Here is a 72089-nt window from a genome sequence, read left to right as displayed (position 1 = left end):
GATCGTTTGGACGCCCATGTGCGAAATAGGATAATCATTAGATAATATTTACTGGACAGGATGCTCGTTACAATATCAGACTCTTAAATCCTCACGAATGTGGTTACCGATTTTGCAAATGTCTCAAGCAACTTATTTATTCAGCATCGGCCTCATTAATTAATGCCAAACGTAATAATTCTGAGGCTGAATAAAAAAATTAAAAGCCAAATCACGCTTCAAATTATAAAAGATGTGATAAAAAGACTCTCAAAAGGTGGCATAACAAGGCCAGGGCGATGAAACTATAAAGCGTAGAACTGAAGCATTGATAGCTTAAAGTGATAAGGATTAGAATTATTCTTTGCTCTGGAAGACCACCTAGACAAATCTTCATACCTAAGATTGGACCATATCGTCCCTGAATATAAGAAGAAATTTCATGTACAGAATTGTCATATTTCCATCTCTCTTAAAAGTAAAACATTTGAATTTCTAATCGATTTGTTATTAGTTGATTTTTTGAGGTTGTAAGGTTGAGTTTGTTGAGTATGGGTTCATTTTGGCGCCTAATCCTATTTCTCTTAGCGGTGGGGTTATTAAGTCGTGCAGAAGGCTTGAGTAGCTCAGAGACGATAAAGCAATTCCTTGAGCCTCAGAACAAGGCGAGAGAAGCAGTTGGAGTTTCATTGCTTACATGGAACCGCACAGTTGCAACCTATGCTCGTAATTATGCGAGAAAGAGGAGAAATGACTGCCTACTTGAGCATTCAGAAGACTCGTCCTGTTAATGTTTTGGTAGCTTCTGTCTCTATGGTTATTCATATAATTATATATGAGATATATTATTATGTGAGATATAAGCTTATTATTATATATATATATATATATATATATATATATATATATATAACATAATTAAGTTTGTATTATTAATTATCTGTTTATTGAATAGACATGTTTATTCATTCACTCATGCTCAATATAAATGAGAGGATGTTGCATATGGAAAATATATACCTGATTACAAGGCAATGTCATTACATTTGCAACAGATCCCAGAAACTTAACATGATATCAGAGCAGGTTAAAGAAGAGATATGTTACAATTACTGTAGCAGATGAATATGGATGCATATACGATACAGAGGGAATGAATAAATATCTAGAGAGAGCGATAAGAAGATATTGGGATAAGAAAATTGTGTACTGCGAAAGATCTCTTGAAGCGGAGTAGTCTATATAATGGTAGATTCATCTAAATGTCATTGCATCCAATGTCGATTGAAAACTGGAAAGATTAAATGATAAAATGATAGAAGAGGAGACTATCATTTGCAGTATATTACTAATAAATTCAATTTCTATAATCTTCAGAAAGTAAACGATTTGAATATATCTGTGATATAATGTCATTGGTTATAGAGATTGTTGTACATTATTCGATGTTTGTGAATATACAATCTGCAATACCATTATACGTGGTTGGCCAAGTTTGTATCTCCTCTATCAACTCTTATTTCAGTTTAGCAGATCAGAGGTGGGTCTGCAAATTCGACTAAGAGTTTTAGGTGCAAGTAAAGTGTCAAAAGTCCATGACTTCCAGCAATATATGAAGCGATTCCTACTTAGATATTGATAAAAAATAAGAGATCTAAGATTTACTAAGATCTAAAATAAGCACAAATACTTGGCAATGAAAGAATAGAAATAAACACTTAAGAGAGAAGCAAATTTTATTCAAAACTAATTGCCACAAGGCTATGCAATGGCCTCTATATATAGAGAGCCCATGAGATGAGAAGATGATTCTAGAGGATAAGGTGATAAGGTTGTATGACCTAGTATCAAGGAGGACATTCATATCTTCTTAGGATAATGTTGTATGACCTAGTTTCATGGACGACATTCCTATCTTGTTACCAATTTAATAGGAAATGTGTGGCATACTTGCTGTTTGGTTATAACAGCATGACTATTGACTATTTCTAACATCCTCCCTTAATTTCTACCACTAATGATAATGTATGGGAGAAATTACAATAAAAAATATAGATAGGATAGGTCCCGGCATTCAGCCTTGTTAGGTACCTATTTACAACAAAAGAAAGAGAGGGGAACATGACATGACTATCCCCCCTTAATGTTCACCTCAATCATGTCGAGCATGCCTCGTATTTTCAAAAATTTGGCCTCAAGCATACTCTTAGTAAATATATCTGCTGCTTGATCTTCACTTGGACAAAAGAGAAGATTAACAAAATTTGCTTGAACAAGATCCTGAATATAGTGAACATCAATCTCAATGTGTTTTGTTTTAGCATGAAAAACAAGATTATTTGCAACTTGAATAGCACTTTGATTATCACAATACAAAGGAGTAGCTGAACTTTGTGCAAAACCAAGCTCAAATAAAAGGTTGCGAATCCAAACTACTTCCTTTCCAGCTTCTTTTGTTGCTCTATATTCTGCTTCACATGAGGACAATGATGTAGTAGTTTTTTTTTTGCTACTCCATGTAATTGGACCTAACCTGAGCTGAAAAATATAACCACCTGTAGATTTTCTATCATCTATGTCACCTCCCCAGTCTAAATCTGTGAAGCCAGTCAAAAAAATTGAAGACTTGTAACTATAATGAATGCCATAGTAAATGGTGCTACGAATGTATCGTAAAATTCGTTTGGCAGCCAACCAATGAGTTTCTTTTGGTTCCTGCATAAATCTAGATGCCAAATTGACTGCAAAACAAATGTCTGGTCTAGACTGTGTTAGATAAACCAAGCTACCAACAAGCTGTCTATATAAAGTAGCATCCACCTTCTTGGAAATACATTCTTTAGTAAGCTTAATTCCAGATTGAAAAGGAGTAGGGGCTGGCTTACATTCAAGCATGTTAAATTTATCTAAAAGATCCAAAGCATATTTTGCTTGAGAGATAAATAACCCATCATGAAGTCTACTAATTTGCAAGCCAAGAAAATAATTCAGTTCACCCAAATCACTCATATGAAATGCCCCTTTAAGATCTGATTTGAAATCACTAATTAACCCAATATTTGGTCCAGCTATGAGTAAATCATCCACATAAACTGCAACAATAATAATTTCATTTTGCACTCTCTTCACATAAAGATTTGGATCTGATTTGCATTTTTGAAACCCATGAAGCTGAAAATACCTATCAATCTTCTCATTCCATACTCTTGGTGCTTGTTTAAGCCCATAAAGTGACTTCTTTAATCTACAAACAAGATTAGGATGTTGTTGATCTACAAAACCTAGTGGCTGATCCATATATATTTCTTCATATAAATCTCCATTTAAGAAGGCATTTTTTATATCCATTTGATGAATATGCCACCCAAGACTTGTAGCCAAAGAAAGAATAATTCTAATTGTATTCATTTTAATGACAGGAGCAAAAGTTTCTTCATAATCAACACCCTCTTTTTGATTAAATCCCTTAGCAACCAATCTAGCTTTAAATTTTTCTATAGCACCATCTGATTTAAATTTTTTTTTATAAATCCATTTGCAACCAATGACATTCTTACCTTTGGGAAGTTGCACAAGGTGCCAAGTTTTATTATTCACCAAAGCATCATATTCTTCTTCCATAGCTTGCTCCCATTCTTTCTTCCCTCTAGCTTCCTCATATGATCTTGGGTCATTTACTTGTAATACTTTGGCCATGAGAGCACTACCATTCCTCCCTTGGATCTTTTAGCCTTTCCTATATATTTCTTCAACACTCCTTGTCTTTTGGCTAGCTGAAAAGTTATCTTCTTCATCATTACTACCTGCAGAAAATGTCTGATTACAAGCATTAGTTGTGTTGTTTTCACAAGTATTTTCATCATTTGTAGAAGTGCACAACTCATCCTCATCAATGTAGTCTCCATTTCCTCCTAAAATATCTGAAAAATGAGAAGCATTTGGTGTTGTAGAGTGAGAAGGAGTGGCTATAAGTTGTGAATGCTCATCAAACTTCACATCTCTACTAATAAATACTTTGTTTGTTGTCAAATCATATAACCTATAAGCCTTTGATTCTTCACTATAACCCATAAACAAACACTTATGACTCTTTGGTTCTAACTTTTCCCTTTATGCATCAGGAATGTGTGCCCAAGCAATACACCCAAATACTTTAAAATATCCAATGTGAGGTTTCTTACCACTCCATGCTTCTTCAGGGGTGATATTTGTGAGAGCTTTGGTGGGGATTCTATTTATAATATGTGCAGCACAAGAAATAGCTAAACCCCAAAATTTATTATGCAAACTTTTAAAATGCAACATACAACGAGCCATTTCTAAAAGAGTTCTATTCATTCATTCAGCCACCCCATTTTGTTGAGGAGTATAAGGAACTGTTCTTTGCACCTTAATACCATAGTTTTCACAAAATGACTCAAAAGCATAATTGCAATATTCACCCCCATTATCTATCCTTAAACATTTAATTGTTTTGCCACTTTGATTTTCAACTAATGCCTTAAACTTTTGAAATACTTCAAACACTTCTTTTTTCCTTTCAAGAAAATAAACCCATACTCTCCTGCTATAATCATCAATAAAAGTGAGAAGGTACCTAGCACCTGAAAGTGAAGGATATCCTGGATCACATAAATCACTATGAATAAGTTGCAATGGATGATTAGCTCTCCATGCTTTACCTGAATCAAAAGGATCTCGATGATGTTTCCCTAATACACAACCTTCACACACACCTTCACAAGCTAAAATTTTTGTTAATCCTCTAACCATATCCATTCTAACCATATCTTGTAATTTTCTATAATTTAAATGTCCAAGTCTAGCATGCCAAAGTTGTGACATATAATCAGTCTGAGCAATAAAAGCATGAGAGAGTGTCTTTTTATCATCAAGAAACTGCACAAATTTAAATAGATTCTCTTCATGATCAACTCTACCAATAGCAATTATATTGCTTGGGTCTTTTCTATCTCTAACAATAACTTGATCAGCATTGACAAAAAACTCATATCCAGCTTGAACTATTTTGTATATAGAAATAAGATTCACCCCCAATCCTTTAACCAATAAAACATTTTTCAAAGACCCATGTGTTACATTAACAGTTCCTGTTCCTAAAACTGGAAGTTTCATTTTATTGCCAATAGAAATTTCTTGATCTAAATTCTTCCCTTCATAAAAATCAATAAACAAAGATCTATCCCCAGTCATGTGAGATGATGCCCCTGAATCTAAAATCCATTCTTTATTAGAATCTGAAGCAAAGTATCCCCCTTTAACACTAGATTTACTTTTAGGTGTAGCAATTACCTCCTCATTTGATTTCTCTTGCCTTTTTAAAGAGATAGCTACGAAACTATGATTATCCTTCTTTCCATCCTTAAACCTTTCTTGCTTGGGCTTATATTGCTGCCTTTCACTGTCCCTCTTCTTCAAACAAAACTTCTCCATGTGATTCTCACTTCCACAATACCTACAAATAAAAGGCTTTCTTCCAGCTTGCTTTTCTGCACCATCATTTCTAGAAAAATGATTAGAACCTTCATAATTTCAAAATTTTATATTTCCTCTCCAATTCTTTTTTCCATCATTTCTAAAAAATTTACTTTTGGCTGTGTATGCATGATTCTTCTTAATATGCCCTTCTTTAATAAGTTGAACTTCTTCATCTAAAACAGATTTGCAAAATTGATCAAAAGTTTGCTAGGGGGTATTGGGATTTAGTTGAAGAACCCTTTTCCTTGATTCCTTAAAAACATTATATGGATGGGGAAGTTTACTTTCAACCATTGCAATCAACTGAAAATCCTTTTTTGCATATTCAGCACCTAATTTTTTAAGCTGAGTATTTAAAAAAGTAGCTTCATTGAAGTAATCAGACATTTTTTCAAAATAAGATGGATCTAAATTCATCAATTTTTCTTCTATACTAAATGTGCTAGCCATGTCTGCATCTTTATAATCTTTTTCTAAGTTCTCCCATAGCTCTATTGAGTTATCAATATCAACAAATCTTCTATTTAGATTGGGGCTCAAAGCTTTACCAATAATACCTCTAGCTTGCTCCAACTTACATTTCCACAACTCCTTTTCTTTATCAGTTTGTTGAGGTTCCCCAATTTCTTTATTTACTATCCTCCATAAAGCCTTCTCTCTTAGAACATTCTTGACTGCAATCTTCCAATCTGCAAAACCACTTCCATCAAAGATAGGCAAAACTTCATTTGAAGAACCCATGTTAGCAAAAAAATCAGCCTTCAAATAAATCTAACAATATTCCAGCAGCATAACAGCCCTGCAACCAAATATCACTCTAAAAAAAACAGCCCTGCAAACAAACCATTTCCATCAATATATTCCTTTAACAAAACCCTCTAGCAATATTTCTAGCTGAACTTCTAAATAAATCTCCAGCTGAACTTGGCTAAACCAAGCTCTGATACCATGATAAAAAATAAGAGATCTAAGATTTACTAAGATCTGAAATAAGTACAAATACTTGGCAATGAAAGAATAGAAATAAACACTTAAGAGAGAAGCAAATTTTATTCAAAACTAATTGCCACAAGGCTATGCAATGGCCTCTATATATAGAGAGCCCATGAGATGAGAAGACGATTCTAGAGGATAAGGTGATAAGGTTGTATGACCTAGTATCAAGGAGGACATTCATATCTTCTTAGGATAATGTTGTATGACCTAGTTTCATGGAGGACATTCCTATCTTGTTACCAATTTAATAGGAAATGTGTGGCATACTTGCTGTTTGGTTATAACAGCATGACTATTGACTATTTCTAACAGATATGATCTGGCACCCTATGGTAACGAGTGGAGGTGTGCTACAAATGAGCGGAACCCCTCTATGCCACATGCAATATGAAGAATATTGTTGAATTAATATTGGGTCCTGACTAAGGATAAGGGAGTACTTGATGTGTTGACAAATTGAGATAACATGTGTGATGCTAAAGCCACCAAATGATGTCTCGCCTACAAATTTGTTCACGTGGCATCGCATATATTATTTTATTTAGATTGTGTTTTGATATCTGACTTGAAATACCAATCAAGTCTATGTGTTTACTTTTCTTTGAGCAGGAAACACGTGGATGACATCAAACAGATAGAGGACTAGTCATCGAATTTGCATGAGAACCAAGGCATCGAGGCTATAACCAAACAGTTTAGTAAGTATGAAACCAAAGAGGGAATAATATATTTTTTAAATCAACTCCCTATGTAATACATTGAGTGGAAAGAGGATAGGTACCAAAATGAATTCTTGGTGAAGGTATGACATATTTGATGTTTTATTCCAATTTTATAATTCAATTAATTCATTATATATATATATATGTATGTGTGTGTGTGTGTGTGTGTGGTTGATATGTGATATGAAATGAATTGATTATTATTAAGTATTATATTATGAATAAAATTAAGTATTATGTTATCTTAATTTTATTATTGAAAATATAAAATAAAGAGTTATGTTTAATCATTTATGTTAAACATCAAACTAATGTTATCATTCTTATTTTATATCTCTATATGAGCTATTTGCCTTTATCTTTTCCTTTGAGAATGTTATTATAGGAAAAGGGAGTTTGAGGAAATCTTGAAAGAGAGGGAGAAGACTGAGGATGCTATTTGATTCACTTTCAGTGAACCCGATCTTATTGATTGAGAGGGAGTAAACCATGTTGAGCTGGTTTCTCTAATATTAAAATAAGTTGTCACAGTTATGAGGATTGTGACTATGTATGGGCCTATCCCCTGTGTGCATCATGCGAAAGTGACGACTTCCAAAATGATCATCACTTGTATTTGGGAGAAGTTGTTGTAAGGTGACGATCTTATAATCAACTTGTATTATGAGATTAAATAAATTGAGTAAATGGTGAATGTCTTGTATCTCAACATTTTGGGAGGCCATTACTCTTAGAGTACTTGGTGAATATCATTGATATTCTAGTAGGCCAATACTCCTAATATCAAATGTGGTATCTAAAAACATTTTGAGTAAGTGGTGAATATCATTGATATTTTGGGAGGCCAATACTCTTGATATCAAATGTGATATCTAAATAATTTGGAGTACTTGGTGAATACTAGATGTCGATATTCTGGGAGACCAATACTCTTGATATCAAGCCTTGTTTTTTTTTGAGTACTTGATAAATATCAGATGTCGATATTTTGGGAGATCAAGACCCTTGATATCAAATGTGATATCTTACCGTAAGTTTGAGTAATTGATGAATATCATATGTTGATATTCTAGAGATCAATACTCTTGATATCGTATGCGATATTAAAGGTGGAAAACTTTTGAGATATTACCAATGGTGTAATATTTCTTTTGTGTTTATCCTCCCTTGCTAAAAGGGAGTGTTAATGTTTTGGTATCTTCTGTCGGATAACTCTATGGTTATTCATATAATTATATATGAGATATATTATTATGTGAGATATAAGCTTATTTTTTGAGAGATATATATATAACATAATTAAGTTTGTATTATTAATTATCTATTTATTGAATAGACATGTCTATTCATTCACCCATGCTCAATATAAATGAGAGGATGTTGCATATGGAAAATATATACTTGATTACAAGGCAATGCCATTACATTTGTAACAAATCCTGGAAACTTAACACGCCCTACGGTGAAAATATTTTCTGGGAAGTGGCCCTAATTGGACACCTCTACAGGCAGTGAATGCTTGGATTGATGAAGAAAAGTGGTATGTTCATGCCAATAACACTTGCACAGGCTCAGATTGTATACACTATTCTCAAATTGTGTGGGCGACAATAAAAACTGTTGGGTGTGCAATTATCAAATGTAAGAACAATGACACATGGATCATATGCAGCTATGACCCCCCAGGCAACTATATTGTGTAGAATATGAACACCTGCACAATCCAATCTATAACAACAAAGATGATAAACAAGCAAAATAAACAACCCTCCAACAATGAAGAAACAGAGTACACTCTATTTTTTTTAGAGTAGAATCAAACAACCTTTTTATTGCAAATTATACTATTCCAAAAAACCATTACATTTAATACCACTGCTGGTATACTTATTTAGAAAATAACTAATTAAAACTACTACCTAATATCAAGTTCTATATGGCATCTTCAACATGATTGCATGCATTATTAACCATCAAATTTAGAAATTACTAAAAAATTGCCGACAACCATGCAATCTAACAACTATGCATGAAAGTTCTAATTTTAATTGTTGTGAACAGTGGTGGAACTGGAATTTTCTATTTCCGAGCAATAGCAATCTTGGCGTTAATCTTCATACTCCCCCTTGATGCTGAGAGGACTAACAATTCTATCTTTGAGTACCAAAAATTGACCTTTCGCAATTGCCTTTGTAAAGATGTCTGCAATTTGCTCCTTTGTGCTGATGTACTTCAACTCAACCACTTTATTTTGTACCAAATCTCTGATGAAATGTTGTTTCAAATCAAAGTGTTTGGTCCTGCAGTGATGAACTGGATTCTTGGCCAATTTAATGGCACTTATGTTGTTACAAAAAATCGTAGTAGGCTGAACCTATATCTCTCCAATTTCTTCAAGAAGCTTTCTAAGCCATAAAGCTTGTGTGCCAGTTGAAGTGACTCCAACATATTCTGCTTTTGTAGAAGAGAGAGCAACCATACTTTGCTTCTTTGAACTCCATGTAATTAAACTAGAACCCAAAGAAAAAAAATTACCAGATGTAGATTTTCAGTCATCCAAACAACCTCCCCAATCTGAATCACTAAAGCCAACAAGCTCAAACTTATTAGAAGAATAGTGAATGCCAAAATCTACCGTACTTTTCACATACCTCAAAATTCTCTTGGCTGCCTTCATATGTTCCTCTGATGGATTTGTCATATACCTTGAAACCAATGAAACTAAACAAGCAATATCAGGCCTTGTGTGACTTAAAAACATCAAACTCCCCACAATGCTCCTATATAATGTCTCATCAACAATTTTAGCACCATCATCAATACATAATGTAACTCCATGAGCAATTGGAGTGGAAAGAGGTTTACAATCTACCATATCAAATTTCTTCAACATATCTTTTGCATATTTTTCTTGACAAATAAAAATTTCATCTTTACCTTGATAAACCTCCATGCCAAGAAAGTACTTCATGAGGCCTAAATCTTTCATCTCAAACTCATTCATCATAGCAACTTTAAATTCATCTTTCATCTTTGAACTAATACCCATATATAACAAATCATCAACATACAAACTCACAATGAGAATATCATTACCTTCTTGTTTGTAGTAAAGGGTAGGTTCACTCTTACTTCTTTGAAAGCCATTCTGTTGAAAATATCCATCAATTCTTGCATACCATGCACGTGGTGCTTGCTTGAGGCCATACAAAGCCTTCTTCAACTTGTAGACATAATCTTCTTTGTCTTGAATCTCAAAACCTTGTGGTTGTCCCACATATACTTCTTCTTCTAAGTACCCATTCAAGAAGGCACTTTTCACATCCATGTGATGAATACTCCATTTATTTTGAGCTGCAAGAGAGATTAGCATCCTAATAGTTTCTTATCTTGCTACTGGTGCAAAAGTTTTTTCATAATCAATGCCATACCTTTGAGTGAAAGCTTTAGCAACTAATCTTGCCTTGTGTCTTTCAACACTCCCATCACTATTATACTTGGTCTTATAGACCCATTTTGTGCCAATCTTCTTCTTCTTATGTGGATGATCTACAAGCTCCCATGTTTCATTCCTATCAATGTAATCCATCTCTTCATTCATTGCTTGCATCCAAACCTCATTAGTGCATGCATCTTCAAAACATGATGGCTCAAAATCAGTTTTAGCAAGTAATGCAAAATTTACTGTCTCACCTATTGGATCTTCCTCATGTGCTTGATTTTGACACCTCTCATAGATATCACTCAATCTTCTTACCTTCCTTGGAGGACTTGAGGATGGACTTGCTCTTGAGATTGGTGAGGGGTTTCTTGGTGGGCTTGGTGATCTTGAAATAGAACCCTTAGCTGGCTGCTCATTATCATTATCAACAATATCATCATCACCCAAAACTGATTTTGGCTTTCCAACATGTTGTTTTTGATGACCATAAACTCCCCCTTCATCAAAAATCACATCTCTTGAAACAACAATCTTATTAGTAATAGGATTGAATAATCTATAAGCTTTGCTTTCCTCACTATAGCCCACAAAAATACATGATTCACTTTTAGCATCTAGCTTTTGCCTATTCTAATCAGGGATGTGAACATAAGCCAAACAACCAAAAACTTTAAAATGAATTACGTTAGGCTTTTTCTCATACCATGCTTCATATGGAGTCATCTTGTGTAGGGCACTTGTAGGACTCCTGTTGAGAATATATATGGTTGTAGCAACTGAATCAGCTCAATAAGAATTGTTCAAACCCTTGGTTTGTAACATGCTCCTTGCCATTTCTACCACAGTAGGATTCTTCCTTTCAGCCACTCCATTCTATTGGGGTATGTATACAGTTGTGAGTTGTCTTTTGATGCCATTCCTCTCACAAAAATTCTAAAAATCATTTGAGCAAAATTCTCCTCCTCGATCTATTCTCAAACATCTGATTGTGTTCCCTTTATCATTCTCTACACGAGCTTTAAACCTCTTGAATGTATCAAAGGCTTCATCCTTAGTCTTCAAAAAATATACCCAACACATTCGTGAGTAATCATCTATAAAAGTAATGAAATATGATGACTTACCCAAGCTTTGTGTTTGCATTGGACCACAAATATCTGAATGAATAAGCTGAAGTGGGTATTGGGCCCTCCATGCATTGCCTTTTGGAAATGATTCCCTTGAATGTTTCCCTTTTTCACACCCTTCACAAATCTGTTTATGCTCTTCAACCTTAGGCAATCCAAGAACTAATGCATTTGATGTTAGATTCTTCAAACTATTGAAATTCAAATGGCCATACTTGAGATGCCACAACCAACTTTTATCCTCATAAGCCATATTGACAATCTGATTGTCATTTTTACCAAACTTCAAAGGAAACATTCTATTCTTTGTCATAGGAACAACTGTAATCACTTTATTTTTCTGATTCTTATCATAGATAGTACATTGCATGTTCTCAAATACCACTCTATAATTCTTCTCACATAACTGCCCAACACTCAATAAATTATGCTTCAACTTGGGAGTATAATAAATATCTTGAACACTTTTCATACCTTCCTTTGTTTGAACATCCATGGCTCCTTTGGCCGCAACATCTACAGTATTGTTATTACCAAGGGTAATATTGGATCTGTAACTATCATCAAGCTTTGAAAATATTTCTCTGTTACCAGACATATGGTTAGAGGATCCAGAATCTAAATACCAAACATCATTCACATTACTTTCACCTTTCCCATTACACAAAAATAAATTACCCGAGGAAGGATCCTCATCTTGTTGGGCATAATTTGCATTATTGTTACCTGATTTCAATCTACACTCTCTCTCAAAATGTCCATACTTATTGCAATGATAGCATTGGATGTTCCTTTTATTAAATATTCCTCTACCTCTTCCTCCTTGAGCACCTCCTCTTCCTCTAGATCCTCTTGAGAAATTCTGATTTTGGCCCCTTCCCGAGCCTTTGTTGTTGTTACTATTTCTGCTAGGACCATCGTTCTTTGAAATTTGCATTTGGGAAGGAAAAGCCTTCTCATTAACACTGGTAGATGTGTCCCTTATTCTATCCTCATGTGATATAAGAGATCCAACCAATTCATCATACTCCATGGTAGCTAAATTTTTGCTTTCTTCTATGGCAACTACTACAATATTCCATCTTGGGGTTAGAGATCTCAATACCTTTTGTATTATTTTCTCTTGAGCAATAGATTCACCCAAAGTGGCCATTTTATTAGTCACATCTTTCACTCTCACACAAAAATCTCCCACACTCTCTGTCTCCTTCATCTTCAAGTTCTCATATTCTCTTTTCAAGGATTGTAGCTTCACAACCTTGATCTGTTCATTGCCATGGTAAGCATCTTTTAGAGTCTTCTAGGCCTCTTTTGCTATCTGTGCATCAGCAATTCGGGGAAACAAGATCTTATCAAGAGCCATCTGAATGTGAAACAATGCCATTGCATTCTTCTTCTCAGCTTCTTTCTTCAATCTCCTGTCATTAGGTTGGAGAGTATTCCAATCTGCAGGGTCTTCATATCCAGATTCAACGATCTCCCAAAAATCTTTCCCAATCAAAAAAGTCTTCATCTTGATTGACCAATATTGGTAATCAACTCCATCAAACTCTGGGATTTGCAAATTGTTTGCCATGCTGTTGTCTTCCAAAAACCTTCAGCTCTGATATCAAATGTAGAATATGAACACCTGCACAATCCAATCTATAACAGCAAAGATGATAAACAAGCAAAATAAACAACCCTCCAACAATGAAGAAACAGAGTACGCTCTATTTTTTTTAGAGTAGAATCAAACAACTTTTTTTATTGCAGATTATACTATTCCAAAAAACCATTACATTTAATACCACTGCTGGTATACTTATTTAGAAAATAACTAATTAAAACTACTACCTAATCTCAAGTTCTATATGGCATCTTCAGCATGATTGCATGTATTATTAACCATCAAATTTAGAAATTACTAAAAAACTGCCGACAACCATGCAATCTAAAAACTATGCATGAAAGTTCTAATTTTAATTGTTGTGAACAGTGGTGGAACTGGAATTTTCTATTTTCGAGCAGCAGTAATCTTGGCATTAATCTTCATATTGGCGATAGGCCTTATTGAAGGCTTCAGTATAGGCAGCACATGATTTTGTATTGGGGAAATGAAAAAAAATACTGTTTCTGCTATCATATTGATTCAAGGGCAAAACAGAAAAAGAATATTTTGTATTTGGGAATGAAAAAATATATTGTTTCTGATATCATATTGATTGGAGGACAAAACAGAATAATAATATTTTGTATTTGGGAATGAAAAAAAGTATTTTTTCTAATATCATATTGATTGGAGGGCAAAACAGAATAATAATACTGCTGTGAGTATGGGAACTTTTCGAAAGTTCCACGAGTAGTTTATTCATTTAATTGACAATGATATACATATGTAGACACACACGTACACATCTTTATATCCACTCTTCATTGTATGATATACATATGTAAACACATACGTACACATCAGAATTTTACATCAATTCTGACATATAGGATTTTTATCGTGAGGTTTATTAATGGAAAATCTTGAGAGGATCATTTACATACAATTTATCTATATTTTCAAAGATCCACATGGTACAAAAGGCGTAGAGTCCCTCATGTCTTGAAGTGAGACATTAATTTCAATCATTATGATAAACTAGATGAAGCCGTACAAATTTAGTTTGAAGAGAAATGCGGCTTCATTACATAAAATTATAATTATAAATATTGAGGAAAAATTATTTGAATTAAAAAATAATTTTCAATCTTAATTTTCTAATAACATTTAAAAATATTTTTTGAAATAATATTAAATCATTATAAATATGAGAGGAAAAGTATATTCGAATATAAAAGTCATTCATTAAATATCACTAGACTTACCATTGGCCACAAAAATCTACACTTAAAGAGTCCATTTCACAATGTAATTTTTTTTTCATTCTAACATAGCATTTACTACGTGAACAAGAATATCACTAGCATTCATCTATAAGGGAAAGAGTTAAAAAATGTCTGAAGACAGGAGCTCAATTATCAATTATAATAACCTTCTCAAATCAATTACGAATTTTGTAACAATCGAAGTGAAAAAATATAAAGAAAACAATTAAAAGGATTCAACGCAACACAACAAATTCAATGACAAACATAGGGATAATATCTCTCTTGACTAAGCTTCTTACTCTACACCAAATTCTAAAAGTGCCACATAGTACTAGGAAGTATTATCACGTTATCTTGTTATATTAATTATAAACTAGTTATGAGTAAGGGATAAATAAAAATTAATATTAATTTGAAAATAACTATATAAATTTGGTGTGCACTTAAAATTTAATATTATCTATGAATTTATTTTATATAATGTATAATTTTTGTGGTGACTTGTACTTGCCCTATAGTTATAGTTAGTAGAAATTGTTACTAGGATATCTTAATATAGTAATTATAAGATATTTGTAACTAAGGGATAAATAGAAATTAACATTAGTTTGAAAATAAATAATTAAGTGTCCATTTAAAATTTAATACTATCTATGAATTTATTTTGTATAGTATATAATTTTTCATACTTATTTTGAAAATGGTATAGAATATCTATTGGATAGTTTATGCATTTAGAAAAAATAAATAGTGTAATAATATAATTGAGCTTTACATAATGTCTGAAAAGCTTGTCGTTAGAAATGTAATATGGAGGAGCTCCCTAAAAAGGAGGTTTATAACATCAAATAAATTGAACCAATTATAATTGAGATGAATCATTTCAAATAATATATTTAATTGAGCACCTATCAAAAAAATGTTTTATTGACCAAACATATGTAAACTTTAGAAATACTAAAATAAGGTAAAAAGGTTTCAGTATAATTGATTTATTTAATCAAAATAAATTCACTAATTGTGCAAAGTGAATACAATAGTACAACTACACTCTAGCCATAAGAATGACTTATACTTGCTTAAAATATAGATGGGGAAGCTTTTTATTTATAATTGATCAATTTCATAGTATCCACCATTTCTTATAAACTATTATAGAAGAAGTTCATTAAAAATAGGCATATATTTATTTATTGACTAACACCATACCAACAAATTTTGGTTTGAAAAAAGTAGTGCTATTCATATTTCGATGGTGAGAATTTTTTTTAAATTAATAACTCTATTACAGATTAAAGTTGGATAAATTATTATTTTTATAACTTTTTACTACCAAGGATTTATCTATTTAACTTTTTTTATATTGAAGATATTGAAATGGAATGCTAGTATCTATGGTTGCTACTATATAACTACTACTATATAACCACTAGTGTTTTAGCTTAACCAAATTTTTCTTGATGGACACGAAGCTCAAAAAATAATATTTTATTTGTCATGCTATGATATTTAATTAACTCTTTGCCTTGCGAGGCAAATTTGGTTAAGCTAAAACCCTGATGGTTATTTAGCAACACCTTAAGATTATGTTGCTACTATATTTTTTGGTTTAGATTCTACTAATGTATGTTTGTTTCTGATAATAATGTTACTAAGAAAGATAAGATGTTTTTGATGTCTAGAAATAGAATAGGTTGAATTATTGTTGTTTGATTCCCAACTTCTATCTAACTTTTTGTACTTCGGGGTCAACCCACCTTTTGAATACTATTTAATACATCAAAAACAAGTGTCACATAGTGACATATATATCATAAGTTATAACAGTTCAATCAAATAAAGTAACAAAGATTAAAAATTAATAGTTATGAGAGAACAAATTTAATTAACATTTCAATATCCCATTAATATTTTAACATCTAATTATTAGATTAATATTTTTAGATGGAACTTTTGAATGTAAAAATTCTAATTTTGAATTTAGAAAGATTAAACATTAGCTTCTTATTTTTTAAAGTACATACATGATTAAATATCAAAAATAATATTTTTAAATGTCAAAAATATTTATAATTAAAAATAATTTCTAATTTAGCATATAAATATAATATTATATTTATTATATTCTATTTATTTTGCATTTTAAAATTTCTTCTATAAGATCTTAAAATATTTATTATAAAATAATTAAAATTTAATTTACTACACCAAAATAAAATATGTACTCAAGTTTTTTTTCCACAAAAAATATTGTTTATATCTATTAAACTTATAATTTTAGAAAATATTTTATGTGGTGTTTATTAAACTATTTTAAAAGTATATTCGATTTATAGTAAATATTAAAATTTTGATGTATAAATGGTTGTCTAATTTAACTTGAAAAGATAAATGTCAACATTAACACACTCACACCATCCAACTCCATGATTTCTATAATTATAGAATCCCTCTCAACATTAATAAAAAAATATCACATATAAATAGTACAAATTAAAAACTTAAACTTAAAAGTAAAAATACTTACAATTAAAATATAAAATATTAATCACTAACTTAACACATGTAATAACAAAATTATAGCATGTGACAAATGTAATAAGATACAATAAAACTAAGATTCCATAAAATTAAATTCTCTTTGAGTACAACTATTCAATCAAAAGAGTTACAAGTTTTATAATATATAGTTTAAAAATAAAAGATTGATCACCAAAAGACTTTCCTCAATAAAAATAATTGAAATCCTTCTTTTTAAATTTTCTCAAAATTTCCTAGGTTATAGAATGCTTAAAATTTAAAAATATAGATCATCTCATAGCTTAACACTTTTTTCCTAAATTTATCAAAGATGTAGAAAAGATAAAATATTAAAGATTTGAGATTCAAATATTATTCAAAGAAAAAGATCTATCATCTTTATTATGTGTCTACAACAAAACTTTTCTTAACTGTATAATATGACTTTTTCTAATTATTCTACACTACATAACCATAATCTTATTTTAACAGTATTTTTGGAAAAATAGGAAGAAATAATTAAATAAAAGAGAAAAGAGATAATTTACTAAGAGTCAAAGTGATCCTTTCCACTCCTTAAACCATAAAAATGAATCAAATTAAAATTTTAAAAAAATCATTTCATTGATAAAACTACTCTTAGTACTTGAATTTATATTAAGTATTAACAAAATTGTTGTGTAAAGATATTAGGGAAAAACATAAAAGGAATAACAGTTTTAAAGAAATCATATTAGAAATTAATAATGATAAATATATTTTTAAACATTTGATATAATGGCTTAATTAAACTACAATACATAGAAGAGGAAGTGAACTTTATTGAATTTAATGGTTCAAAACTAATTTATAGTTATAAGAAATGTCAAATGATAATTTTACACTTTCTAAATTATTAAAGGAACCAACAACTATAAATAAGAAAATGAGAAAATGAAAAATAAAGTGGGAAGTAAATCTTGTGAAAAAATCTCAATCCTTGGTTACGAAAAATATTTTAATAGTTGTTTGGATTTATGATTTAAGGAGGGAAGTGCGGGGCTATTTACTTATGAACTCCCTAAATCATCTCATCTTTTGATTTTTAATCATCAAAGCTCATCATATGTGTTTTCTATCACTAGATGAACTCCCTAAATCATCTCCTCTTTTGATTTTTAATCATGAAAGCTCTCCATATGTGTTGGTTATCACTAGAAATACTACAATACACTCCATTAGAATGAAAAAATGGATTTTTTTACTAGTTTTATTAGATCGACATAAAGATTAGACCCATTCATTATCAGCTAGAAAAGAAATAGAAAATGTAGGTACCATGGGATGAGAATGTGGAAATAATCTTATCAACTCTTTCTAGAAAGGTGGTAAAAGTATGGAACATAATGTAGATAGATTATTCTCATAGATTAATTTCCATTGTTCAACAAAATTTTAAATCCATCAATGATAATCTTTCCTCTCTAGTTTCTTACATCGAGACAACAATTAAAGGTACTATAGATAATGTTATGATGATGGTTTGTATGTAAGATAAAATACATCCACGATGAGTACAAGTTGTCAGTATTGAAGTGGGGAATTTGAATATGTAGTGGACATCAGATGACAAGAAGGGATTGTGCACTAGAATGTGAGGACTTAGAATCAATGATTCAATGCTTAAAATAGAGTTGTACCACTGCAACTTATTATTACACACATTAGTTCTATAGTTTCAAAGTTAATCTAGAAGAAAAAATTCTTATGGTTTTGAATTTTATCTAGGAGAAGTTGGTTGATAGATCCAATGTGAAATTTTCTAGTTGGAAAGGGGCTCTCCTTAGCTAGGAATGGAAAATCCAAGTTCTTAAATATCTATTGAAAACTCTAATGGTGTATCCTCTCAACCTTTTCAAATACTAGACAAGTTTTTTAAATCTATTCAAAAAATACCAAGGATTTTTCTTTGGTTTAGAGTTGAGGATTAAATAAGGTTGGCTCTAGTAGCTTGGGGCAAAGTGTGTAATACTAAAGTGAATGAAGACCTAGGGATTTGATAAAAAAAAATGCTAAACTTAGTAGTGATGGCCAAGACAATTTGCTGCATTTTTAAAGAAAAAAATATTGGAATAAAGTATTAACGAGAATGTATATTATTAATAATATTACTGTAATAGATTTACTAGAATCTCACAATCTAGTGTAGGGTCCTGCTTCAAAAATGCAATTTAGTTGGCGAAAGAGTTAATTAAGTCTAGGATGAGATGGGAAGTGGGGAACGGTGTTAATGTTGACTTTTGGGAAGACAAATGTGTTTCTTGGGACCCAATCACTTCTTTGTTGATGTTGGAAAGGCTTAAGGATAGATGTCTCCTTTGATTTGATTTACAAGTCTCAGATTGTTGGTAGAATAGGATGTGGGGGGACTTGACTATTTTTTTATCCTATCCTCTCTTGTGTTATGATAGAGATCAAATAAGTTGTGTTTGTTATGTTGAATCCAATCAGATCATTTAGATAGGAAATGCTAGTTGTTGTTATTTTGTGGCCTCATGAATAAGTTCATTGCAAACTCCAATCATTCCTCGTAAGTGTAGGCCAAGGTGTGGAACCATAATCTTATTCTAAAAATCAACAATTTCCAATGGCTTGTTCTTCACAACAAAATCCTAACAATCGATAATTTGTTGAAAAGAGGTATGCTTTTATTAATATGGTTTTTCTCTTTGAAGGCGAGCTTGACTCATGTGATCACATTTTTTTGTAGTACCCTTATTCTTGGGATACCTAGATGTATCTTTTCCAATGCTATAAGTTATAGTAGATCATACCTGTTACAATGGAAAAGCTTCAAACATATTAGAGAAGTTGCATACAACCTAAAGAAAAATGAATCTTATTTCCTCTTAATCCCAATATTTTGTGGGACCTTTAGAAAGAATGCAATCATAGGGTGTTTAGGGAAGTCTTTCAAACTCTAGTAGTGTTGTTTGAAAGGATCAAACTTCGTGTGGTTGAAAATTACCTTAACAACCTTAAAGGTAAGGTGGATTTTGAGAAGGCAATTATTGTTGATAGCTCTAACATCCCCAAAGATAATAGTAAAGAGAAAAGAAAGAATGTGAGATGAGACTGTCTGCCATAAGGATGAAGAAAATTAAACTTTGCTGGGGTAGAAAAGGGGAATCTTTGTACTATTGGTTGTGGGAAAATTATTTAAAATGAGAATGGCATATGGCTAAGGCCCTTACAGTTCCCATGTAGTGTGAAACTAATCATTTAGTAGAAACAATGGGTCTCATTAATGAGTTAAGGTTAGCCATGAATTGTAACTGCACAAGGTTTTGGATTGAGGAGGATTCCTTGAATATTCTTAATTTTTTGTAGTAAAAGGTTAAGGCTTCATTGATTGTGGCTAACATCGTGATAGAGTGTAAATCTATTATAAATAATGGAGATGACGGTTATTAGCCATATGTATAGGGAAACCTAATAATCTAGAAGATGCTCTTGCCAATGTGGCACTTGCCAGCTTGAAGCCCATTCTTTTGAATGATAATTTGATAGGATAAAAAAATTTATAAGTTGAGATAGATCATGACAAAATGTTGCGTAAAGTGGGAGATTTTAAAATTCTTGTTATTAATGAAGGACATGCCTATGAAAATGAAGAGTAATGATGGTGGTGCTTACCACAAGGTTTTTATATCATTTTCAGAGAACTTCTCATGTTTTGTGGATGGTTTTACTTTTATTCATCTATCTTTTCCTTGTTTTGGGTAAAGGTGATTGCTTTGGGAAATCTATTGGAATTGAAGAAAGATGTAGAAGCATTACTATGGGTGTATCTCTGAAAAGGAAGGAGACTAAGAACTTTGATTTCTTGATAGAAGAACCAAAATTTTGGGAAATGATGGATAAGGGTGGTTTGGTACCTTATATGGTTAGGGTGAAGGATGCCCAACTAGAAATCATTGAGGCATTCACTAATGGATGGGAAGCGGGTATGATGACCTTGGTAGGAAGATGTCTCAAGATGGATATTGACATTAAAATGTTGATTATAAGTCTCAAAGTAAAAGCTATGCATTTTTATCATAATAAAGAAATTGGGGAGGACGTAGTTAAAAAATTTCCTAAGATAAAGGATGGGGCTCTCGTCAAAGAAAAGGGAGGGGTCTTTGTTGCTTCTTCTATAAAAGAAATTGTCCAAATTGGTCCTTGAAGTGATTATCTAGTATATCAATTGTGATGGGAGGTCTGATAGGGCTTAGAAAATCATTTTGTTCTATTAAATCATTTTAGGGGAAAATTAGCATTTCCTTTCCATTTTACATTTTTTTTTCTCTTGCTCATAGTGTAAAGGAATTCAAGGAGAAATAGAATAAATTCATTCTCCATAAAGGGTTGATGAGGCTAATTTTTGAAATCATAATGGATCATGTGAAGAAAATTCTCCCTCAGCTTATTCCTATTAAAAGTGAAAAAAAATGTAATACTCCTAGTAATAGAAAAGGCAAAGGAAAATGATGGATAGAAGAATTTGGAGAAGTGAAAAGGCAGTCAGTGAAAACAATCAAAAAGAGTGTAAATTATAAAGAAATGATGCTGCATTGTAAAGGAACAAGTGAGGAGAATGCTAATAGTCTGGAAATTGAAAGAGGATGTTGAGAGTGAATTTTTTGGAGAGTGTGTTGAGAAATTATTTAGACCGCCTAGTTATTTCCCCTCCCTTATTTTGGTTCATTCAGAGGAAGTTAATGATAGCTCGCCGATGGAGGATGGAGGAGGACATGGGTGGCAATAATGTCGTAGTTAGAAAAGATGAGGTGGATTTGATAGAGAAGCCATGTGCATCAAATCCTTTAAGGAAAATGTTGTCCATGATGTGTTCATTAAACCAGAAAAATCGCCTCTCAATGTTATCTTTAAAGATTCCGAGGAAAAGAATGAGGAACACAAAGATAGGACTTTCCCAGTTGCCATTATGGTCTATGCGGACGAGGTTAATGTGAAACTGTTAGAGGAGGATCTCAAAGACATTGATATCCAGCAACCTCTCGGTGTGCTCCGAATTACAAAGACTATCTTTATGTATACTTTCAGAATCAAACAATAGACTTTTAACTCCATTAAAAAACTCCACATCAATTACAGAACACTAAATATTTGAAAACATTTCTAATTTTTGCAATTTATATATACATTTCTTAATAAGAATTGGAAAATATATATACAGTTGCTCAGTTGCCTGACAAATATTAGCCGCCATCACTCAATTTCCTCTCCTTGTACAATCATTCAGCGGTGGAGGAAATCTACTTTTCGAACCGAAATTTCACATGAAATATAAAAAATAATTTAACAAAACGTCTAACTTAAACTGTTATGAATAGTCTGGCTTTGTCTCCAGCAAAAAAGAAACGTATTGTTAGAAGTAGTCAAACCCATGTGGCTGGTTAGTTACAACTAAACTGCCAGTCTGTCATACTTCCAGCCATTGACTGTTAGTGCGGTCAAAATAATACCAGATCCTCTGCAATGTATGAGGAAGTTAGTTTATTTTCAACATGAATTCAGGGAAGCTCTACAAACTTATAGGTGTTGGAAGTCTCTATAAATAGAGAGAAATTGTAACACATTGTGTGCAGTCAGATTAATGAAATAATTTTGTTATCTGCTGTCACCATGTTTCTTTATAGTTTTAATTTTCAATATGGTATCAGAGCCTAATTTAGCCAGGTTCAACTGGAGATTCATTTAAAAGTTCAGCTAAAAATATTACTAGAGGGTTTTGTTGAAGGAAAATATATTGCTGGAAATGGTTTGTTTGCAAAGCTGATTTTTTTTGAAGTGATATTTGGTTGCAGGGCTATTATGATGCTGGAATATTGCTAGATTTGTTTGAAGGCTGATTTTTTTGCTAACATGGGTTCTTCAAATGAAGTTTTGCCTATCTTTGATGGAAGTGGTTTTGTAGATTGAAAAATTGCAGTCAAAAATGCTCTAAGAGAGAAGGCTTTATGGAGGTTAGTAAATAAAGAAATTGGGGAACCTCAACAAACTAATAGAGAAAAGGAGTTGTGGAAATGCAAGTTGGAGCAAGCTAGAGAAGATATGTTGTTGTCAAATGAAAAGAAAGGCTAATCATTGAAGTCAATGTTTGCAATATGAAGATCACAATAGTGATGGTTGTAGCAAGAGGTGTACTATCGGTTGTACCCGACACTTCAAAAGTTTTTACTATATTGATGAACCATGTATCTGAAAAATATTCCTAGAGAACTAGCGAGCACAGCGGCTGGGTACCCATGTGACTCGGTAGATGGATTATTTTTCATATGGACTCAATATTAGTATGCTAGAGAAAAGTTTAGAGTTGGTTTATCTATCATTGGATCAATGGTTTTGTGAAGTTTGAAGGGTCTGTGGTAATCCAAAACCACTTGTTTAAGTAAATCTATTGAACGGTTTGTGGTAAGCCAAAACCACTTATTTAAGTGAAAAACTTAAAAGTCTTGAAGGGTTTGTGGTAAACAAAAACCACTTGTTTGGGTGAAAGATCCTAAAGCATTTTTTTTCGAAGAGTTTGTGGTAAACTAAAACCACTTAACAAGAGAAATGAATTTTCTATGTTGTAAATGGGTACCTCAAAAGGTTTAATGCCAGGACCTATCATGTTTAAATTTCTTATTGTGATTTCTCCCACTGAACGAGTCTTTAGTGGTAGAAATTAAGGGAGGATGTTAGAAGTAGTCAAACCCATGTGGCTGGTTAGTTACAACAAAACTGCCAGTCTGTCATACTTCCAGCCATTGAGTGTTAGTGCTGTCAAAATAATACAAGATCCTCTGCAATGTATGAGGAAGTTAGTTTATTTTCAACATGAATTCAGGGAAGGTAGTTTATTTTCAACATGAATTCAAGGAAGCTCTACAAACCTATAGGTGTTGGAAGTCTCTATAAATAGAGAGAAATTGTAACACATTGTGTGCAGTCAGATTAATGAAATAATTTTGTTATCTGTTGTCACCATGTTTTTCTTAGTTCTAATTTTCAATACGTATAATAGTACACAATTGCTGTTTTGTTTGTAAAATTAAAGGTTTGAATAAGCCTTTAAGCTCTCGACTCAGAAACAACTCATGCGAAGTTTCAATCGTTACCCTTAGTAACACCAGAATTATTATTATTATTATTATTATTATTTTTCCATGCAATCAACATGATCTCTTAAAAAGAAATACTCTGCAACTGCCAAATATATGCTGTTTATACCTAACCAACCAATAAGGCCTATCTCCAATATAATTGCCCGGGGGATCGTAGGTGCATATGACCCATGTGTCCTTGCTCTTACATTTGATAATTGAACACCCAACTCTTTCAGTTGTTGCCCATACTATCTGAGTATACTGTGTGCAATCAGGGCCCGTGCAAGTGTTAGTGGCATGAACATACCACTTCCTTTCATCAATCCAAGCATTCACTACCTGCAGAGGTGTCCACTTTGGGCCACTGCCCCAAAAGATATTTTCACCGTAGGGTGATCCTACAGAATGCTCGAGAAGGCAGTCATTTCTTCTCTGTCTCGCATAATCACGAGCAAAAGCGGCAACTGTGCTGTTCCATTTCAGAGGCGGAGCTCCAACGGCTTTCCTAGCCACATTCTGCGTATCAACGAATTGCTTTCTGGCATCAGAGCTCGTTAATTAATAAGCCTTCCACACTGCATAATAAGACGACCACCAAAAACATAATGACCAGCTGGCAAAGTTGACCCATCTTAATCAGAATATATCTTTGGATCTCTCAATAGCAACTAATAAGAAAAATAGAGATCAGCTAATAGTTGACTTCTGAGAGAGATTGAAATGTGAAAATGTTCTACATAAAATTTCTACTTATATACAGCGAGAACCTTATACAATTTTAGGTTTGGAGTAAACAATAGATTTGTCCAGGTGTTCTCCTAGAGTATCGTTATCGATGTAAGCGTTTATTCCTTAACCTCGACGCTTAATACTTTTATCCCGTTGGTGTTGCTCTGAACCTCTGTCAATAGTGTCGCTTCGGTCACAAGTTTTATAATTTTAAAGGTGACGCGGTTGTAAATGTGGCCGACGCTAAACATTTAAACCTCAGAAAACATCTTTCGCACTGTTAAATGTGGCGGACGCTGAAAATACGAGTTGCTTGAGTCATTTCTAAAACCGATGACGGCTTTTGTCAGGATTTTGAGTGTGATCAGGAATTTCTGTCCAATACATATCATGTGCTGACTATTCATTTTACGCATGCGCCTCGAACGAACATTGCTTTTTATTTTCGTTAATATTTTTAATTTATTAGTTGAGCAAAAGCACACATTGTTTTTTTCCATAGGTAAGAGGCCATCAGGCCAAAATTTAAACGTTAATTAGACTTCCACCTTCATTATGTACCAATGATTAGAAATAATTTCATCATTTGTCACTTGTGTTTTATTTCTAAATTTATAGCTCTGCTCTTTACATATCCTTGAAAAGTTCAAAACTTCTAAAATAGTCTAAAATCAAGTTGTTAACATATTGAAGTGAGAATTGAAATGTTGAAAAATTGATTTACTGACTAATATTTAAAGTCAAATTTGAACATAGAAAAATATACAATTATTTTTTTAACATTAAACTTTCTAAAATTCAAATGAAAACTAATAAATACTTAAGCCTTCCATTTTGATCAAAGATATAATAGATTTTAATCATTCTTCTTTTGTTACAAATAGCCAAAAAGGCAATAAGCAGATAACTGAAAAAAGGTACTAGAACAAAAAATTTCATCATAAGGACTATTTGGCTTGATGAATTCAAGATTGATGTTTTCAATGTCCTTTACCTAGGAGGGTATTTGACATGAAGAATATTCATCAAGAAGTCCACATTTCTTCTAACAACATGTTTCTATTTGTTAAATCTCCTATGATCATCAATGTAAACAATGAGAAAAAGTGGGACATTATTCTTTCTCATCATATTAATATTGTAGTTGCATAGCCTAGGGATCATGCAGTTTTTATTTATGTTGATCAATACCTTTTCAAGATCACCTAAATAAATATTCTTAAATAGTATCCCATAGAGAAGATCTCATATGAACCATTGCTACAAACATTGAGGTGATGTCAAAGGGAACTTCATATCTATCTAAACTGAAGATGTTTAAACTTTACCCAATATTCCATAGATTGCCCTTATAACTAGAAAGTGAGATGATGATAACATATATTTGATAATGATTCCTAAAATAGGTCCATTGAAGGTAGTTTGAATTGTAGGTCTACAAAGCTTGATGGTAGTTTCCATAGTTAATTATTAAAAACAATGAGCCTGAAATCAACTAGTTTCTAGAGTTTGCTTTATGTCAATACTTATTGTGAACTGGTTAGAATGTAAAAAGACAAATAATAGAGAGAGAGAGAGAGAGAGAGCAAGAGCGAGAGAGAGAGAGAGAGAGAGAGAGAGAGAGAGAGAGAGAGAGAGAGAGAGAGAGAGATTGGAAAGGATTATGATGAAAATATTAATCTATTAATCAAAAGGTCAAGAGTTACAAGAAATTAATAATATTAAAACCAAATGAAACATTAACAAATAGAAGATAGAATCAATTCCTATTTATAAATGATTAAGCAATGGTATCGAAACACTCCAATACGTTCAAACTAGAAATGGTCTAAAAAGACTCTAACCAAGGTTAAAAATGAAGAAAAAGAAGCATTCCTATTCTTGCAAATATTATTGGTTTCCATTCTTATGACAGACTAACATAAAGGGAAAGATTCAAAATTGGGAATCTTTTATCCCAACATTATTCCTATTTGTCTACTATCTTCCCCCATCCTAAATCATCATAATGATATACTCTAATGTAGAGCAAGGATCAAACCTTTAGCATGATGATCAACATCAATATACCTAAGAGTATTGAATAAAACAAGCACAAGTTCTATTAATTAACCCCATCTTTTGAATTAGATATATAGAATAGGAAAAATGATATCAAAGGAGTAAAACAATTCAAGGAATATTGTTATGTTCAGGAAGAAAGTTCTCAAACATAAAATGTCACTTGAGTTGTGTTGGAATGTGTAATTTCCCCCTCAAACGAAATGTAAAATCACAATAGAGGATTCTAGAAACTCCAACTGGATTAGCGAATAGAGTTAGGTAAAATTAATATTTAGGTTTGTAAATTTCTAGAAGTCATTTATGTTTGTAAGTTTCTAGAAGTCATTTATGTTTACATAGTTCTAGAAAAGTCTATTTGGTCTTATGTCAGTTAATTTAGATGTTTCCAGAAACAATCAAAGACCTCTATAAAAGAGAGGTGCAGTGTAATATTTCTGATGATTAGGCAATGAGATGATTCTATAATTTCTATAAGTGCCTGTATTGTGTATTCTGTGTTTAAGTATCATTATGGATCCAATCCATCCACTCCTATTAGATTGGAATCTCAACTAGTTGAACGGAATTGTTAATTGTGATATAAGAGCAAGCTATATTTTGGTGTAGTCAACATGTGAAGGTCATATATTGAAGATCATATCTACTGAAATAGACAAGTATGTGATTGTTGATGTCTAGCCAATGAACCAGATCATGTTAAAGTTCTAAAGAATTTTTGGTGTAAAGAAATTTGTTTGGAGAAGTAGAAAATCATTACTTCGACCATCCAAAGAAAGAGTGAGCATTTTATTGGAGGCACCCATTTGTGGAGCATTTCTATTGTTTCCATGAAAGAGACTATTGTTGTGAAGAAGGAATTCAGGTTTTTGCAAAGTCCATTAAGTCTATGAAAAGAGATCACAGTCACTATCATTAAGGAGTGTCAGTATGAATCATGGCAAGTATGAAATTTGATGTTAATAGTTTATCAAAGAAGGGGCTATGATTTTCATTTGATAGATTTGAGTTTATTAAAATGGGAAATCAAGGTAAAATAGTGTTAAAGGAAAACATAAATTTGACTCTTGAGATAGATTTTTTAAAAGAAAAATGATTGAAACTAGAGAAAGAAAATTTTGCAATGATTGGAGACAAGTCAAAAGAAAAATGTAGACTTTTAAATGAAATTAGTGAATATAAAGAGAGAATGGAAGAGCTAGAGGATAGGCTAAATTTTGTGCAAGAAGTACATAATTAGTAGGTTAAGGAAACATGCAAGCTTAGAGAGAAAAATAAAGAATTAGAAGAAAAGTTAAAGTTGTTTCATGATGCTAAGAAAAAGAAGAAAATGTGAAGAAATTGGAAGAGGAAAATAGAGAAGGAATTTTCTACACTGAAACAAGAGCAAGAATGCTTGAGTGTGAAACCATTTTTATGTGATGTATCATTTGATACAAATGATTTAAGTGATTATGGGATTGAGAAATGTGATTTTGGTGTTTGTGATGAAAAGTGTAAGAACGAAAATGATAAGAAGTTTGCAGATTTGGATTTTTATGATAGCAATGTTGGTTTGAAGATTATGAAAAGAATTGTTTCAAAGGTAAAGGTCTAGAAAAGCATGAAAGGTTTCAAAGACTACAAGCTTGGATGTGGACATGAGAAATAGGAAAATAATAACCATGGCATATTGGAATTTGTATGCAACATCATTTGAGGTTGAAATTAGGGGGGGGAGTAACAAATGTGTAATTTCCCCCTTAAATGAAATGTAAAATCATACTAGAGGATTCTAAAAACTCCAGCTGGATTACCGAATAGGGTTAGGTAAAATTAATATTTAGGTTTGTAAAGTTCTAGAAGTCATTTATGTTTAGATAGTTCTAGAAAAGTCTATTTGGTCTTAGGTTGGTTAATTTGGATGTTTCTGGAAACAATCAAAGACCTCTATAAAAGAGAAGTGCAATGTAATATTTTCAATGATTAGGCAATGAAATGATTCTATAATTTCTATACATACCTATAGTGTGTATTATGTGTTTAATTATCATTGTAGATTGAATCCATCCACCCCTATCAAGTTGATTACCACTAATACCATTATGATAGGTACTTATTATATCCTATTTAAAAGAGGGGGGGGGAAATAATAAACTTGGAAAGTTAAGCCACTTGTTAACATTTTGATACTAGGAAAAAATCCAAAATAGAACTCAATCATTTACTAACTCCTATCTAAATTTGGTGAATAATGAAATTTTTGTAAAACCAAATCATTTCATTATTTATTTTCAAATTTTCATCATACTTTAGCTATAGAACTATAATATTCACATCCTTGATATAAAAATTAGAAACAAAATAATTTCCACCTAGCTTAAAGAAGACTAAAATACAAACAATTGAATAAGGTGATAGAGGCTTTAGTCTCCTAAGTTAGGATACTACACTTTCTCATCCATCTAAAGATAATATTAGAAAGTATAGCATGAATCAAGATTTCATAACGTAAGGATGGAGTAGATGTTAATCTACAAATTACATATAACATATCTTTCCTCTTTATTCATTGAAACCATTATCAAACTAAGTCAACCATACTAAACTTGATCATTAAATATTTTATTGCTTATAAATTTATTTCAAACAAAAGGAATAAAAATAATTTGAGAGGTAGAGACAACTTAATGATCAACCACTTTATGAGAAATCTTATCGCTAAGTTTGTTAGTACGATATGCCCAAACTAAACTAAGCTTGTATTTCAATGGCTTACATTGCAATTCATAAAACAACTTCTAGTCCTAAAGATATGTGTAGACTAAAAAAGCCTAATTCTACTATTCTCTCCTTAGTTATTTACATAGTTCCAATCATAATCTTCCATACATCTATATTTAAGGAAAATACATAAAAACTATGGATTTTTTATATCAAATTTTACCTATTCCACTGGATTCTTACAAGTATACTCATTGGGTTTAAAACTAATAGAATATTGATCTCAACAAAAGGTATGAACCAATTAGAAATGCCTATCTAGATTAATTAACAAAGGGATTTTTGAACTTATGTATATCTTATTTTTACCAATTTTTAGATAATCTAACCTATTTCAGAAATAAAGGTTTGATTCCAATAAAGAATCAATCTCAAGTATTTAAATCTATAAAGATCATGAGTAAATTTTATGATTGGATCTACTTACTGGAAAAAATAGAAGTGCTAGAATGCTTATTAAATGTAAACAAGTAAACTTAAACTTAACATAATTATCAAGGATTCCTTTCAAGCACCTAGTTTCTCTAATTGAAGAAATAACATAGAGAAAAGTATCATATGCAAATAGTTGTAGAAGCTTTGGTGGGAGGGTAGTAGTAGCTATACTACCTTTTATCTGACCTCACTACACCATTGCCATAAATTTTCTTTCTAGAACCTCAACAACAACCATAAAAGAGAAGGGGGAAAGGGCCTCCACTTCTTACAACCTTATGGAATAAATAAAAAATTTCCAAGGAGGGTCATTCAGGACAAAAACAAATTGAATAGAGTTGATAACCTCCTTAATTAAAAGGATAAATCTCTCCCCAAATCAAAGCCTTATTAGAATACTAAAAAGGAAATTACGTCTTACATTATCATACGCCTTGGACATGTCCAGTTTCATTGCCATGCATAGGTTTTTACTCCTCTCCATAGAGTGCATGAATTCATGAGAGGTAATAACAACATCCAAAATATTTCTACTAGGAAAAAATCTATTTTGAGATAGGATAATAAAATTATCTAAGAGATGCTTCAACCAATTAACTAGAACCATAGAAAGAATTTTATGCACCATGTTACAAAGGTTAATGGACCAAAAATCATTTGTCTTGATGGGTCACCAATTTTCAGGACCAAAACACCATAAGTCTGATTAACCTCCCTTAAGAATCTTCCTTTATTGCTAAAATATCTAGCCACATGGGTGATGCCATACTTTATGATTTCCCAAATTTTTGAAAAAAAAATTAAGTGGAAAACCATCATGACTTGGGGCCTTATAGGCTCCCATGGAGAAAATAGCCTCTTTCACCTCCTAAAATTCCACTTTCTTGATCAAATACTTCATCATACCCTCATCCACCACTAGGGTAATGATCCTTAGTAGTTCCTCACTTTTGTTTTAATTTGAAGGAAGCATTGATTGATTATAGATTTCCTAAAAGCATCTAGTAGCCTAGTTTCCCAAATCCACTTCCTCGGTAAGCTCCTTGTTTTGATCATCAAGCAATTTGATATAGCATTCATTTTTTGTGTTATGAGGTTGACCTATGGAAGAAATAAGTACTAAATCCCCTTCAATAAGCCACTAAATCCACTAAATCCATGATCCTTTTTTCTAGAGAATCTCTTACCTCCCCACAATTTCCTTCCACTTATTTCTCAACTCCATGTCTTCCCTGTAGTTTCCTCAAAAATGCCAACAAATTTATGTTGTCACAAAATAAGAGAAGGAATATTAATTAAATTTAATATTATATTAGAGTTGTAATTAATTTAAAATTCTATGAGATTACCTTTTTAGAAGAACAAAAATATTAAATTAAATTAAATTTCTTGAATCTCTACAAGATTAACTTTTATATTTTTTCTATCCAACTATTATGTACATTTATTATCTAATAGCTTAAAAAGAACTATTTTAAATTAAACAAACTATTTATTAGAATTTAATAAGATATCATACTTTTAAAAACAATAGATTTTAAAATTAAAATAAATAATTATTATTTCAAATTTTGATTACAAACATACAAAAGAACTTTAATATTATAGAATATGAAAATTTAGTGAAATTATCAATCTCCACATTCGTAAATCTAAATTTTAAAACATTAGTTATCTCATTTTTGAAAAAGAACTATTTTCCATTTAATGAACTCCTTATTCCATGTCAAGGTTCATTGTTGTTTTCTTCCAATTATTAATGAGATGAAATGGGTTTGAGGTGAGTGTTATATTTTGATATGCATAGTTGTTTTATAGTTCTTTCAATGTTCAACCTCTAAAGTTTCAAAAAAAAAAATTAAACAATTAGCATTTATTATTATACTCATACATGTCTATTTGAAATGCAATACATTAAAATAGAAAATACATGTCACTACGTTGCATTCATCATCATCATCATCATCATCTAAGTACTATTGCATTCACTTTGTACAATGAATGAAATAGTTTAATATCAATCAATAAATGAGAGTGAACTATTTTTTAGCTAATCATTTTTTTTAAAAGTTTAAATATTTATTATTATTATTATGTATTACCTAGACTATTTATATCAATAATGATAACTAGTTTATTTCATTTGATGTTATAGGACCTTTTATTGGCTTCCCCATATTGATTTAGTTTTGCCTAAATTTTTGGTTAGTTATTAAGTTTTATTATTATTAAGATTTCTATTTTGATTAATTTATTTATAGATTACTTTTATGTGCTACTATACTTTTTATGTTATTTAATACTTACTATAAATTATTTTGTTTGAAATCATATACTAGATTATCATTTTAAAAATATTTATTTTTTCATATATATATATATATATATATATATATATATATATATATATATATATATATATATATATATATATATATATATATATAATGCTTCATAAGAAAAAGAAATATTCAATTTACAATAGATATCTCTCAACTCCAAAAATTTAAATTTAACAAACATATAAAATTAATATAAAGAAATTTTAGAATACTAAAATATAATACAATACATAATTGAATAATAATAATTTTATTATAATTATTATTATAAATCCGTCTTTTAATCTTTCGATTGCTATATCTCTGAACTATTTTAATTTTTAAAATTCTATAATAACAAATTCAATTATATTTTAATCATTACAAATTTCCTATTACAAATTCTATTTCAACAAGCTATATTTTTTTTTTATTACAAGGCACTTTTATCACAAGTACATGCCGGATTTGTTATTATTATTATTATTAAAACATTCATAACTCATATTGAAAGATGGCAACACCTAAACTAAGTTATTATTCGCCAAAATAGTTAACTATGAAACAATTCCAGTACCCGAAACTAGAATAAGAATCCATTAAATCGAAAACTATTCAATGGTCAAGATATACCATCTTCTAAAGCTATATCATCTTACCGTGGATCGACACATAAAGCTGATTGTACAAGCAGGATAGATACATGGTCAAAGATAAAGGATTAACGTGTGCTCGTGCTCAACGAATAAATGATAAATATTAACTAAAAGAAAAAAACAATGCTTGTTGGGAGGCAACGTACACTTTGAGGTTCAAATGAAAAAATTCATAGCCGCATAACGTTTAAAATTATAAAACTTGTGACCAAAGGGATAATCTCGAAAGAGATCCAAAGCAGGGCCAGTAGAATAAAAGCGTTAACTGTAGAGGTGAAGGTATCAATTCTCACAGCGATAAGGATAACACCGATTATCTTCTCTAACCTAGACCGACCCATAGTTTACTCCAAACCTAAAACTATACAATGTCATCCCTGTATATAAGAAAAAATGTGCTGTAGAACATTTTCACATTTCCATCTCTCTCAAAAGTCAAGTATCAGTTCTTCTATAATTGTTATTAGTTGCTACTGAGGGATCAAAAACCTTATTCTGATTAAGATGGGTCGACTTTGTCATCTAGTCATTTTGCTTTTGGTGGTGGGCTTATTATTATGCAGTGTAGAAGGCTTCTTAATCAGCTCTGATGCCAGAAAGCAATTCCTTGATCTGCAGAATGTACCGAGAAAAGCCGTTGGAGCTCCGCCTCTAAAATGGAACAACACAATTGCCGCTTTTGCTCGCAATTATGCGAGACAGAGAAGAAATGACTGCCTTCTCGAGCATTCAGTAGGATCAACCTATGGAGAAAATATATTTTGGGGCAGTGGCACAAAGTGGATACCTCTGCAGGCGGTGAATGCTTGGATTGATGAAAGGAAGTGGTATGTTCATGCCAATAACACTTGCACTGGCCCAGATTGCACACATTATACTCAGATCGTTTGGGCAACAACTGAAAGAGTTGGGTGTTCAATTATCAAATGTAAGAATAAGGACACATGGGTCATATGCAGCTATGATCCACCGGGCAACTATATGGGCAATAGGCCTTATTGACTGGTTAGGTATAACCAGCATATATTTTGTATTTGGGAAGGTGAAAACTAATTGTTTCTAATATCTTATTGGTTGTATGGCGAAATAGAATAATGCTGCAAGTATTTTGGCGGGCGATTTCAGCTTGCGATGATTTGTTTGTAAATTTAGAGGTCGGTGTCTTTTGAAAACCTTTTAAATTTAAATGAATTCAGCAGCCGTATGCATCTTATACATCTGTTATTTATTGAATATAGAGATGCGTTATTCATAACGCATTGAAGCTAACTGGCATTCAATTTATCTTTATTACTGCACGAAGGAAATTTTGAGTCTAAATTTAGGTTCTCTCTGCTCATGAACACTGGTGTTACATTTTGTTCAGTATTTATGACACAACCGAAGATGTTCCTAATCAGATTCAACTTTGGATTTGTTTAACTTTCAATATTAAATAGTTAAATCTATTTGCAATTTTTTTTTAAAATGATAGGAAAAATATAATATTTTAAAAATTGACAATTCTATTATAATTTCCTTAACAATATCAATATTTGCCTTTTGCAAACTTTATGGAACAATTAATTGAATAAATGTAATTAAAAATAAAATATTAATCATATTATTATAATATAATCTACTTTCAATTATAACATATGAACATTTTAAATAGTTTCATTAAAAAATCTAGAATAGGAAAATTTAAAGAAGATTTAAAATGGATCATTTATCTTATGGATAAATGAGAAATTAAATACTATATATATATATGAAGAGGCTTTATGAATAAGTTGATGAGACTACATAAATTTATTTGAAGATAAAGACCTCATTCTATAACATTCTAATTATTCATATAAAAAAATAGTTATCTAAAATATTTTAATCCTTAGAAATATTAACAAAAATTATTAAAGCAAAATTAAAAAGGCAGTGCATGCATGGCATTAATAGATGCAAAAACATTTTGACCAGTACTAACATAAAGGTGAACCACCCACCTTATAGGCTCACACATGCCCTAGTTGATGCACTATAAGACTCATTTTCAAAAGTGTTGAATAATTAAAAAATTTAAACATATTATTATAATAGAATATGTATCCTAGCATCGTATTTTTAAAATTAATATCTTCCTTTGGCTTGTTCTTGAGAACAAGATCCTCATGATTGATAATCTGATGAAAAGAGGTATGTCTTTTTTCTAATAGATGTTGTCTTTGTGAAGGGGCCCTAGAGTTAGCAGATCATATCTTTTTATAGTCTCCTTATGTTTGAGAGACTTGATTGTGTCTCTTCCAATGCTGGAATCTTCAGTAGATGTTGAATAGGAAGCTGATTGATCTCCGATATATGTGGTGTGGATGTTTCCTACCTGTGGACAAGATTTTTAGTACTTGCTAGCCCTCCATGTGTTATGGAACCTCTAGAAAGAAATAAACAATAGTCTTTTGGGATGATGCTAGAAGTCCAACTTTGCTAACTACCAAAATCAAACTCAATGTAGTCAAAAGTTTCCATAGTAGCTTCAAAGGTAATTTGAATTTTGAGATTGGAATCTTAGGTGTTAATTCCTAAAGACAATAATTAAGCTGAAAGAGTTAATGTGAGGTGGGATATCCCTCTAGAAGGGTGGAGAAAATTGAATTTTGATAGGGAAATTTGGTCAAGTTTGGTTCTCCTTGGATGTCAAACCAACCACTTAGAGGAATCAAAAGATCCTCTCCATGGTTTGAGGCAAGTGGTCAAATGTAGCTTTAAGTGGTTATGGGTAGAAGGAGGTTCCATGAATATTATAAAGTATCTACAAAAGAAAGCTAAAGCTTTTTGGTCAATTCATGATATAATGTTTGAGTATTTTTCTATTATTAATACTCTTGAAAAAGTGGTTAAAAGCCACATTTATAGGGAAGTAAATAACATGGTCGATGTACTCACCAACATTGTAGATGCCACCACAACACTCATAACTTGGAATGAGTATTTATTAGAGTACAAAAACATGAAAGTTTCAATTGATCACGAAAAGGGAATTTGTAAAGTTGGAGATTTTATATATCTGGTTATAAATGAAAATCATACATTGGGAAATAAAGTGTAATTATGAGTGTAATTATATCAAGGTTAGGCTTCGAAATTGAAAAATTTCTCACAAATTATGGGTGGTTTCTAGGTTGAGTTTTTAATTGGGCTTTTCTTTATTTTTTGAAAGTTTTATTTCTATTTTCTCTAGTGTTGGAAATAGTTGTAGAGGTATCACCATGGGTAGAGTACTAAAAAGAACAAAGTTAGAGAACTATGATCAAAGGAAGAAAAAAAACCAATAGTGTAATGGCTACTTTAGAAATAGCTCTGATACCACTGTAATGGTCACCCTTGGATGTCCCAAAAACTAAACCAAACTGCTGAAAGGAATTATGTCAAACAGTTTGCATTCAACTTCTTAAAACCCCTTATAACTCTGGAAATCAAACGTTTATTTGTTTGTTGTGTTTTGTGCATGGAATTGGTATCATACAACATAAACAAGAAAGAAACTACAACAATATGCAAAGTGGAAATGAACTGCTGCTAATAAAATGTTATTTTCAGAATTCATAAAACCAAATACATGGCAGATTTATCAACTCACTAATTACTTCAGCAATATTGTCATAATACTCCAGCCCATGCTTATGAACTTGCTGCTATAATACTTTTTCCTCCAATCAGTCCACTACCTTCATAATACCATTCCCTCCAAGCGGCATAAGCGTCGGACAAGTAGTGAAGAAGATATGAGCAAAATATCAAATCTGCCTGTAGCCAGAAATGCAACTAAACTGCCTGATAATGAAGCCAATAAGAAAGAATTCCAAAGGCCAAACCCCAAGGGAATGACGTCTAGAATGTTACAAGAGAGGATAGTCATCCTCAAATGCCAAGAACAAAGCTGCAACTCACACACCAATTTCTTCTCATATTCAACTTGCCTAATGAAGCCACAGATGCTTCCTTTTATTCTATTTCCAAGGGTCCGCTCAACTCATATGGGCAATGTGGGATAAAAGATGTGTAATATATAAAATATATATTAAAATACCCCTCATGTCTCCCTTGGGTACACATCACCATAAAATAAATATTAAAGTAACACTTTAATATTTTACAATTAAATTAGACGTTACTTTAATAAAACTTCAGGCATTAAAATGTATTAGCAATCAGACTCCGAATAATGCGAGTGATAGCTCATCAGAAAGCTCTCACCGAGGAGTATTGAATCCAATCACCAAAATTGCCCTGCATTGTGTCCTGCCGACTTACTAAAAGTAGTAAGTATGCCTAAAATTGAGTAAATCAACTTCATTTTGGCCCTAATTTTTTCTTATCCTCCACTTAGACTTTGGAGAATGTGAAGGCCAAAAGATGGGATCATTACAAATCCGCCCTCCTTGAAATTGCTTGTCCTCAAGAAATTAAGTAACATAATGGACTCCAACCTCCACCTGGATCCCAATAGGTGATATCCATATGGAAGTTAAACCAACTGCAAATCCGCATCCTCAGGACCAACCCCTGTAGCCTAGCATTCAAAACTTGTGCTGATGAAGTCAGAATGTCACCATAAGGCAACTCCATAGAAGATCTATGAAACGTCTTCTTCCCTTTATCCATCCACATAATATATATTGGACTGGAATGCATATTATCACCATCATGCATTGAAAAAGATGTAGTTGTAGGTGAACCATATGTACTCATGCTAACTGTATCAACAATAGGTGTTGCCGCATCGAAATATATGGACATAGGAACAACATTAACTGCTGCAACAGAAAATTGAATTGAATTTTTAGTTGATGAAAACTCATAATCATCAACATGTGTGGCTTCATTAGAAAATACATCAACCACTGCATTTATACCATTAAACTCCTCATTGGATGGTTCAACTGACATAGAAGTGGCTGCTGATATGGAAGTATCCTCATCTTCTCCTAATTCCACTATTACTGTAGCATCATCTCCTGACAAAGCTTCGCATGTGGTCTCCTGATTTTGCGCACATGTTTCTACTGATTTCACTGAAACACCCATATCACCAACATCATAACTGGCTGGCTCTATACGTGTCTCGATCCCACTTGAGGAATCAACTACCTTCTGCTCTGGAGGAACATACAAATCACCAATGTTGATGCCCATCTGTCTAGCCATGAGCTGCAACATCATGTCCATTCGCCTATTTTGCTCCTGCTACATACGTTGCCCCTGCTCTAATGTATCCAGTAATTGTCTGAACATTACTTCCCCCTGATCTAGACCAACATTTCTGCCTTCGCCTAATCCTGTATTCCTGTCATCTTGATCACCCATATTATTGTCCTGATCACAGAATATCTCCTTTGTGTCCGTATGGTTGAATTCAATGTCCCCCTACACGGATGTACTAGACTATTTGCTTTGCAAGTCTGAAATCCTATTTTGTCTTGCTCTGGTATCGCGAAAATTATAAGACCCCTATCGCATGCTCAAACATAAATGCTTAGCCTGTGTTTTTTACTTACTTTTCCCTCTATCCGGCTGTTCCAAATTCCCTATAAGACCTCCACAGGATGGCAAGACTTATATCTCTGATACCACTGTAATGGCTACTTTAGAAATAGCTCTAATACCACTATAATGGCTACTTTAGAAATAGCTCCGATACCACTGTAATGGTCACCCTTGGATGTCTGTAATGGCTACTTTAGAAATAGCTCTAATACCACTGTAATGGACACCCAGGAATGCCCAAAAGCTGAATCAACTACTAAAATTATATTAATTCTAAAAATGTTGCAATCAAGTACAAAGAGATGTATTCCAAAGGCCAAACCCTAAGGGAATGATGTCTAGAATGTTACAAGAGAGGATGAACGTCCTCTATTGCCCAAAAAAGAGTGTGATTCACACATCCAAGCTCTTATCAAATGCAAGTTATAATCATCCGATACAATAATCCCATTATTGTTGCATCACCATCCTTTGACAAAGCTTCATATGTGGACTCCTGACTATCACCAATAGCATAGCCCGGTGGTGTCTCGATCCCATCTGAAGAATCAACTACCTTTTGTGCTAGAGCAACATACGAATCATCAATGTTGATGCCCATCTGTCTAGCCATAAGTTGCAACATCATATCCATTCACCTATTATGCTCCTGTTGCATCTGTTGCCCCTCCTCTAATGAACTAAGTAACCTAAGCATTGGATTTTCTTGATCTGGACTGGTATACATTTTGTCAGACTCTTTTCCCTTTATCTCGTTGTTCCAAATTCTCTATAAGAACTCCACAAGATGGCAGGAATAATAGCTCTGATACCACTGTAATGGCTACTTTAGAAATAGCTCTGATACCACTGTAATGGTCACCCTTGGATGTCCCAAAAACTAAACCAAACTACTGAAAGGAATTATGTCAAACAGTTTGCATTCAACTTCTTAAAACCCCTTATAACTCTGGAAATCAAACGTTTATTTGTTTGTTGTGTTTTGTGCATGGAATTGGTATCATACAACATAAACAAGAAAGAAACTACAACAATATGCAAAGTGGAAATGAAATGCTGCTAATAAAATGTTATTTTCAGAATTCATAAAACCAAATACATGGCAGATTTATCAACTCACTAATTACTTCAGCAACATTGTCATAATACTCCAGCCCATGCTTATGAACTTGCTGCTACAATACTTTGTCCTCCAATTAGTCCACTACCTTCATAATACCATTCCCTCCAAGTGGCATAAGCATCGGACAAGTAGTGAAGAAGATATGAGCAAAATATCAAATCTTCCTGTAGCCGGAAATGCAACTAAACTGCGTGATAATGAAGCCAATAAGAAAGAATTTCAAAGGCCAAACCCCAAGGGAATGTCGTCTAGAATTTTACAAGAGAGGATAGTTGTCCTCAAATGCCAAGAACAAAGCTGCAACTCACACACCAATTTCTTCTCATATTCAACCTGCCTAATGAAGCCACAGATGCTTCCTTTTATTCTATTTCCAAGGGTCTGCTCAACTCATATGGGCAATGTGGGATAAAAGATGTGTAATATATAAAACATATATTAAAATACCCCTTATGTCTCCCTTGGGTACACATCACCATAAAATAAATATTAAAGTAACACTTTAATATTTTACAATTAAATTAGACGTTACTTTAATAAAACTTTAGGCATTAAAATGTATTAGCAATCTGACTCCGAATAATGCGAGTGATAGCTCATCGGAAAGCTCTCACCGAGGAGTATTGAATCCAATCACCAAAATTGCCTTGCATTGTGTCCTGCCGACTTACTAAAAATAGTAAGTATGCCTAAAATTGAGTAAATCAACTTCATTTTGGCCCTAATTTTTTCTTATCCTCCACTTAGACTTTGGAGAATGTGAAGACCAAAAGATGGGATCATTACAAATAGTTTAGAAGAAGTTCAACAAGGGTGGTTTAGTTTCATATATGAATAAACTAAAGGATGCTAAAAATATATATACTGAAGCTTTCATCAATGGCTAGGAGGTGGGCATAATGACTCTTGTTGGGTTATGTCTCAAACTGGATATTGATATTTACATGGTTCTAATTGTATGAGTCTTAACAATAAAGGTATCAATTTCTACTACAACAAAAAAATTACTTAAGAAAAAATAACAAATTTCCTAATGCTAAGGATGGGGCTTTGTTAGGAAAAAAGAAGGGGTTGTGGCTGCTTCATCTATAAATAAATTGTGGAAATTTTTTCTTAAAGTTTTAATTTAGTATGTTACTTGTGATGGGAAGTATGCTAGGGCTCACAACTATCATTTTGTTTTGGTTAGTCACTATTTCCATAAAATTAATTTTTGTTTTCATTTATAGTTGTTGTGTTAACTTCTCATAGTATTAAAAAGGGTTAGGAAAAACTCAACAAACCTATTCGTCACAAAGGGTTAATGTGGTTAATTTTTCTGTTTATGATGGATCATGTCAAGGAATCTCTAACTTTCCCATTCCCTATTAAGAAGGAGAAAAGTCCAAAAACCCAAGCTAGTATTAAAGGTAAAGGTAAGAGGCTAATGGCTTAGCTGGGAGAGGTGAAAATATAGTCAACTCAAAGGAAAAAAAAATAATATCATCTATAGGGAAAAGGAGTTGGATTTAGATGAATTCTTTGAGGATAAAGCTAAGAGTCCTAAAATGGAGGGCATAGAAGAGAGTGATTTCTTGAGTGTGTCAGCCAAAAAAAAAAATCATCCGTGTAGTAGTTTTCCTTCCCTAATTTTGGCTAATTCCAAGGAGACGAAAGTGTGCTTCAAGGAAAAGGAGGAGAGAGGTGGCATAAATTTTTTAATTTGTTAAGAAGGGTAGGAAAATAAGAATGTGGAGATAGGGGAGGATGAAAATGACTATGACAAAGAGGACACCTATCAAAAATCCTTTAATGATAATGTCGCTCATGATGTCTTTATTGAGACCGATAATTCCTTTGTTAATGCCCTTCTTGAAGAGTCTAAGAAGAAAATGTAGGAAAATAGATAGAGGCATCTTCTTATTGTAAACAATATGAGTGTGAAAGAAGTCCATGTCAAGTTGATAGAGGAAGACCTGAAAGACATTGATATCTCACCCTCAGTTGGAGTGTCCCAAAAGGAAAAAATTATTTCAATGTAAACTTTTATAATGGAGCAATGTACTTTCAACTCCATCAAAACACTCAATATTAAGTATAGAGCTATGAATGCTAAAATGGAGTAAATTGAGAACAATTTGAGTGGGTAGGAAAGGAATGATAATGATGGTGATAAGGTGGTACAGAATATTTATGGGGTGGTGAACATAATTGAAAATTTGGAAAGAAATACTTCCAAGATGATAAAAAATTGCAAGAAATTGATGAAGGCCTTAGTGGAAAATATGAATAAAATTGCTAGCAATATGGATATTCAGGAAAACAATATTATGGTCTTCAATTTGGACAAGGAAAAGGACCTAGAAGAGACTCTAGCTAAGAAGAGAATTGGGTCCACTACAAGGAAATTGAAGGTGAAGATAGAGGAAAACATTTAAGGAGAATGCCAATTTTTTTGTTGAGAAGATCAAAGAAATCAAGGAGAAGATAGATCTTGAGCTAGCATAATGCTAGTTTGTTTGTCTGATCTTTAGATTCTTAGCTTTTTGTTGCTTATTCATATAGGTAGTAGTTTGGTTTTTTATATTGGTTCTTATCTCTCTTTTTTGGTTCATTATTTGTTTATGCTAGTCATCTAGGGGAGTTGGTTGTTTTTTGAGCACTGTTCATTATATTAAACATTAACTATTTTCCTTTAATGGCTTTTGGGGTTTTGGGTCCCTTCTAAAAAATAAATTTAAACCTTAATCGAAAATATAAAATAATAAAGTTTAAGGAGGATGTGAAATGTATCATTGATCTAGTATATAAATAATAAAAAATTAAATACTTCCTAAGGATTTGAAGAGACTCGATGAATAATTTAAGGAGACTAAATGGAAATATTGGAAGACAAAGATGCTATGGTATAATATTGTGATTATTCATATGACATGAGAATTAACTACAATACCATAAGTCCATAGAGATGTTAACAAAAAATATTAAATAAAATTTAAAAATTAGATTACGAATCTATTGAACTATACAACTCATATTCTACAAAATATTATGATTTATAACTCATATTCCATGTTAGATTTCTTACTATATACACAAAAATAATAATAGAATTTATTTGCTTATGAATTAAAATATTCTCTAGTCTAGAGAGAGAGAAACCCATAACTTGATTAGCATTGACTTATACCATCAATCCTATTAGCTTATGAATTAACACCATATGATATATTATTATCGATTTTAAATAATCTCATAGGGAGATGAATGCACTTATGCAACTACTAGTCTTGTTGGTAAATACGGTTTTTTATGAAAATGATCTTATTAATGGATAACAATTAATAAAATGAAATATAAGAAAAAATAAATAAGAAATAATAATAAAGAATAATATTACAAGAGAAAAAAAAGTAATAAGGTGAATAAATAATAAACTGAATATTTTATGGATCAAGGATTATTTGTGTGACTAGTAGTGAGACATTATTATTTGAAAATAAACTTACTACAATACCCTACAAAGTGTTATCAAACACAATAAAACCAGGAATAAAATCAATGTGGAGGTGAAACAATGTATTAAGAAACTAAATTAATGAATTGTCAAATCATATTAATAGTAGAAAAATACACTATAGGATAATTAATCTTTCTAATGGAATGTGAAGGGGCATGGTCAAGAAAATTTAAATATGTAATTGACCATCATATTTTAGAAGGTTTTGATGGAAGAAGTGGGGATAATATCAATTAATATCTTAAATAACTAGACTGATACAATAATATATCACTATTAGTTGCATCTTTGAAGGGTGCAAGGGTGAGGTTGATAGTTGATGGATGAGTAGAGGAAAAATAAAATTAAAAAAGCATTGTACTACAACATGGTAAAATCAGATTTTATTTCATTCGATGTTCTATATCAAAATGATATAATGCTCTTTTTATTACCAATTACATTTCTCTATAAAAATCTTTTACAACAATATATACCATTTCAACATCTTCACTACTATTAGAGCTTTTGGTGCTTGTAGAGAAGGTTTCAATGATCTAAGCTAAAAGACCAAGAGATCTTACAGAAGATAGATTCGCAAGTTAAACAGAGACAACTTTGCAGCATGGCAAGACCTTATGAAGTTGCATCCAGCAACCATTAGTGATTCAAGTTTGAAATACTTAAACACTTCTTACAAAGCTCCTATTGGTACAATGACTATAGAAGAAATTTTTGAAAAGAAAAATCATAATATCATGATGATTGACATAGCATCATCTCTTAACTATGTTGAGTTTGATGAGGTCAAAGGATGTGCTACTGCTCATGACATATGGAACAAACTGAAGGATATCTATGCAGGTGATGATAACATAAAGAGAGCCAAGGTAGAAAGCTTGAGAGGCCAGTTTGATTAGATGAAAATGAGAGAGACTAAAAACATCACAAAATATGTTGAGAGAATCAAAGTTAGTATTAGTGCTATCAAAGCCTATGGAGAAACAATTGAAAATGTAATAATGGTCAGCGAGGTGCTTAGAACCCTTCTTCCTATATATGAAACCAGAGTGTCTGTTATTCAAGAGATGATATATGATCCAGATTTAACAAGACAACTTTCAATGCTCTAGTGGAAAGATTGACAACATTTTAACTAGATAACTATGATAATGATACTCTTAGTTCTAGCAATCTTGAGCCTACATTTGAAGCCAAGGTATCACTCAAGAAGAAAGCTAAAAGACTCTAAAAGAAAACAATCTAAAAGTGAAGAGGAATAAAATTATAATAATCTTGAAGCCATTGATGCATTTCTTGTATGAAGGCATCTTAAGGCAAAGGAAATTATAAAGATAAAATTCCTTTAATCTGTTTCTCTTGTGAAGAAGTTGGACACATTACAACATGCCCAAACATAAAAGATAGAGATAAAAAGAAACACAACAAATACAAAGATGAGAAGGAATTCAAGAATTTCAAGGACTACAAGGACAAAGGTAAGAAATCTTGTTTTATAGCTAAAGATTCAGATAATTGTGAAGATGGTGAAATGGTATATATTATTGAAAAAGATAAATCTGATGATGAAGGACATAAAATAACACTTATCTCTCACATTAGCAAGCATGATACATGGATTATTAATAGTGGTTTCTCACATCATATGAATGGTGATAGAACAAAGTTTGAACACATGGAATTCAAGAAGTCTAATTTAACATCCATTTGATAAACCATCCATTTATTTTGATCTGCAATAGCTAGAACCATTCTAATAGTATCAAGTCTTTCTATAGCTATATATGTTTCATTAAAGTCAACCACAATTTCTTGTGTAAATTCTTTGAAACTTAATTTTTCCATATTATTTTCTAGACCTCTATTTTCTTTATTTTTATTATTCTTATAAATCCATTTCACATCTATGCAATCTTTGTTTGTAGGAAAATCAACTAATCTCCCATGTATCATTATTCTTAATAGATTCTATTTCATCATTCATTGCATTAGTAAAATTTTATTCCTTAATTGCATCTTCAAAAAATATAGGATCTTGAGAAAATAAGACAAAAATTAATTGGAAATGTATTGTACTTCCTTGATCATTAATCTCTTTCAAGATTTTAGTTTTCGCACTAATAATCCCTGATCTCAATTATGCTATTGTAGGATTTGAATCATTACTTACTCATGAAATTAAAGATTATCCATGTCCAAATTTATTCTATTTGTGATTTCCTTGTGGATTTCTTGCTGGTGTTCTTCCTTGGTCATTTGGTTGATCCTCTTGTTCCTTTTTTCTTCCTCATCATAAGGTATTCCTATAGCACCTATAGTTATCATGTCAATACTTTCATCCCAAGATTCCTCATCTTTAAATAAAATATCCCTATTCACATTGACTTTCATGGTTATAGGATAAATAACTTATACGACTTAGATTTCTCATCATAGCCAATAAAATGATTTTTCACTCTTATCATTCGATCTACTTATAGTTTTCTTACAAATGTGTGCATATACAATAAAATCAAATACTTTGAAATAAGAAACACTATGAATCTTTCCACTCCATTCCTTTATGTGGCATCATGTCCCTCACCATTTTTGTTGGACCCCTATTCAAGATATAAACTAAACAAGAAACTTCTTCAATCCAATACTCATTAGGAATATTCTTACCATTGAAGACACTCCTTGGCATCTCCATTATTGTTCCATTATTTCTTTCTACAAAACCATTTTGTTGAGTTATGTAACTATTGTTAAAGTTCTCTTTAATTCCATAATATCTATAATAATCTAAGAACTCATTTGACTTATAATTTCTTCTCTATGAGATCTCAATATCTTGGTAGCTAAGCCACATCATTTCTCAACCAATACCTTGAATTCTTTAACTTTTCCAAATGTTTTAGATTTTTTTTAAAATAAATTAAACCCATGTCTCTCTACTAAAATCATCAATGGATGTTATAAAATAAGGGCTCCCTCTAAATGATAGTGTTCGTATTGGATCATGTATATCTAAATACACAATTTTTATAAGTTCTCTTCTTCTATATGGAACCATTTTTTTGATGAATAGTTCCTTTTCTATTAAATAAATATTAAAGTTACATATTCAAAAAAATGGGGTCTGGGGATTCAAGATCACCCCACACAAGTTCAAATTAGCTGAAGCTAAAAACTCATTTGCTCATTAGAAAAACATACATATTTTGGACACTGAAGTCCAACCATAAAAATATAACACAAAAATATAAAATACCTTAGGCTACAAGGGCACTAGCACTTGAGGGAGGATATATGTCATAAAAACCCATGCATTAGTGGGGTCATGGGATGGATCATGGGAAGCCCACATCATCAGTAGCACTAGTAGATGAAGCATCTTTTTCTCCCTCTAGAATAGGTGGGGAGATAGCTAAATCCAATTGAGGGAAGGACCATTTAGGGTCTTGGCTAGAGGAAGGCCACCTAGAATTAGGATTAACCAAAGGATCCATAGGGAACCATCACGAGCTTGACCCTTGAGGAGGCAAGGCTGAGTGACAATGATCACCAAATCCACCACTAAGGGAGTGACATAGAGGTTGTGACCCTAGTGAATAGTAGGGTGAAGGTGAGGGAAGGATATATCAAGAGATTTTAGTTGATTACTTGGAGCTATTGAGGGTGGATTGGTTATATCTCTCTTTCAAGTAGCCCGAGCCGCTTTCTTCTCAACCTAATTAGTTAGAGAATTGGGTGAGAGGTAGACAAGTGCTTGGGGTTCTTTCTATCAGGTTACAGATTGTTACTAGATAGTTGAATCTTGGGGTGTATGAGTAGTGAGATGAATTGCTACAGACCTACTAGTAGCTACAAGATGTTGTACAATCTTTAGAGAGAGGCTCGAGCAGTACTCTAGCCACCATGTAGGGAGCATTTCCCCAGTGAACAAGAATATCCTTGGGGAGGGCCACCTCTAAAGCCACCTTGTTAGGTTGTACTTGACTGTGCATCTATATTATTTTAGGAAAACATTTTGTATGATGTTTAGCCAAATTCAACTTTTATATGAACTCAATGATGCTTCCATGAGGTGTGAACCTCTTACCATTTCCTTTCTTTGTAATAATGACAATCCTGTGAAATTTAGATGATCATACTTTAAGTGCCATATCCATGCCTAATCTTGACTTCTATACTTGAAAATTTCTTCAACTTGTTGAACCATATTACTCCTCATCTAAAGTGAAAACATTGTATTATTTGTCTTTTCTACCCTTGTAATCATTGTATCACTAGGTGGAATGTCAAATATATTATAAACGTTCATCTTAAAAGTAACTATATAACCATTTTGACCAAGTCATCTCAGATAAGTCTAATTGGATGCTTCAAATCATATACAAGGTAAACAACATAAATAGATTTCTTACCGTGCTTTTCTATGACATTTATTGTACCATTTCCACAAGTACTTCCACTATGTTTTTGATTTCCCTAATTAACTTCTCATTTGAATGAGCTATCCATTTTTTTTTCTTTTCAAAATATCTTTTTTCTTCTCATATGATTTTTTCAACCACTATCTAAAAACAAAAAATCACTTGAGCTCCTCTAGGCTACAATGGATATAATTAACAATGTCTTGGAACTTCTTTAGGAAATAAATACATTTTTCTTGTTCTATCAACTTGGCTCTTTTGACACACATTTGAAAAGTGAAAAAACTTCTTACACTAATAACATTTAATAGTTGATTTATTCTACCTTTGTGATGCCTAATTTCTATTGTGTCCCTTGTTGTAAACTTACAATTGGAATAATTGGTGTTTTGTCATTGATGTCAAATCTACTGGTAAGACATATTGCTACCTAATCTAAATGTCAGATCTATTTGATTGATGAAGAGTATTTGAGAGATTGCTCATATAAATAACACCTAGAGGAAAGGTTGAGTTATGCAAAGAAAGCTACAATGGACATTTGATTCAAATTGGTTAGAATTTGATAACACAAAGTGATTTTTTATATCAAGAAAGTTAAGCTAAGCCAAGTAATAGAGTAATTTTTTAAGGAATGTGGATTGATGCTAGTGTCAACTGAGATACAATATGTGCTAAGAAAATCTAGTGTTGACCAAGCATCAATACTAACTAAGTAATATAGTTGATTCCAAGCTAGAATTTGTATAGTGACCATCTTCTTAAGTGATGACCGAGTGTTAGAACTTAGTGATTGCCAAGTAATAGTGTTGAGAATGAATTTGAGGAAATTGTGATTCCTAGCTAACTTAATTGATTTCTTGGGAGATGTAAACCATGTTAAAGATAAGATTGATGAGTTGGATCACTAAAATCAAGGTGAGGATTAGATAAATACCTAATAGAAAAATTCTAGAGAAGTTTTTAGAGTCCTTAAGTAGATGAACAGATACAATAAATCATATTGAACCTAATCTTAAACCATAAGATCTATAGTGATCATGAAAATGGTAAAGAAAGAATTTCTTTTTTAAAGAGTTAAAGAGCCAAACTTATGGGGCATGAGAAGAAGAGGAACACAAAGAAAGGTGGATTAGGGTTGTACAAGGGTGAACACAAGTGTGTGAGAGTAAATTCAAATCTAACAGAGACTTCTTGCACAAACGTTACTAATATTGATAAGTTTAATCTAAGACGATGGATTAAGGTTTGTTGGAAGAATAAGATTGATTGGTTGAATAGCTTCCAAGAGAATCAAGAAAAAATATGATAGTGAAGAGCTTATCAGTGAAACAGAACATGAACTGAACAATGATCTAAACTTGCGAAGTGAGTTGTAATTGCTAATTTATTTCTAATCATTAGGAACAATTTGTAATGAAATAATTTTAATAGAGGCTGACATAATAGTCATTTGAAGGATTTACAGAGTCATATGAAATCATTTTAATTACTGTTAGGTCAACCTCTATTAAAAGGATTTCAATACAAATTGTTCACAATGATTAGAAATAAAACAATAGGGTTTTGATCTGTATGATTACAAATCACTTTGCAAGTTTAAATTACTATTCAATTCATGTGCTAATTCATTGATAAACTCTCCAATGTCATCTCTATTCTTGATTCACTTGGAAACTCTTCAAGAAATCAATCCTCTCCTTCTAACAAAACTTAAGCCATCTACTTAGATTATAATTATCAATATCAACAACATTTATGCAAGCAATCTCGTTTAGCTTTGCACTCACTCTCACACACGTGTGTTCACCCTTGTGCAACTCTAGTACACCATTCTCTATGTGCATCTTCTTCTCATGCATCATAAGTTCAACTCTTTACCTCTTTAAATAGATAATTCTTTCTTTACTATTTTTTAGGATCACCATATATCTTAGGGTTTATAATCAAATTCAATATAATTCATTGTACTTGTTTATCTCCTTAATCATTCTCTAGAATTTTTCTATTAGGTCTTTACCTAATCCTCACCTTTATTTTAATTATCCAAATCATTAATCTTATCTTCAATGTAGTTTACATCTCCAAAGAAACCAACTAACTCAACTAGGAATCATGATTTGTTGACACTCATTCTCGACACTGTTACTCAAAAATTACTAAGATCTAGTCCCTAGTCATCACTTAAGCACTTGGTCATTGTAAAACTTCTTTCTCAACATCATCTATCTTAGTTAGTCAACATTGATGCTAGGTAAACATTAGATTTTCTTGGCACATATTGTGGCTCGGTTGATATTAGCATCATCAACATTTGTTAACATTTAGCTATATTGCTCAGCTTAGCTTAACTTTCTTGATATAAATAACCACTTTTTCTTATCAAGGTCTAACCAAATGGCCATTGTAGTTTCCTTTTTAGAACTCAACTTTTCCTCTAGGTGGTATTGTTATGAGAAATCTCTCAAATCCTATTCATCAATCAAATATATATGACATTTAGATTAGGTAATAATATTTCTTATTAGTGGATTTGACATTAATGGCAAAAATAAAATTGTTCCAATTGTAAGTTTCCAACAATCTCCCTCTTTGGCATTGGTGGAAATATCTCAATATTAGCAATAGTTCAATATCTCAATGTATCTAACTTGGTTACCATACAATCCAATGATTTTCTCTTCACTAATTTTATCCCTCCCAAATAATAGATATTCTTCTCTAATTGTTGTATATGTCATTTATTTGTATATTCTCCCTCTTTATCTATTTCACTGTATATTCTCCCTTTTTGACAACAATGCCAAAGACACTTACCTTTTTTAGCTTCTAATACATCTATATTTTGTAGATTTTGTATCTATGGATGATTTTTTGCATCTATCTATGACTGATCTATTATGCTAAACTTGACTATCTACCCTAGCCATTGCCCAAAGTAGAGCTATGTTGCATCAATGTGTAAGATATTCTTATTATCATAGTTGATGCAATGTACCTTGTCTCCTTAAGTAGGTTTGTTTATGGGAATCACCCCTAATTTACCTCTAAGATATTCATGAGCATCTTTAGATAAGGCTTTAGTGAATATGTCAGCAGTTTTTTCTTTAGTGTGCACATATTCTAACTTCACTTCTATGATTCTTAATTGCAATGTGCTTTGTCTTTGTGTTCATCACTAGTTTTTCTAAAATGTTAATAGCACTTGTTTTATCACAATAGATAACCACTAGATCTGTAATTTCTTCTTTCATACCTTTCATTAATTGCTTTATCCACATAATATTTAAATAGTTTAGTGTAGCTACCACATACTCTACTTCAACTATTGACTGGGAAATACAATTTTGTTTTATTCTTCTCCATGACACCAATCTCTTTCCTAGAGAGAATGGATCTCCACTAGTTATTTTTTCCATCAATGTTTCTTACCCAATCTGGGTCAGTGTTTACCTTCAATTCAAATCTATGACTTCTCTTGTAGTATAATCTATAGTCTTATGCACCTTTCAAATATCTTATTATCATTTTCATTTCCATCGTTTGAATCTCCTTAAGAGTCACTAAAAAACTAGAAACTAGCTAAACTGGTAATGCAATATTAGGTGTATTGTGAATAACATATTACAATTTTCCAATCATTGATATATATAATGTCTGGTTTACATCAACAAATTGATCATTACTGCTTGATTCATTGTTAGTTTCTTCTTCAACAATATAACAATATTTCTTACCTTTGTCATCCTTGTTTCTCTTATAGTCTCAATCATCTCTTCCTCCTTTGTACATACTTTCCTTGCTTTCATCCTTATCCTCTCTGTCAGGACACCTAGAAGAAATATAACCAACCTTGTTGCATGAAAAATATACAATAGGTAGTTTATCTTTGTATTTACCTTTTCCTCTTCTAAATATTTTTCAATAATGGCTTCAAGTTCATAAATATCATCATTAGAACTGATGCTACTACTCTTCACATGTTTACCTTTTCTTTTCCTAAGAAGCAATTGTGACTTAAAGGTAGATTCAATAGAAGTAGGTGTGTAGTTATCAATGTTAGACATCTCAAAAGTAGTTAGTCTACAAGTTACACCTTCCAAGGTCAAAGTGTTACTTGGTGTACATCTTAGTTCTTGAATAGGAGAGACTCTAATGGCATATATAGGGAGCAGAGAACTCAATACCTTTCTTACAACTCCATCTTTGATATCTTCATTTTCACCATGAATAAAATTAATAATGTATTTGACTCTTGCCTTGTATTGTACTATATTCTCACCTTCCATCATTCACATGTCACTGTATTTACCACTTAGGATCTGTGATTTGACTCTCAAGAAATTATCATCACCTCCATATATAGTTTTTAATTTTCCCCCCATTTTCTTTGTACTATCACGGTCTTTTATGTTATCAAACTTGACATAGGTTAGGGTTGAGGCAATCTCAAACATTGCTTGATTGTGCTCTTGATTCTACTTTAATTGTTTAGTTGTAAGAGGAGTAGTGTTTACCTTCACATACTCATTTTCCACAAAGTTGATAAAAGCATCACTAATACTAGATATATGCAACCTCATCAAGGTCTACCATGCATGAAAGTTCTCCTATTTAGCTTTGGTACATCTCCTTTGTGAGTCATGATCTTTGGCTTCAAATGCCTTCAAAATTTTCTCTATAAGTACTGAGCTATGATGCCAATTATTAGAAATGTTTAGAATAACTAAGAGGTGGGGAGGAGGGGGGGTGAATTAGTTACTCAAGGTCCATATGTACCATTTGAACAATTAAACATAAAACACTCACTATTATGCTTATCCTCTTGTTGCTCGATCTCTATTATACTGATAAACACAATTACTATCTCAAACTTAACATTATTTGCTGAATATAAACTATAAAACATATAAAACATTCAGAACACACTTGACACAAGGATTTTACGTAGAAACCCAATTTGGGAATAACCACCAACAAAATACCATGACTTTTTCACTCTTTCAAAGTGGGCTTTATTAGGAGCCAACCCTATTAAAAATTTACAATCCACATTATTAAATGGCACCTAGTTAGAGGATTTAATCACCCTATTAGGAGTGGCCTTGTTAGAGGACTTTGATCATTCCATTTAGAATGTCATCTTGTTAAAGGATTTAGATAGACTATTAAGCCTTGAGTTGAAGCATTGATTTCTCCTTCCTCCTACATATTGACTCTTTCCTTCTTATTCTCCAAAATTGTTTCCTTATCTTCCTCTTCTTCTAAATCCTAAATTTCCTCTTTATATACCTCCTTGAAACATATTTTGTGATTGAATGCATTATCTAGTGAATTGATATTATACTTTTACAACCTATCTTCATGATTATACATAGACCAAATAACTCAACTATAGATAATGTTTTCAAATCTTTGGGCTCCTCATTTACAATCATAATATTATCAAACTTAACAAGAAAAAATCTTAAGATACTTTCTACAACCTTTTCATTTATTGGCTTTTCACTATTCATCATTAATTGACCAATGTCATCCATAACATGATTAAAAAAATTGTCTATAGAATTAGAATCTTTCATTTGTAAATTCTTGCATGATCTTCTTAGTGCTTGTAATTAGGAAGCTTTACCTTACTTGTACCTTGATATTTAGATTTAGAAATGTGCCATACTTTCTTGTTTATAATGGATGGATTAGTCTTTCCAACAATTGAACCATCCAATTCTTTTTCCAATAATCTACAATGATCTTTATTCTTCTACCTATTTTTGTCAATAGTTTTTTTCTTTTGATCAACATTCAATGAAGACTAATCCAATGGCCTAGTAGAACCATTTAAAAGATGTTACCAATATCTCATATGAATCAAATGTTTTCTTCACTATAAAATCCCAATTATCATCATTCTTACTAAGAGAATATTGCAATTATTGCGTGAAAACTGATTGATGATACCTTTTGTAAAAATAATCTTTTTCATAAAACAAATGCCAAACCTTAATTAGGAAAAAATATTCTTATGGATCCAAATCCTAACTCAAAGGTTATGACCTCCTATGGTTTTTTTAAATCCCCTATGGAACCCTTAATAAAATCAATGTGATTCTACCATTTCACACAATCTATAATAAACTTTAATTGTGGTATGGTTGTATGATTTTCAATTTCCTTACACTTGAAACAATGTTTAATCTATTTAGTTTTGACTTATTTCCAATAGTTAATTTATTTCCATAAATTTTTAAGACAAGAAATCTCCTTTGGTTAGTTATCAATCGTATTTCACCTTTGAGTGTGGATAACTCTTATTTTTTCAACTAGTAGTGATTGCTTGAACCTAAAACACTAGAGTCTTCCTCATATCTAGATAATGCATAGATTTTAGATTTTATACCACATTGATAATTGGGAAAGCTAAAAGAAAATATAATGATTAATATGGTGTGCATAGCAAAATCCAATTTTATTGCATTCACTATGATGTATCAAAATGACTATAATGCTCTTTATATAGAAAAATTACATTAGACTAGTAATTTCTAACTTTATCCAACATATAATTTTTTCTATAATATTTTGGAAACTACTACTACTAACACACAAAAGGGCTTAACCTAAATTTCTAGAAACATATAATGATAAACAAAAAAAATTAATTTTTTTAATCAAAAAGTGACATAGCACTTATATATTATTTTTATTAATAAACTAGTTCGAGGGCTCATCAGAGAAAGAACTAGCAAGAAAACTCTAAATCCTTGTCAAAGTACAAAAGTGCTAAAGGCTAATAGGTCATACTAGGCACACCTATAGCAAAATACAATTACTCTGCATTGAGCAAGAGTTCCCAAAATATGGTATATACAAATAATCTGCAACGAGCAGGATCCAATTAAACTTTGCAATGAACAAGGTCTAATTGTGCTAGTGAAACTCTCCTTCTAAAAGATTTAACTAAAATCAAGAGAACATTGAACCACCTGTCTAATTGGAGCATTTGTGAAATAGAAAAATACCATCCAAATTAACATCTAGGACATGAACCATGAAGGCAAAATCCTTACCTTCCAATTTTAGCAAAAAGATGAATCCTCATGTACAAAGAGTGTGAAAACTAATAGCCAAATAAATGATAAATGCATCGAAAAACTATAGCACTAGTTTCTATTAAGCTTCATTCATCTTCTTTGTGTCCCATGTATGACACTTTGCTAAGCATGGGATTTCAAAAAAGTAACCTCTAAATGGCAAGATTCAAATATGGATCCTTTACAACCAAGATTAGTTAGACAATCAGCCAATTTATTTCCCTCCCTCAGAGTATGAGAGAAACAAGTAGCATGAAAAGAGTCAATTAAATCCCAGTATTATTAAAGGATATAGGTTAATTTCTAGGTATGAGAAGACTATGAGAGACAAGAGTTTATAATTACCTAAGAATCACCTTCGATATGGATGGTGGAAACATTACATCTCTTGGCCAAATGAGACTTGCCAATAGGGCTTGAGCTTCTACAATGTTGTTAGTGTCATCTGGTAAAACATCTTCTTTGATCACAACTACTTTACCTTGCCAATTCCTAATACAAGAACCCAAGCCTGACTTACCAGGATTCCCATGAGAGAAACAATCAACATTTAACTTAAAAAATTTCTATAAGGGGGAGATCATTAAGCCAATTATATTGATGATTAGAATAAAACTTTATTAATTATAGAGTGTAAAAATTAATATTTCTAAAAATACTACTATATATGTTTTATCATTTTTCTTATTTAATTCAAATAGATTGAGCTAGGTAGTTGATTAATTGCATAAGTTAAATATACTTCATTTAAGACATTTTGTCTTAGGTGCTCCTTCTTGAGCTAGAAATAAAATATACAAACTAAATTGGCAACTTACATGCCAAAAAGAGATAAAATCTTTTATTCATAAAAGAGAAATAGTACATTTTATGAAATAATGTTTAAAGATAAATATCATAAGGAACATTTTTCATATTTTTTTAAGAATGCCATACAAGTAATGGATGTCATTGAAATAATTCATCAATAATAGAAATGAAATATTTTACATACTCTTTCCAAATGAAGTAGCTTCCATAAATTTAGTTGCAGAATAGAAAATGAAAGAAACAAAAGAGGGAAGAAACCATATTTGTTTCAATACTAATGATTTTTTTGACATGTAAAAATTTACTTAAAGAGTACAATAAGTTTTTTTAAGGGAGATGGTTTATGCATATCAAACCTGCTAGATTAATACTATCATATTTGGTGATAAACATGCAATTGGTGATGATACATATAAAACATTGAATTAGTATGAATCCATCAAGAAATTGATTTCATGATGAAAATTCACAAGATACCATGTACAATGAAAAATAGGCATAGATGAAACATAGGATGAACACAATTGATAAACACAAATGAATATAAAAGTACTGTAATACTGACTATAAAAATTTTCACTATTACAACAAAATTAAAATATAATGTTAACTACAATATCTTACTTTAGCAAAAAAATAAAATAGAATGATAAATATCACACTACAGACTATCAATGTATAATGATTCTTAATGTCAAAAAATATTTATCTTTAGAATTATAATTATGTTAAAGAGGATAATGCCAATATATCTTCAAATATAAAAAGGAACAAAAAATTATAATGATAAAAAATGGTATCCGTGGAAGTATAAAGGAAAAAATCTATTATAGATCTACTGAAATGTCAAAGGCATTTTCAGTCATTATGGAAGATAAAATAAGGGATAAGCTTAGTTATTCATGAAAGCACCCTAGATTTTTAAAAGAAGAGAAAGGTATGTTCAAGAAAATGTTGTTTGAGATATACAAATAAAAAAAATTATATTTGGGAAAAAAATATAAAAGTGTCATTTGAGGATTTTATTTGGGATTAATGTTAAGAATTAGTAAGAACAATCACAATAAAAAAATGTTTGTTCTTGAAAAGAAGTAAATTGTATTAAATATTTAGCACACAAGTCAATAATGTATAGGATTATGATGATTAAAATTATAACAACCAATAGTAGTGTATGAGTCGTTACACATTGTTTATAGTCCCATATTATGGTAAGAAACAAATACCCAAGAATGTAGGTGTTAGGTATTATGAGAAAAGATGAACTCATGACCAATACATATCATAAAAGGTAACAAATTGAAATATTATCTATGAAACATTGTAAACTATAACACATTTATTATCATAGATAGATGCAACCAAAAAAAGATGAACATATCTTTCTATATTAGATCCAAAACCATATAGATTAAGCCCTCCATGTGAAAAAGGTTTTTAATTCAGATATATCAACAGGTCAGCCATAAATCTATTCAACTAATTAGTAATAAGCTATATGTAGGGAAAGTTCACAAAGTTGAGGTACCAAAAAATGCCACTTTTTTTTCCAATCTATGGCACAATGTGATTGACCAACAACACGATCATAGTACTAGGGAAATCATGCTATGGGTTGGATAGCTCAAGCCACATGCTTAGGAAATTGAAAACATGGGGTGGTTTCCCTATAGTGTGATCATATTATAGAGCAATGATAGTCTATGTATGTGTACTATAGTGTGTAGATGCTCTAGAAATTTGCTAAATAAATATGTTTCCTTCTAAATTTGTAACTAAAATCCAATAGGCTCTTCAAAGCCAATTTCAACATTGAAATCGTATACATAAAATGTAATATTTAATTATAAGCTATATTTTATATACATAATTCTAGGATGTTTTATACTTGTTTCACCTTGATAGGAGTTAAGAGAAAGATTCTAGATTTGAGGGTATTTTAGAAATTTTAGAATTAGTTAAATTTTAGGAATTCACACATTATCATGAAAATCATTCCTAATGGAATATTTATTATAACCAAAAGCCCTTAAATTCTTCAATATCATTTAAAGATAATTTCTCATTGTGTAAATTATATTTAGTTGTTAGTTGTGTAATAGACATGTATTTTTAACTTTGTTAACTAGGGGGAGAGAGAGAGAGAGAGAGAGAGAGAGAGAGAGAGAGAGAGAGAGAGAGAGAGAGAGAGAGAGAGAGAGAGAGAGAGAGAGAGAGAGAGAGAGAGAGAGAGAGAGAGAGAGAGAGAGAGAGAGAGATGGGGTAAGGTAGTGATGTGGAGGCTTGGGATGACACAAAACATTCAACATTATAGGAAACTAATGTTTTCCAATGTATCCTAATATATTTTAAGTTTTCCTAAGGTGTTTTAATGGATCTTAAGTGGTCATAAGAACCTTAGGACTGATTGCAAGTCCTTGGAACTCATTTGTAGCCATCAACAAACAATATCACACCTTACAACACATTAGTCATTTTATGATACACATTGGGGACTTTAGGGTTCTAATGCATCTTAATCAACCCTAAATCATCATAAGGGAATTTAATGGGTCATCTTGATTCTAGCTACCCTTAAGACACATAAAAACCTCCTAGGATGCATTACAACCTATTACAATGCATGAGGAGCCCTCAAAGTATGTATTAATCATTATGAGACAAATTGTTGGGGTCTCATGTCACCTAATGGGTCCTAATATGCCATAAAAGGGTAATAGTGAATATTAGGGACCCATTATGGTCCATTATGAAACATTAATTCCAATTAGGACACATTCAGACCAATAAGAGACCATTAGCACATATTAGGACACTTTAGGTCATAGAAAAAGCAATTACAATCCCTTCCATCACATTGGCCATTTTGAATACACTAGTGTGTTTAATGTGTTATAAGGCATCATAAATGGTCCTAAGTGATTTTATAAATCATTTGTACACTTTTATAACTCTTAAAATGTATTAGGCCCAATTATAACACATTAAAAACTACTAATACAAGTTAGACCACCTTAAGGGGCTTAAGACACCCTAATGGGTTATAATGTTTCGTTAGGTCCTAATTTGTCCCAAGGGGTTATAATTTTGACTAAGTGATCCTATGACCCCATATGGCCCATTAGAAACCATTAAGATTCATTGGAAGTTATTATGATGCATAAAAACTAATTACAACCCTTTGCAATACATTAACTATCATAAGGCACACTAATTTTTCCTAAGAGGTTGTAACAAGTCCTAAATGGTTCTAATCAGTCCTAATGTTGGCTATTTGGTTTTAATGGTGAATAATGTATTCTTTAGAGTTTTCATAGCATCACCCCATTGCAAATGACGACCCCTTCTTCTTCTCTTGGTCTTGCTCTTATGGTTCTTCTTCTTAGTAGTTTTAGGCTTCTGAGGTTCCCCTCTTTTAAATGAAAATTGGTAAAATTGGCCAAGTTGAAAAATATTGTCCATGTGGCTTCTAAAATGGAAACTATTATTTTGTTTGAGAATTGAATGTCTTGACATACTATTTCTAGTTGGTCTATTTTTAGTAAATTAAATTTCCTCCTGGATTGACCTTATTTTGACTTTGGAGAAAATTTCCATTTTTAGAAATTCTTTTATTAGTAAATTTCACTACCTTCTAGAATTTCCTTATTTTCACTTTTGGACAACATGCTATTTTTTGAAAGTCTATTTTTGGCAATTCTATTTTGGCAAAAAGTGAGCCCTAGTGGATAAAGGGATAAAAGGGTATCTATTTCTTTAAACTAAAGAACAAGAAACATAGGTAGTCAATCAAAAAAATTTAAGTCTAAAATCACCTTTGAAATATCCAAAAGTGGAAAGACATGAAAAATTTAGGAAAAATGCTTGTCGCATGAATTCTTCCATTGTGGACAAAATCCATGACAACTCAAAAAAGCCCTCCCTTGGAGATAAATGGTTATCCAAGAATTCTTCCGCTATGGACAAAATTCATGGCCCCTCAAAAAATCCTTCCTTGGAGAAAATTTTTTGTTGTAGAACTCTTCCATCATGGAAAAAATCCATGATCACACAAAAAATCCTACCTTGGAGAAAATTGTTTGCTGTAGAATTCTTCCATCATGGAAAAAATCCATGATCACTCATAATATCCTACTTTAGAGAAATTGGTTGTCATGGAATTCTTTTATCATGCAAAAAATCTATGATTACTAAGAAAATCCCACCTTTATTGAAAAATGGTTTTCATAGAATTCTTCCATCATGGAAAAAATCCATGATCACTCAAAAAAACATGCCTTGGAGAAAAAATATTGTTGGAAAATTCTTCCATCATGTTCAAAATCCATGACCACTCAAAAAATCTTGCCTTGGAGAAAAATGGTTGTAATGGGATTCTTCCATCATGGACAAAATCTATTACAACTCAAAAAATCTTACCTTGGAGAAAACTGGTTGTCATAATTTCTTCCATCATGGACAAAATCCATGATCACTCAAAAAGTCTTGACTTGGAAAAAATGGTTGTGAAACTCTTCCATCATGGAAAACATCAATGACCACTCAAAAAATCTTTCCTTGAAGAATAAAGATTTTCATGGATTTCTTGCATCACGGACAAAATCCATGAGCACTTAAAAAATCCTACATTGCACAAAAATGCTTACTGTGTAATTCTTCCATCATGGACAAAAACCATGACCACTCAAAATCATGGATATCTTAGGATCACTTACCATATATATTATGTTTTCAAAAGGTCTAAAGGTGTCATAAGGGATCCTAGAACCCATTACAATACACTAATGTATCCACTAAGGGGTCATAAGGTGTTGTAGAACAAATTAATGCATTTTATAACTCCTTAATACCCCTTATAACATCTTTAAAACTCTTTAGTAGATAGTACATGATCCTAAGGGATCTTTACTGGTCCAACAATAGGATACTATGTTCAAAGAATCCTTATTATCCTTGAGGACCATATATCATACACTACTATGTATAGGGGGTTAAGTGATGATAGGATTTATTAATGTGTTCGAGGACCCATTAAGACCCCATGAAACCCCCTATTATACATGCTAAGGGGAAATATTAGGATACAATAATATGTCATAGGACCCCTTAGGATGTCTTACCATGTAACAATCTATGGTAATGGGTCCTAGAACATCATAAGAGGATCTAGGAAAAATTAATGTATTGTAAGTCTCCCTATAGCTTGTTAGAACTACAAGCTCTAAATCATAGGATTCTTATGAGTTGTTAGGGAATCTTAGGAACCATTGCAAATCATAGGATGCTTCTTTTACACTATCCTAGGTAAGGATATGATTAAATGTACCTTGATTGGACATGAGATTCTCCATCCGGTTCATGAGGAATGACTTCGAATAATGATCCTTAACTTAGATATGATGAAGAACCAAAATTAGGTTAATTGAGTCATCCTCTCTCCCATCATAGAGAAAATATGTTTTCATAGAAAATGAAGCAGAGAAAAAAATTCAATTGTTATTAATGGCACTCAATGTAGATATTTCTCTTCTTCATAAAGAGTTAGGTAAGGATATCTCTTGTCCCCTTTCCTATTTATTATCATGGAAGAAGGTTTAATAAAGATGATCCCTCATAAAAGGAACTTAGAATTTGAAAAAGGTATTTACATCAAGTAGTCACAATTAGCCATTACCCATACTCTTTTGATAATGGATATCTTTTCTTTAGCAAAAGCTGTATTTAGGAGGCTAAGTTTATTAAGGGGAAACTAGAGGAGTATTGCTCAACTTCAGGATAGAAGCTCAATGTTATTAAATCTAATTTTTTTCTTTTCAAGATTTACTTCCTAGGAAGGATAGCTATAATGAAATTATTGGGATTCATAGTTGTTGAAATACCTTATGAATATCTTGCAATTTCTTTTTTTCAAGAAAATAACACGTCATCCTATTGGGGTAGCATTTTCTAAACAATTAAAGAAAAAATTTCCTCTTGGAAGGAAATGTGTCTATCACCTAGATTTTAGACACTTGTAGTCAAATATGTGCTAATATTAGTCAAACATTATATAATACAAGTCCTACTTTCCCCTAATGGAGCAATATGAGAGAAGTCTCAGTCTTTAGGAAAGGTCTCATGCAAACTAAACATGAACTCCTCTTCTTTATGGGCCAAAATGATAAGGATTAATTACCTTGACATAGATTCTCTAGAGAAAATATTCTTGATAAGAAAATCCTCTAAAGGGTTGATGTATGTCAAATTTTTAATTAAGAGTATAATAGTTGTTCTTCCTCTTCTTTCTTGGAAGATCAACTTAGGGGATAAGTGGTGTAGAGGGATACATAGTATCAAATGACTTTTTGAAAATTTTCTATTCAAAATAGAAAACTAACTTATTAAAGGAAAATTATCATTTATTATATCATAATAAAAGACCCTAAACAATCAAATCATAATAAATTCAACACATGTTTCCAATTTAGCACAAAGGCTAAAATCTACACATTTCTTTGATTTCACAATTTAGTTACTCGTAACTCTAATTCCCACATATGAATTATGGAATAACTACATTTACATTCCCTCTTTATATTAAATCTGCATAGTCATACATTTGTATGATGCAATAATAAGATATTATTCCAACTTTTTGATTTAGACTCTGTCTTTATTCACCTTGTTATTATTTTGATATATGAAGACAATCATGAATCTATCATTCACCACCAATTATGAGTCATCCCAACAGTTTTCAAATACCAACTAGGTGGAGATAACACATATATTATATAACAATAAGTGATAAAGTCACCTCACCTTAAGAAGCTTTATAGCCTGTTAGAACTACGTTGTCTAAGTCATAGGATTATTATGAGTTGTTAGGGATCCTTAGGACCTATTGAATATCTTATGGCCCTACTTTTATCATATCTTAGGTAAGGATGTGATTGAATGTTCCTTGATTGGAGATGAGGTTCTCCATTTAGTTAATGAGGAAGGACTTCCAATAATGATCCTTAAGTTACATATGATGAAGAACTACAATTGGGTTAATTGGGTCATCCTCTCTCTCATCATGGAGAAAATGGGATTTCATAGGCAATGAGTCAAACAGGTTATGTCCTTTATATTAGGAGAAATTTTTTTAGTTGTCATTAATGACACTTCATGTGGATATTTCTATTTTTCATAAAGAATTAGGTAAGGAGGTATCTTGTCCCCTTTCCTATTTATTATCATGGAAAAAAGTTTAAGAAAGATGGTCCCTCATACAAAGAACTCGACATTATGAAAAGGCATTTATAAGGTATATGCAGGATCATGGTCAACCAAACTATGGCCTTAAGTGGTACTGAAAAACAAACAAATCAGGTTTATGTCAACTTGATACATAATTTTAAAGTGGTTATGGAATTTATATCAAAACATTGTAAGAAAATAATCTATTAGAAATTAAATTTAGTTTCTAAACTAGTAGGCCTTATCTAGAGGAAAAAATATTTTATTGGTCAAAATTTTGGATTATAATGCAATACTACAAACATTTTAGGGTGAAAATAAAAGGTAGGTGTATGGCTGACCACCTTAATCAAAATCAAATGATAATTCTTTTAATATAATTATAGATATAAAAATTAGACTCATACCCTGAGGTGACTCATATTTTTGGGTATTTTTAGTCCAAATAAATAATTAATTGTGAATTTTCTACTATACTATTATCAAAATAAACTCCCATGTCCAACCACCTTAACTAGTTCAAAAAATTCAAAATTAAAATTTTCTTTTTTTTCCCTTATACTAGTCAAAGAATAGAATGTGACACATCTTTTGGATTTCAAAAATCTTATATGGTTTGAAAGTTATAGCTATTTTTCAATCAGTATATCAATCATCACTTTGTAGCTAACTCCATTAAAAAATTAGTATGACCCCTTTTTAGGATACATAATATGTTTTTTAAAGGCTTTAGGAACCTTAACCATACATATAATGGTTCCAAAGGATCAAAAGAGGTTATAACATAACCTTTGACAGTCTTTAACCCATTCAATCACAATATGTGTGATTATGGTTCCTAGGACCCCTAACCACATCAATGATGTGATCTAAAGACTCAAAATGGGCCTTAGAATACCCTATGACCCTTTTTAACCCATTTGATGACTCTAAGTATGCTTACGAGTCATAAGATACTCTATTACCCCTTTCTACTCATTCGAACACATAATATATATTCCTAGGACCCCTAGGAATGTATTTTCTTATTTAATGGGTCAAAAGGGGTCATAAGGAACTTTATAACCCCATTCGACCCATTAAAACACATAATGTATGACCCTAGGGGTTCTAGGACCTCTAAGAACCTATGACCCCTTTGGACCCATATAAACAATTATGATATGTCACTATGGGTCCTAGGACACTTAGTGACATATTTTGTCATGAAATGTGTTGAAAGGAGTCATAGGTTATTCTATGTGTCCGTAGGGCTCTTAGAAACCCTAGAGATATATGTTGTAATGAAATTTATCAAAAGGGGTCATAGGTTATCCAATGACCCCTTTCAACCCATATAAATGATTATAATATGTCCCTAGGAGTCTTGGGACCCCTAGAGACATGTTGTAATGAAATGCATAAAAAAGGTTCATAGGTTATCCTATGTCCCCTTTCAACTCGTATAAACTATTATAATATGTCCCTAAGGGTCCTTGGACCCCTAGAGATATATGTTATAATGGATTTTGTCCGAACAGGTCATAGGTTATCCTATCACCACTTTCAACCCATATAAATGATTATGATATGTCCCTAGAGATATGTGTTGTTATAAAATGTGTCAAAAAACCTATGATCCCTTTCAGCCCATATAAATGATTATAATAAGTCCATTTAGGTCATAGGACCCTTAGAGACATATTTTTTCATAAAATGTGTCAAATGGGGTCATAAGTTATCCTATGACTCCTTTTGAGCCATGTAAATGATTATAATATGACCCTAGGGGTCTTAGGATGCCTAGAGTGAAATGTGTTGAAAGGGGTCCTAGGACCCCTAGAGACATATGCTGAAATGAAATGTGTTCGAAAGTGTCATTGGTTATGCTATAAACCCTTTCCACACATATAAATGATTATAATATGTCCCTAAGGCTCTTGGGACCCCTAGAAACATATGTTGTAATTAAATGTGTTAAAAGGTGTCATAGGTTATCTCATGACCCCTTTTGACCCATATAAATGATTATAATATGTTCCTAAGATTCTTAGAAGCCCTAGGGACATATGTTATCATAAAACATGTTGAAAGGGGTCATAATCTTATCCTATGACTTTCAACCCATATAAATAATTATAATATGTCCCTAGGGTCATAGGACCCCTACAAGCATATGTTATAATGAAATTTTTCGACAAGGGTCATAGGTTATACTATGACCCCTTTCAATCCATATAAATTGTTATAATATGTCTCTAGAGGTCCTAGGACCCCTAGAGACATATGTTGTCATGAAATGTGTCAAAAGGGTTAATACAATATCCTATGACCCCTTTTGACCCATATAAATGATTATAATATGTTCCTATGATGCAGGAGTATCTTGGGTTTGGTTGGTGATTACTTTGGAGTTCATGGGAGGAGGCTTAGTAGTTTCTTTGGAGGGTGCTTGGACTGGTAATTTGTCAAAGAATTTCTGGGGGCTCGGCATGGTCTTTGGTTACTTGGCATAGTCTATGGTTTATTAACATGGTCTGGGAACTCGACATGGTCTATGGTTTCTCGACATGGTCTGGTTACCTTGCTTCTAGGGATATGTTTTCTAGTGCCTATTGTAGGTTGTGTAACTAATTTTTCACAATGAGTTAGAGGATGAAAATTTAGGGATTAAAGAGGGCCTAGAGTACTAACTATGGTTCTAAGCATGAGTTCTAATTCAATCAGAGTTAGGAGATATCACAATTTTACTCAGTTATCAATTTTGGGCATTAAATTTCTATTGGAGGCCAACTTGTGGCATTTAATTTGTGTTCTAGGCTAACTTGTGGCTTAGTTGGGTATAAGCAAGAGGTCTTCTGGAGTCTTTTATTCGGAGGAGGAGTGAATGTGGGAGTAGCTGAAGGGCGAGTTTTCCTGACTCTATGGACAAAGTGTTGAATGCGAGGAAATTTACAATAGGATTGTAATGAAGTTGCAAGTGTGTGGACAGAGTGCCAAATTTGAGGTAGTTTACACTTGGATCTTAGAGAAGAGATAGGGTTGCAACTAGGAAACAAGGAGATTTTTTGGTGGGCTTGTGAGCACAAGTTTAGATTTCCTTGGTGGTTTCTTCTAGATTGTTGTTATGTTATAGATCTAGGCTAGCTGGGATTAGGTTTTGTAAGTTGGATCTTGAGGGATCTTGTAGAAATAATTTTGTAATTTCTATTTGTATTTGGCTTGAACTCAGAAGGCCTTACAACTAGGCATATTGCATGTATTCAGTAATATTTATGAACAAATTATTGTGAGTAGGTATCAAATCTTGCATTATTGTTTCTTGTTGTTGTGTTTCTTTTGTTTGGTTATATTTCTAGGGTCTAGGACATATCCTTTGGTGATTCTACTACCTTGCATTGTGTCACCCTAGGGATCTTGGGACCCCTAGTGACGTAGGAGCATCCTAGGCTTGCCTACAATCCTGTATGTTTGAAGGAATTTTGGTTAAGTGTTCAGGAGCATTAAGCTTGGATTTTGGTGGAGTTATGCTTTCATGATTAGGGATGTGTTGGAAACACATTGGGGAACCTTTCCTCATGATTGCATAGAGATTGGATGGATTGAGTTGAAGTTTGAGCTATTTGTACCTTGTTGCTGGAACTGTGTTTTCTAGTTTTGGGGTGCCTATTGTAGGGCATGTAACTAATTTTTGTGCAATTAATGAGAGGATTCACACTTCAAGGATTGAATAGGGCCTAGATTAATTCCTTGTGTCAAAGGCATAGGTTCTAATTCCTCATAAGTTTGGAGATATGGCAATTCTCTCAGAGTATCAATTTCTAATAGTTTTGGGCGATAGTTTTCTATGCTTAACTTTTGGGATAGATGCACACTTATCCTTGGTGAATCAGCCTTTGTGCCTTGAAGGGGTCATAGAGGAACTAAATTTCTATCCTTAGTTCAAAGCATGAGTTCTAATTCAATCAAAGCTTGGAGATATCATGATTTTTCTTGGATATCAATTTTTTGACATTTAATTGATGTTGTAGGCTGACTTGTGGTTCTTCAAATATTTAATGTTAAGTTTTATTTAATTTGTAATTGCTAGGCTGACTTATGGATTAGATTTGTATAAGTAGGGGTCATTAGACTTTTTTATTCATTGAGTTGGGAGTAGAAGGAAGAATAGATGTGAATTTGAAGAGCTAGAGTTGAGGCTTAGGAACTAAAGGATCTCTTAGTGGACCTCAGGGTACAATTTTGGATTCTTCTTGATGTTCTTATCTAGTTGTGTAACTAGACTAGCTAAGATTGGTTTTGTACATTGGATGTTGTTGGATCTTGAAGAACTGATTGTGTGATTTTTGTTTGTATGACCCTAACCTAGAAGGCTTTATAGCTGGGCATATTACATGTAATCAATTATATTTTATGAACAAATTATTGTAATTTGGTATCAGAGTTTGCATTGTTGCTTCTTCTTATTGTTTTCTTTCTATGTGATTATATAGCTAGGGGCTAGGACATCTCCTTTGGGGATTCTCCTGCCTTCGCTATGTTAGACAGTATCAAAGAAAAGGTTGTTCCTGAGCATGTAGAAAAATCACTAAAGCTAAGGTAGTTTACACCAAGATTTGCAAAGAGGGATCATCTTGTGGCTGATTGATCTTCTAGATTGGACCCTAGGGCAATTGATCATCTTAGTGATGCTGTAGAAGAATAGATCTTAGAGAAGGCTAAAGAAGATTTTAGATCTAAGATGGAGGAGGTTAAAGCTAGTTTCAAATTTGAGATAGAATTGATGAAGAGAGACATGGTTAATGAAATTGCAAGTTCTTTAGGTGGCATACCTACGCATGTGGGTTTTGAAGGTAGTTATGAGGAAGTTGTCAAAGAATTTTAAGTTTTTGGATTGAGTAGTGAAAACATAACTGATTGTGTGGAGATACCTATTGGAATTAGGGTTGGTCCATTTGCTTGACCTAGATCTCACTTGAAGTTGAATCATAAGATGGAGGTTTCTAATTTCTTAGGTACATTGAATCCTAAAGAATTGATTGATTGGATTGGTGAATTGGAAGAATACTTTGAGCTTAAGGATGTTAAGGATCCACTCAGAGTAAGGTTGGCATGAACTAAGTTGAAGGGACATGGTGCTCTTTGGTGGAAAGAAATACAAAAAGATAGAGAAGAGGAAGGTGAAATGAAGATCACTAGATGGAGGTTGATGGTGGCTAAGTTAAAGGCTGAATTAATTATTTTTGATTATGAACTTGAGTTGTTTAAGAGGTTGTAAAATCTGAAATAGAAAGATATGACTATGAAAGATTATATCGAGGAGCTCTACAAGTTGACTATTTGGTCTGGGCATAGAGAATTGTCAGAAGAGAAGGTAGCTCATTATATTAATGGTTTGACATTCAATATTTAGGATGAGTTTGGTATGCTAAATATTTTTTCAGTTGAGGATGCTTATTAGTATGCTTTAAGAGCAAAGGAAAAGCTAAAGAGGAAGAATCAAGGTAGTTCCTGAGAGAAGAAGCGGGATAGCTCAGCACAAGCTAAACTGAAAGAAAAAGGTGAACTAAAACATGTTGAATAGAAAAGAAGGATAGGTGGAGGTGGGTTCAAAGGTAATTGTTTCAAGTGTGGTCAAGAAGAGCGTAGATCATTTGAATATCTAATTGGGAGGACAACTACTGTTGTGAATGAGGTTGCAGTCTAGGATAGTCAGCTTGAGCAAGGAGAGAGTTTATTGGCTCGACAAATACTAGTTGGTGAGAGGACATTGGATTCTTGTCAGAGGACTAGTTTGTTCAGAACTTGTTGTAAGTCTGGTGGCAAAATATGTAAGTTGATTGTGGATGGTGGTAGTATTGATAACCTTGTTGCTAAGGAGATGGCTCAAAAACTTGGTTTTAAGAGAATGAGAAACCCTTATCCTTATAGCATTAGCTAGTTGTAAGGTGAGCATGTGTTGGAAGTGAAGGAGGAATGCTTTTTTATTTTCACATTGGACATTATAAGGATCAAGTGTTGTGTGATATTGTGGATATGAATAGTTGTCATGTCTTACTTGGAAGTGCTTGGTACTATGATTGCAGGGCTATGCATGCTTGTGTTAGTCATGTGTCTACTATTGAGAAAGGTGGTAGGAAGTTTTCCCTAATTCTTTTATAGAATGAAGAGCTCTGTAGGAGGAACCTAAGTATTGATAGTCGAGTTGAGTTAGAAAATTCTAAGAAGGTTGGAGATCAGCATGGAAATCAGGCCTATGGAACACATGTGGTGGATGTAAAGAAGAAGAAGAAGAAGAAAAAAAAAAGGGAAAGCGTGTGCAAGTTGAATACTTGGAGGACATGTATGTGAAGAACTAGTTTGAGATTTATGTGTTGAATCCTGAAAGATGTTCTTCTATTTACTAGAACATCTTTTCAAACCTGGGGTGTTTGATGTAGGAGCATACTAGGCTTGCCTACAATCCTAAATGTTTGGAGGAATTTTGGTCAAGTGTTGAGGAGCATCAAGCTTGGATTTTGGTGGATTTATGATTTTATAGTTAGGGATGTGTTGGAGACACATTGGGGAACTTCCCTCATGATTGCATAGAGATTGGATGGATTAAGTTGAAGTTTGAGCAGTTTGTACCTTGCTGTTGGAACTGTGTTTTCTGATTTTTGGGTGCCTACTGCAAGGCATGTAACTGATTTTGGGAAACGAATGAAAGGATGCACACTTCAAAGATTGAAGAGAGCCTAGAATAATTCCTTATATCAAAGGCACAATTCTAATTCCTCATAAGATGGGAGATATGGCAATTCTCCCTAAGTATAAATTTATAACAATTTTTTGCAATAGTTTTTTGTGCTTAAATTTTGGGATAGATGCACACTTGTCATTGGTGAATCAGCCTTTGTACCTTTAAGAGGTTGTAGAGGACCTAAAGTTATATCTTAGATTCAAAGCACAAGTTCCAATTCAATTGGAGCTAGGAGATATCATGGTTTTTCTCAGTTATCAATTTCAAGACATTTAATTATTGTTGGAGGCTGACTTGTAGCTTTTCAAGTATTTAATGTTAATTTTTATTTAATTTGTAATTGTTGGGCCAACATGTGGCTTAGATTGGTATAAGTAGGAGTCTTGTATACTCTTTTATTCATGGATTTGGGATAGAAGGAAGGATAGATGTGAATTTTAAGAGCTAGAGCTATGGCTTAAGAACTAGAGGATCTCTTAGTGGACTTGAGGGTACAAGTGTGCATTGTTCTTGATGTTCTTATCTAGTTGTGTATGTGGACTAGTTGAGATTTATTTTTTAAAGTTGGATCTTGTTGGATCTTGAAGAACTGATGTTGTAATTTTTGTTTTTATTTGGCCCTAAGTTGGGGGCCTTACAACTGGGCATATTGCATGTAATCAGTTATATTTTATGAACAAATTATTGTAGCTTGGTATCATATTTTGCATTCTTGCTTCTTGTTATTGTTTCTCTATTTTTTGGTTATATAGCTGGGGGTTAGGACATCTCCTTTGGAGATTCCTCTACCTTGCACTACATCACCTAGAGAGATACATTATAATGAAATGTGTTGAAAGGGGTCATAAGTTATCCTATGACCCCTTTCGACACATATAAATGACTATATTATGTCCCTAGGAGTCCTAGGACCCCTAGGGACAAGTTTTATCATGAAACATGTTGAAAGGAGTCATAAGTTTACCCTATGACTCCTCCACCCCATATAAATGATTATAGTGTCCCTAGGGGTCCTTGGACCCCTAGAGACATATTTTGTAATGAAATGTGTCGATAAGGGTCATAGATTATACTATGACCCGTTTTGACTTCTAGAAATGATTGTAATAAGTCCCTAAGGGTCCTAGGACCCCTAGAGAAATATGTCATCAAGAAATGTGTTGAAAGTCATCATAGGTTATTGTATGACCCCTTACAACCCATATAAATGATTTTAATATGTCCCTAGGGGTCCTAGGACCCCTAGTGACATATGTTGTAATGGAATGTGTCAAAAGGGGTCATAGGTTATCCTATGGCCCCTTTCAACCCATATAAATAATTATAATATGTCCCTAGGGGTCCTTAGACCCCTGGAGACACATGCTACAATGAAATGTGATGAAAGGGATCATAGGTTATCTTATGTCCAATTTTGACCCATATAAACTATTGCGTAAAAGTACAAAGTTGTGTTGACTTTCAGGATGACTTATCAAAATGACTGAATTTATGTATTTCTATCTAAAAATCAATTTCTTTTAAACACATGATCTTAATAAATTTATTCTAGCTAAGTTATATATGGTCTCACAATTTTTCAATTGGAAATGTCTATTAAATGCATGTTTTATAGTGGTTAGTATCCAATTACTAAAGAAATAAAATTATTTCAAAAAATTGACGTTTTAATAAATCTTACTATTTTTCATTATATTATTTTAATAACATATAACGACCATTCTATAAAGCTCAAAGTCATGAAGAGTCTCATATAGAGTTCATAGTGCTTTAATTAGATATAATATATTGTTATGAAAAAGCTCTACAATTACATATTTTAACATTCGAGATGATGTTTACTTTGAGAAAGAAAAAAATAATAAATCATATCAAAAAAATAAAAAATTATATGAAGTTTTAGAGGAGAGATTCCTCTTTTAGAATCTATAATTTTTCTTTTGGTTGGAATAAATTTGTTTTGAAAAATGTGGTGGGAGATGAAAACGATCATTTTGAATAAGTTAAAATTTGAATTGTTATAAAAGAGAAAATATAGGTCTAAAGCAAAATTTTATTTTTGATTGTTCTAGTTACGTATGTTATCTATAACATAATCTAAAATCAAAGGGAAATACGTCTATTTCCATGTCATTTTGTAGTGGGAATTAGACCCCTAATTTCCAATGTTTTTCAACAACTTAAAGTTATCTTTAAAAATAAGAAAATATATCATTTCTTATTCCAAATAATTATTAAAAATTGTAATCATAAACTTTTTCCACTTCTACACATTTCATTAGTTTAATTCATTTTCAAATTCTAAATAATAATACCAGTTCTATGTTATTGAAGGTGAACAATTATACTTTTGTTAGCCTTTTTTTTTTTTGTAAAAAGGTGACATAGGTTTGTGCTTTTAAACTATTATAATATGTCATTAGGGGTCCTGGGACCCT

At 32.1% G+C, this 72089-nt stretch overlaps 1 long non-coding RNA gene and 3 pseudogenes across 1 annotated transcript; 3 read left to right on the top strand and 1 right to left on the bottom strand.

The window, feature by feature from the left end:
• Positions 1 to 530: 530 nt before the first annotated feature.
• LOC149557614 (pathogenesis-related protein PR-1 pseudogene) lies at positions 531 to 8899 on the top strand (annotated as a pseudogene).
• A 14639-nt stretch (positions 8900 to 23538) lies between these two features.
• On the top strand, positions 23539 to 24161 carry LOC149557613 (uncharacterized). Its single transcript, XR_016352405.1, has 2 exons — positions 23539 to 24026; positions 24058 to 24161. It is a non-coding gene; the product is annotated as an uncharacterized LOC149557613 (long non-coding RNA).
• Positions 24162 to 24346: 185 nt separating this feature from the next.
• LOC149557612 (pathogenesis-related protein PR-1-like) lies at positions 24347 to 24911 on the bottom strand (annotated as a pseudogene).
• An 8838-nt stretch (positions 24912 to 33749) lies between these two features.
• Positions 33750 to 34247, top strand: LOC149557611 (pathogenesis-related protein PR-1 pseudogene; annotated as a pseudogene).
• Positions 34248 to 72089: the final 37842 nt, after the last annotated feature.

Source organism: Cupressus sempervirens, chromosome 5 (assembly GCF_028749045.1).
Source record: "Cupressus sempervirens isolate cs-2001-9-10 chromosome 5, ASM2874904v1, whole genome shotgun sequence".
NCBI classification, from domain to species: domain Eukaryota; kingdom Viridiplantae; phylum Streptophyta; class Pinopsida; order Cupressales; family Cupressaceae; genus Cupressus; species Cupressus sempervirens.
Note: the sequence above shows the minus strand (reverse complement) of the source record. Positions and strands in the feature narration are given on the sequence as shown.